Consider the following 72,089-nt stretch of genomic DNA (forward strand, 5'->3'; position numbering starts at 1 on the left):
TGAATTTATTTAATTATCACATACATCTCATGTATAAACAATTAAATACTAACTGTTATGGTTTTCGTTTTGACATAAACAAGCAAACAGATAGATAACTATTACAAACAACTTCATAATCCTCTTTGAACCGCTCGAACCGCTCCAAACCGAACCCAAAACAACTTGAACTGGGCTGGACGAGTCTGAACCGGACCAACAAAGCCTGAACCAAACCAACCACAACCATTTGAGGCTGAACCGGATTGAACCTTGAGTAAACCGGTCAAACCAGTTGCTCTCAGTCCAACCTTAATATGCTGCTAAGGCCGATCGTGTAGTGCCTAAAGGTAATCGTCTAGCATCGTCGCCTTTGGTTGAAAGGAAGTACACGATTACATAGTGTTTGCTGGAAGCTAGACGATCGTTTAGCTCTATCGCATAGGACTAGACAATCGTTTAGTTCCATCGCAGTGTAATTGTTTAGCTCCATCGCATAGTACTAAACGATCTAGCTCTAAACAATCTCGCTATAAACGATCTCGCTCTAAGCGATCGTATAACACCATTGCCCACGCATTCAAGTCATTGTTTAGTATCCATCGTAGCTAAACGATCACATAGCTCCATCGTATAGAACATCATTGCATCGTATAGCATTTATCTACACAATCGCTTAGCTCCGCGAGCAAACGAACACTCAGTGCTATCGCGTAGCATTTCATCGCATCGTTTAGCTCGCATCGTTGCTAAACAATCGTATAGCGCCATCGTTTAGCAAAATCAACGAATTGTCTAGTTCCCACTACTAAAACTAAACAATCGCGTAATGCTATCGTATAGTAAATGAACGCATCACTTAGCTTCCGCAGGTACACGATCGTTTAGCGTTCAACATCACAACGACTAGCGCATATTACTAAACAATCGTTTAACAACTGGACCTCAGCAACAGATTGAAGCAGAAGCTGAAAACTCTGGAACAGCAGCTCGACCTCATTTGCTTGTTTCTTCAATTACATCTTAATTTCAACTCTAATGACTCCAAATAAATTACAGACTCTTGCTAACACAAAAATGCTCATCAAACAAGAGCCAATTACAAATGCCAAAACAAAGAAAACTATAGCAGTACAACAGTTTCATATATCTCATGAAAAAACACCCACCTTGCCAAAATTAGACCGAATTGAAAGCTTAAAAGATGGCCTGATACCAATTGTTAGAGTTCAACAACACGCAGCGGAAGTATCAAGGAACTATAAGCATTCTAATTCACTAATTTTGGCAAAAGCTAAAGCATGTTGTTCATAAAAATGGGTTTTCAAAACATACATTTTAAGAACTCTTCAAGAAAATCGTCTGTTCAATTGCTATCTTCACTGGATATCAATGTGAACCACCTCAAAGCCTTCCCTACAATGTTCTTGGAGCTTTAGGCAGAGTTGTGGGACTCAAGAATAGCTTGTAGATGTGAAGAAACAAGGGAAACTCACAGCAGCAAGTTGAAGAAGACAACTTCTTCCTCACCACGATTTTTTTCTTTCAAAATTCAGTATTCCTCTTTTTTCATCTCATTCTCCAACAACTCCAATCTTCTTTATATATCAAGATGAACATGCAAAGAGATGGAGTGCATGGCTTGCAGCTCATTCTTGGAGAATCAAGGTAGAGAAGATCATGGTTTGTGTGTGAGCATAAAAGATGATGATAATGGAAAATACTCTTTTTCCATTATGTGCCACAAAAACGATTTTTCCATTTCATTTTTAAAATACAAAATGACTTTTAAATCATTTTAATTTAAAATTTTTATCTTCTTAAATTAATTTAATATCAAATATTAAATTAATTTTTGCACAATAATCATCTTTATATATTTAAATCATATTTAAATATTTACTCTCTTATTCCGCTTAATTTGAACGTTTCAAATTGATTTCTCAAGCTACCCTAAAGCATACCCATTTACGAGCTAGTAGGGGGACCTCGCGGACCTACAGATCATGGGCTCCAATGATCCGAGATTAATCGGCTAAACTCCATAGACCGATCTAACCTCCATTCGTTAACTAATGGGTGATTCCATTAAAGCCCATAGTTGAACTCCCCTCACTGAAAATATATTATGTCCACTCGATATAACCATGATTAGTAAGTTAACCCTTCACAGGTTACTCGTAATAACGGCTAGGTCAAATCTCTGTTTTACCCCCAAAATTACCTCTTGTTTCTTAAGTTTCACTAATCCTTTAATGAACAATTGATTTGTGATCCAATCAACAAATCGAATCCCTCTCAGGCCAATGAAAGGGTGAGGCCTCTTGTTCAAGATCCAGAATCAGCACTTGAAGGGAACAATCTCTCTGCTAACCCTAATCGGTTAAGAGTGAATTCCCTCTTGCACCCTATGTTCCCAGCTATTCATTCGGTCTTATCCTCAAAATGGTAAGCTTATTGAGCAAAGGCAATTGGTCTATTCTCACCGTTTGCAGATTAAAGGATAATCCCGAACAATCAGGAGTTCATAGTTAGCTCAGGATTAAGATTAAGTTACCTAGGTAATCGCTTTGAAATTGTCAGTCTTAAACAGTAAATAGCGTTATAAAGTAAGAGTGATAAGTTTCGTGGTCCGATCTTGCACAAAACTCATTTGCACAGGACACTCCCACTCCTCATGTCTCAACATGCACGAATTAGGATCACTTCGTATGTGGCACTTTACAACTCTTTGTAACAACTATAGAGTAGGGCGCATCCAATGGTATTACCAGAATAAGGTACCCAATCTTATTCATATACTATAGATTATTTTGACTATTTACTCGAACCTGATCCAGTTGTATGTCTCCACATAAAGTTCAAGTACTCATATAATAGTCAAGGGACTTAGGTTTATTGGATTTCTAAAAAACAATATATATTCAATAACAACTTTATTGAATTCTCAGTTAAGTTCTAATGTTTACAAACCACGAGTTTTAGTACATAAAATCCCAACATTTCTAATGTGAGAAAACCTCCGTTGACTAGGGGAAGCTAGAATAAAGAAGCAACACTTAATCCCTGCGATGACAAGCGACACACATTCATCAGGGATGAAGTGTATCCGTTTTTAGTATTCTTTTTTAGTATTTTTCTTGCCAACTTTTTCTTTCATACTTTTCATCTTCTTGATATTCATCACACTGATCATAGTAAACGATTGCGATGGAGCAATGCGATAACCTCAAAACACACAATCGGTTCAATCAGCCCATCGCAATCAAAGAATCAGCCCACCACAGGAGAGGATGCGATCAAAATGATGCAGGTGAAAAATTAAATTTGGGGGTTGTGTCATTTCTTGCCTCATCTTATTTCAATTTTTGCACTTCTCAAATCTCAATTTGATATTATTGAATTCTACTATTGCATCCTCTTTCATTTGATTCAATCCTGAATTTTTTATTGCTTTATTTGTTTGTCACATTCACCCATTGCCCATTATGACTTCAATGATGAAATTTATGCTTCTTTTCTTACCGCATGTACTAGAGTTAGATTAATTTCAGGACAATCAATTCACGAAACATTTCTAAAATTTAGTGGTCTATTAGCTTTCCTTCAAAACTATTTTTACGAAATTTCCTGAGTCCATCGCATGAATTATTTCATCTTTCAGCAATGAGGACATTGCTGCGTGTTAAATTTAGGGATAGTAATGTTATTTTCAACCTTGTTATTTTTGAAAAATTCATTTCAATTTAAAAAAAAATTATATAACATTGAGATCGGATCCTGCTCGTAGTTGGATGTCCGCATGACACCCATGGGGGCAATCCAAAACGAAAGTGGGAATTGTGATCAACGCAGAAACCAAGTGTTCGCAACTCCGCTGCCAAATAAAGAAATGGGCATGAGTTTTGACTGAAAAAGAGTGCATTGCTCGTAGTTGGATGTCCGCGTGACACCCGTGGGGGCAAGCCAAAACGAAGGCTAGGCACTCGGATCAGCGCAAGATCACAAAACGAATATCCAAATTGTGCGAGGGTCAAAATCACTTGAACACCCCGGTTTGATAAAGTTGAAATAAATCATGCAATGTCATGGAAACAAGTAAAGATTTTTTTTTTAAGATTAAGTTCACGGTCCCTAAAGATTATAAATATTTTAGGAAGAGATTAGGATAGAAATTAAGAAAGTATTGGTTCAGTAATTTGAATAAGGCACCTTGAGAAGTCTAGGTAGAGTGAAAACGATTGAAGTTTTAAAGAAAATATTTAGTTTATGCTTGAGGACAAGCATTGTTTTAAATTTGGGGGTGTGATAACTGGTAGAAATACAAGTTATTACCGCTCAAATTAGTAAAACAATGGGAGAAAGTGATGGTAAAATAGGCGATATTAGTAAGAAGAGTTGCTTCACCTTGAAATCTATAAATACCCAATGCTTCCAGAGAGACAAAAGAGATGAAGAGAGAGCAAAGAGATGAGGCGAAGCCGACAGAAATCGCTTTCCGGAAAGATCGAGAGACTGTCAGAAAACAATACAAAGGAGAGAAGTCCAACCCTTGCGAGAGCAGGATTCTACAAATCAGAACAAAGTTGAAGTGATAAAGAGCAGTATAAAAAGGCCACGGAAAGCAAGACATTGCTTACCTGGCTTGTTATTTCTCAATCCATTTGTTGTTTTATACTCAACACTTTATTTGCAAAAATGGAAACTTCATTTCAATTTATGTTCTGTATCTCCAAACCATGCATGAGTAACTAATTTTTGAATGGGTTGAGAAGTACTTAGCTAGCATGACTTAAGCTATGCATTTTATGCGATCATCTTGTCTTATATATGCGTCATTCATCATTTGGAAGTACTTGAGAAAGTAGTCTAAAGATAGAATCTAGGCTTGAGAGGGTTAGATTAGATCGCATAAGCAAGAGTAGAGACTTAGAAATAAGTTTATCTTCTGCTTTCCATACACATCGCATGCATCCTAGAAATAGGAAATGTGGCATTATGCATTGAGAAATGTAGTACTAATATTTGTGTATAGCATGATCGTATGACTTGTACACAAGCTTGAAAAATGTTAGCTAAATCTTTTCTCAACCCCTTCATCGCATACTTGTTCTAACACTACGCTTTCATCACTCCGCGTTCAATTCCATCACATAGGAAAGTCTAAATTAAAACACCATTTACTTCTTTATCACCACGCAATAGAATCAAAGAGTCCATCGCATATTTGTTTAGTAGTCCCTGTGTTCGACCCTGGACTTTCCAGGAACCTAAGAAGGCTTATACTTGGGCTTTGTTAGGAAAACTTGTATGATCATCGCATCCACACATCATCGCATCAAGGAGCGAAACGAAACACAACGGAAACACAAATGTTGAGAAACTATACTATAATAATATAAATATAATAAAATATAATATATGAAATATATAAGAAAATAAAATAAAATAATAAAGCAACTAGAATTGAAATATAATTAAGATTATGAAATGAAATTTTTTCCTTCAATTTCTCACAAAATTCTCACCAATCTATACTCCTACAAAACCTACAAATGACCACTATTTATAGGAGTTTTCGCAAATAGGATGTAGAATGACTTGGATACTAATGATGTGTATTCATAAGACACGTAACCTTTGGATAATAAGCATGGACATCTATCTACCACCTATTTATAATATTTATAATATTTAAGACTTAATTATAAAACTATAATTTTAAATAATTGTAGATATAGTAATTAAAATCTATCGTCAATGATTACTCTTATCAGCGAAATCTATAATCTGTAATATATTAAAAGGTCACAATTTTAGAAAAATTTTTTTTGGACAATGTTATCCATTAAAATTATTTGATAATTGTACTTTTACCCATTTTAATTGTTAGATATTAATAATTAATTCATATACTGAAAATCCACACGGTTATTAATATCTACAACGGTTATCTTCTTTAGAAAACCAAATAAACTATTATAAATATGTTAAATTAGGTGTAATATAGATGCCCATTATTAGTGTCCATTAGCATGTGCCACTTATCCATTAGCCCATGTGTTGTCCATTTGTCTCAAGATTACACATTATTAGTGTCCATGTAATCCACCTCCTACTTCCCAAATTGTCTATAAATAGTAGCATTTGGTGGGTTTTGAAAGACACACGTATTGGTGATCAATCCAAAAAGATTAGAGAAAGTGGAGAAATCCAAAAAGATGCTTCGGATGGATGACCTTGAAACGAACATATTCGACATGTTTCAAGCTCCTGCAATTGCCTAGTAGCCAAAACTTGAACAAAATAGGTTAGTTCAGATATTTGATTTCTAAGCTCATTAAATTCTCTTACGTCTTGTTCTCTATGTTGAGTCGCTTGCTTCGTACAAAGCACATAATAAATGTCCAAATCATCTACCATGATAAAACAAGTGGACACAAGAAAAGAAAAATATTTTTGGGTTTTTAAAGTTTACAAGTCAAATTCAACTAAGAAAGATATTAAATGGCTTGCCTCCCTGACAACGGTGCCATTTTTGTTTGCGAGTCAGAAATTGATGTCGTTAATTCGACTTCAACCTGAAACAAAAACAAAATATTTTTAAATCACTGAAACCTACCTCTTATACTAACAAGTAGCATAAGTGGCAATATAGGATCGAACTACAGGGAGGTCAGGATTTAATCTTCCCTTAGGCTAAATTCTGAATATAAAAAGCAGTAAAAACGAGGGTTTTGATTTTGGATAAAATGGAAAACATGCTTGAAACTAAAACGCGACGGATAAATGTAAATTAGGATTGATCTATCTAGTTTCTAGAGTCATTCAATTCAATTTCTATCCTTAACTTCTGTAACTTAAATATGCAACTGGTTTATATACGCACAACTACTCACTCGATGCAATCTAACTAACCTCTACAAAGGCGGACAACTAGCAAGAATCTAATCGAGAAATCGTCCTAATTATTATTTAATATCGGAAAAGCCATATCCTAACTAATCTACATGTTTTTAATCCTATTGGGTTTGATAGCATCCGTATAGAATTAAAAACATATGCATTACGATTTAGGGTTCAATAATATCGATTAATTGTCAGGAAAACCATGTTCAATTAATCAATTTTATCTTTGAACCTAGCAATTCATGCATCCTAGGAATAGCCATCAAATGCACAATTAACTAATGCTACTTGATTGATTTTAGCTAGAAATCTAGGTAAGAACGTGATGTAACTAAAAATTAATTATACATGCACAATTATGCGTAAATAGTCAACCTCACAATCTTGTGTACATAAATTATAGTGGATTCGAAGAAGACACAAACTCAGCATGCAATTTATTCAAGAACACAGAAAACTCTAGAAATTAGCAAAGAATTAAAGCTCCAAATACTAGATAGAAAACTATTACCGTGAATAATCCATAGATAAATCAAAGAGGAAGATTCAATCCATCATTTACAATCCAAAAGAAAATAGAAATCTAGCCTAAAGATATAGAAAAGATAAAGGAAAAGGAAGAACTAGCAGCCATTCCCCGGCCTCCATCAAATTTTGCATCCTCCTTTATCTAATTTGGAAAGAACAATTTTATACCATAGGCACAACATTGCATCGCTCTTGTCAACAGTAGCCCTTGAGTGTTGAAATGGCATAGCAACTCTGGCATGAAGCTGCCTTGCGTGCACCCGTTGAAGGCATTCCGTTAAAAGTACGTAGCCTTGCAACGCTCTCAGGTAGCGTTGCAATACTACCTTACATCCATGTGTTTTGTCTTTCAATGTTGAACTGGAGCATTGAACAAGTGTTGCAACGCTCCAGTTAGGGGCATTTTGGTCATTTCTCCTCCTTTGAAGCCCAAACGCTCAAATCACCTCCAAATTACTTCAATTAACCCTGTTTGACTCCAATTGTTCGGTTCTACCTCTTTGGTGCTCAATACCTACTAAATAGGATAATTAACATTAAAAATCCATTAACAAGTCTAAATTAGTTAGGAATTATCGTTGTTTTTTAGAGTTATAAAAAAGTATGACATTTATCACTTACCAAATTAAATCAATCAAGCATTCAAACACTTAATCTACTTATTCGAAAAAGCCAACATAATATTACTTCCCTTACCTCTATTGATTAACTAAGCATTACAATCAACTTTTATTATCTAATTAACTAGTCCAACAACATTCCATATCTACTTGACAACAAGTATAAGCACAACAGGAAGACTGAGAAAAAATTAATTAGGCGAAGTAGCTGCAAATATACAATTTCATATCTTTTATCCTAGAGTTCTATTATGAAAGTTATGTAAACATGGAAATGCCATTGAAAACACACACATAAACCAACTTTTATGCTACTAAATTAAACAATCATTCAAAACAATCACATATCTTAAAATCATGTATAGCGGACATACAAACAATCAGTACAATTGAGGTGTCAATTCAATCAATAAAAACTTATAAAGAATACGAACAAGAATAAAATAATACTTGATAAAATACTGAAATTTACTATTAAACACAAAACCACATAGTCTTACAATTAGACTTGACCAACCCTTATTAGAAACACTAATTCTAGTCGAACATTTTCTATAGCTAAAATTTTACTTTAAATTCATACAATCTAATACTTTGGGTGGATAGGGGCGAAGAAAAGAAGAGAATGAGTGGTCATTCCCTTAAAACAGCCACCTAAACAAAATATTATGACCTAAATTCGAAGAGAAGCATTTATAGATAATGTTATAGCGTTTCGACGCTATCCAAATTTGTGAAAATATTTTGGTCGACTCCTATTGTGTCTAGATGCTATATACAATATCTCAATGATGTCACCTCAGTTTTCTTAGCATAAACTTCAATTTTCATGACTCGGATGCTCAATTTCAGCCTAATTAACTCCAATTTGATCTTAATTGTTCCAAAGCGTTCCAAAACGACCTTCAATCACTCGATCTCTACAAATTGAAGTATAAAGCACGTGAAAGTAACAAATCTAGTCTAAAGACATAAAATAACACGTTAAAGGTGCTATCAAAATACTGATAACATTCTCCGTCTCTTATGGGGGATCGACTTCAGATTATTTAAATAATGCTTGTAACATTAATAAAAGCGTACAACTTTATATATTTGTTCGGGATATGATATATATCTTATATGATATCTTCACATTCAACATATATATTAGTCCTTTAATTGTATATATTCAATCAACAAGAGTGAAATGAAGATCGTTTATACAAATAAGAAGTTACTTGTCCAGTATCTTACTTAGGAGAAAAAAAAGTAATTTTACCATCAAAATTTTGCAAATTGGATCAATGCATGGATATATCAATTAATAATTGTATCAAATTAAATCGTAAAATTTTTATATGTTGTAAAAGATTTCTTTAAATTAGTTCATTAAATGAAATATTGGACTGAAATTTTTAATATATATAGTAGCGTGACTTCTCTTATTTCTCTATTATTTATTTTTATTCATTGAGAAAAAGAATTGCAAGATGGTTTTTTTTTTCCTAGCTATTTTGAATGTAGTATGTTGGAAGAAGAATAATGTTATTTAGGGTTGTATAAAGCTAGTCTTGAAAGTATCATATTTTTCTTTTTTTTTTTCAATTTAGTTCCATTCCTGCACCGGATTCTTCAATTATACAATTGGTCAATAATAAAACTAATAAACTATTAGAAAAGTTCTAAACTTTTCCTTTAAATAATGAAGTTGATATATAGCATTACACATTAGGCAGCCTAATTATTTAGGCCTAGAAATATTATTACTAGGCATATGTATAATGACAAAAAAAGATATTAAAATATAGAAAAGTAAATTGAAATTTTGCATGCATTTTGAAAGATGGAGAGAGAAGTAAAGGAAAGATATGTAATATATTTAAGAAGAGGTAGGTTGTATATATTTATTGATAGATAAAAGTTGAGAATGATGCAAAAGGAGCATCATTATACATATATTTAGATGCTAATGTCTTCAACATAGTTGAAATAGACGATACTCCAAAGGCCGATGAGTGGAACAAAGATTGCAGCCTTAAAGAGCTTAAAAACATAAGCATCACCGACCTTGACCTTCAGCTTAAGCTCAAGACTGTATGTTTTTCCATTGGGCCCAACCTCAATATTACCACTCACCACAGCCACCAAGCTCGCTTCAATTCCTACATTCTTGCAATGCTGAGTCACTGCCCAACCAGCTAACTCAAGGACAAACGTATCCAACACATTCACTGGTATAATTTGAAGGCTCCCAGAAATGCTTCCAGTAAGAGTCATCTTTAAATTTAATTACCTTTTATGATATTATTATTAGTGGAAACTCACCTTGATCTCTACTCATCTTTCTACTCCTTCCACCTTTATATATACTACTAACCTAACTCTCTCCCCCCCCAATTTGATTCTCCATCTACCATTTTTTATTATTATATTTGAAAATATAGTTTTTATTGCTTAATCGATAAATTTGAATCTAATTCACTTACATTTGGAACTATAACATATGTACTCCACTTTAACCCCACACCATAAAAAAAACTCAAAATATTTCAAATAAATAAAATAAACTCAGCTTTTGACCAAAAACTCATATAATATTTTATTTAAGATCGAGTTGCATCAAAATTGTTTTATTCTTTTTTAATTTTTTTTTATATAAATAGAGAAATAAAAATGATAACTAACTTTTGAGGATGATCTATATTCCCTTACTTTTACTCATAGATTTAAACAATAGTAGTTAAATTGAAATAATATTTATTTTATGAAACCACTCTAACCCAAATAATTTTATCCATATTTTATGAAACCACTATACCCCAAATAATTTCTCCTTCGTTGCATATATTGGTTGTATTAAGCATCTCTTTTGCTTGTATTGTATGTAACGACTTTTGCATTTTTTTTAATATATGTATCGCTTTTGAATCTGGAGTATGATGAGAGTGTAATGTGTCAAATTAGTTGAGATATCCCGATACATCTCATGATCCCACCTCCACCATTTAGAATCTTTTTTAAAAGAATTTCACTATTTTTTTAGAACAAAAAATTCAAAAGGGTTCACGAAACACGGAAATAAAACATATATAATATCCATACATTGACATCCATTTTAATATTCTATAAGAAATTAAGAAAATTGGAAGGAATATATGTTTAAGTAAATTTTTATTCTAGCAAAAAAATTTTTATAGAATTTAAAATGTATCTTTAAATCCTTGAAACATAAATCTACGATAAAGTGAGTTTAGTCGATAAAAATTGATATGCACTCTATCTTGAGATAGAGTGTTGTTCATTCCCTTATCACTTAGATAAGATTTAGATGTAAACTAAAGATTGAAAGAAAAAAATTACAAGCTAATGGCTATACACAACTAAAGAGCAACTTAATTAAATTTAATAGAACTAAAAATTGAATTAAATTTAAGTTAAAATTAGGGCGAAAATGAAAGATGTGTTGTACACTGTTTAAAAATATGTCATTTAACATTCACAAAACAAGAATAATATAAATGTAAATAAACACTTCCATAAAGGTCCGTTCTTTCTTTTTAGAAGATGATGATTTGAATTTTAATTCTCTCTTATCCCAAAAATAAAAAAGGTTATTCTCTAGTTTGAATATAGTATTCATTATTACATTAAAAAATCAATATCTAAAGATTAAACTATCTTGTGATAAAGATTTCATTTCTAATTATATATATTTTTTTTTGTAGATATTATTCTTATCTATGCACTTTTTTAGCTGTCCATTGTCTTTTCAAAGAAATGTGTTTAAATATTAAACTAATATATCAACTTAAAATAATAAGTTATTGCCGTATTTTAAGATTCGAATGGTTCGAAATTTTGGTTTGAGAAAATTTTTTTCTTCAATTTTGACGAAAATTGAAGAAAATTTGGAGAAATTTTAAAATTTCGAAAATATTTGGAAAATATTTTGATTCATCCATTTGGACAAAATTTCGATATTTCGAAAAAATTTCAACTTTTTTTAATTGACTATATTAGCTCAATTCAAAATTTTCAATTTTATGGTTCTAATTGATCACAATTCTATTGTTTCACACACCTTTGGACAAAGGATTAAACCCTTTTTATGTGCTACTTTTTTAATTTCCAACCTTTCTCAAATCTTAACTTTATATTGGAATTTGACAAAAAAAACCACAAAAATAACTTATTTTTATTTTTAACCTCATTCAAGGTTTTTTATTAAATTTTCAAAATCATTTCACCTCAAAATTGAATTGGTGTGAGTTTTTTCTTTTACAATTCAAAACTTTGGTAATTTTCACATCATTTCACCTCAAAATATTCCTAAACTTTACATTATTTTTTTGTAATTATTTTTCATTTTTTTAAAAATTCTGTCGATATCGATATTTCCATCAATATCTCCATATATACGGGACCTTGAAATTTTCATCGATGTTGATATTTTAAACCTCGAGTATTGCTTATAGTTAATTACTAGAGTACACATATATATTTATTTATTTTAATACAATTGAGTATGGAAAAATTCAGACCACAGAGTTCGTGATTTCTAATATGTCAATTGAGCTAAGCTCGATTTATCTTATATACATATACTTTATTGTGCATTGCACATGTGATGTGATGTTTTTTATTACGTATATTTATGTTATAAAATTTAATTTACAACTTTGAGGTTTTAAAAATATATAAAGAATAAATAGTTCTAGACTGTCAATTCTATCTCATATTTTATAATAATACAAATAAATTATATAATTGATTAATCAAATAAAAATGAAAAATATACTTAGGGCTGGTTTGATACAACTTTTGTTTTCTGTATTTTTTATTTTTCAATTTCTTGTTTCTTATTTTTATGAACAAAAATAGAAACATGTTGAATAACTCTTTTGTTTTAGAAAATAGAAAGAAAAAAAAAACAGAAATATGGTTTGATAATTGATTCTTGTGTTTTCAAAAAAGAAAAAGAAAAAGAAAAAAGAAAAGAAAAAAGAAAAAGAAAGAAAAAACTGTTTCTATTAGGAATATTATAATAGAAAATAGATATTCATTTACTTAGTGTTCCAAAAGCCATGTGTCACCATTTATGTTGTCCACGTGCCATGTAGCTATTTATGCTTGGTGTCCATGTAAGTTTACATCCTACTTGTCACTTTCCTATAAATAGTGACATTTGGTGGATCTTAACAACACACTTTCGTTGGTAAGAAATCCACTTCAATCAATTTCCATATTATCTAATTTCATGATTTTGGTTATTTTATGTTTTAGTTATTTTATTTTATAATTTTAGTTTTTATTTATTTATTATTATTATATAAAAATATTATTATATTATATTTTCAAATCCGTATTCCCGTTGTGCTCCTCAATTTTCATAACACATTATCAGCACGAGCTTCTGTCATTTTTCCCGGTAAAGGTAGGTCCTAAAGGTATGTCAATTTTTTCCTCTTTGTTATAATTAATAAATTTAATATTATTTTGCATATTCAATATCTATTAAATTTCTAACACAAGTACAATATTTTATGATATTTCTGTTATGACAAATCTCACAAAATTATAATTTGCCACCCTTGATATTAATGACAATAATTATTTGTCATGGGTACTTGATGCCGAAATCCATCTGGATGCTATGAATCTTGGAGAGAATATTAAAGAAAGAAATATGACATCAAGTCAGGACAAAGCAAAAGCTATGATTTTCCTTCATCATATCCATGAGGGATTGAAAATGGAATATCTTATAATAAAAGATCCTTGTATCTTGTGAAAAAAATTTAAAAGGAGGTATGAACATAAAAAAAAAAAAAAACAGTTATTCTTCCTAAAGCTCGTTATGAGTGGATGCACTTGAGGCTACAAGATTTCAAATTAGTAAGTGATTACAACTCCACATTATTTAAATCAGTTTAAAATTGTTGTTATGCGGAGAGAAAATTACTGATACAGATATACTAGAGAAGACATTTTCTACATTTCATGTCTCGAATATGCTCTTGCAGCAGCAATATCGAGAGAAAGGTTTTAAACAGTATTCTGAATTAATTTCATGTCTTCTCGTGGCCGAACAAAATAACAAGTTATTGATGAAAAATCATGAATCTGTGAATTTTAATAATAATCATGGTCAATGTCATGGTTACGGTCAAGGTCGTGACCGTGGCAGAGGAAGAAATAATTATTATTTTCATGATGGTCATTCTTATCATTTAAATTTAAAAAAATCCATACAAAATGATGATCACAAAGGAAAAATTCCACAAGATAAAAGTTCTTGAAAATAAATGCTTCTGATGCGGAATGACTGGGCATTGGTCACATACCTGTCGTACGTCAAAACACTTAGTTGACCTCTATCAAGCCTCTCTGAAAAAAAAATAGAAAAATGTTGAAACAAATTTTGCATACCAGGATAATGACATTTGCATACCAGAAAAAATGTGGTGGACTTCTTTTAATCTCCTGAAGAGAAGATTGGCATAGTTGGTGGCACATCAAGTGTTTCTTTTCACTTCGAGAATATCTAAACTTGATGTTGTTATTTTTTTTTATCTATCTTCATGTTTTTTTTAGCAACTTTTATATATTTTAAGTGTTGTTTTTCTTATTGTAATTCTTTTAATGAAGAAACATGGATCATTTTCATATGTTGGGTTTTTTTAAAATGCGCAAAGAAGATCTATGTCTGGCAGACAGTGTAACTACACATACAATACTTACAAATAAAAAATACTTTTCCAAATTGACAGTGTTGAAAGAAAAAGTAAATACAATATCAAGTTCTGCAAACTTGATCGAAGGTTTTAGAAAAGCAAATAATATTTTTCCTAGAATTGACAATACATTATTCTCTAGTCAATCAAAGAGAAATCTTCTAAGTTTTAAAAATATATTTTGCAATGGTTATCATATTGAGACTGATAGTAAGAATAATGTAGAATATCTATATATTATATCCACTATCTCAAGTGAAAAAAGTATATTAGAAAAGTTTCCTACTTTATCTTCTAGATTGTATTATACTCATATACGAATAATTGAAACATATGCAACAATGAATCTGAAGTTCATGAATCCAGACATATTTATAATTTGGCATGACCGATTGGTCATTCAGAATCTATAGTGATAAGGAGAATTATTGAAAATTCAAATGGACACCCATTGAAGAACCAGAAGATTCTTCAAGCTAATGAATTACCATGTGATGCTTGCTCTCAAGGAAAATTGATAATTAGACAATCACCATCTAAAGTGGGGACTGAATCACTTGCATTTTAGAACGAATTCATAGTGATATATATGGACCCATTAACTCACCAAGTAGATCATTTAGATATTTTATGGTATTAATAGATGCATCCAGTAGATGGTCACACGTATGCTTATTATCAAGTCGAAATCTTGCATTTGCAAGATTACTTGCTCAAATAATTAAGTTAAGAGCACAATTTTCTGATTATACAATTAAGACCATTCTTCTTGATAATGTTGGTGAATTTACATCCTAAATTTTTTATAATTATTGTATGTCAATTGAGATAACTGTTGAGTATTCTGTAGCTCATGTTCATACACAAAATGGTTTAGCATAATCATATATTATAACATCCTGTATTTTGTCATAATATAATTTTGGTTTTTTGTAATATTCGAGATTATTGTTTTATTTTTTTTTTACTCCGGTTCTTCACACTCTTTCATATCCTCAGCATTTGTAAAGCATGCCATGTTAGGATCAGAACCCTTACAATATGCTCTGTCAAGTTCTATTCCATCAGGAGAAATCATGTTAGCTACTAAAAGGATAAAGGCATGTTAAGTAGAGGTAGCAAATCATGCATTAGATATGATCCTGATTATTCTAGATATGCGTGATTTTGATGTGATACTGGACATAGATTGACTAGCTGCTAATCATGCCAGCATAGATTGCTCCTATAAGGAGGTCATTTTTAACCCTCCTACAGAAGCCAATTTTAAGTTTAAAGGAGTTGAGACTATGGTCCTACCCAAAGTGATTTCAACGTTGAAGGCCAATAGACTGTTTGACCAAGGAGCCTAGGGTATTATGGCCAGACACTAGAGAGGTTGAAGTCACCTTGACTTCAGAACCAGTAGTAAGAGACTTTCCAGATGTTTTTCCATAGGATATTCCCGGACTGCCCCCGCAGTAGGAGATAAATTTTGCTATTGAGTTAGAGCTAGGCACAACTTCCATTTCGAAAGCTCTATACAGGATGGTGTTGAGATTGATGCATTAAATCTCATAGGGTCTTGTAGTTTGTAAACACATGTATAAACAAATGCTTTGTAATTTATAATATGAGATATTTTATTCACTTTAGTCTATGAAATATGAGATATTTTAGTTGCATTAATCACAAACCAATAAACTAAGATCCCTGGTTATCGTTGTAACTTAAGCATGTATGTGAAGACATACAAGTGGATCGTGCTTTAAGTGATAACTTAAATGGTCTGTAGTATATGGATAAAGGAAGGACACCTTATCCTGGTGACACTACAAGTGTGGCCCACTTTGTGGGTGTTACAAACGTTGTAAAGTGCAACAAATGATTTGATCCTGATCATTCGTGTATTAGACATGCAAGTAGGGATACTCTATACAAAGGAGTTTGTATAAGACCGGACAAAAAAAATTTCAGTCTCGTTATATAACGCCATTCATAACTGAGACTTTCATTTCACTAGGATGGTCATAGGTAACATGACCTTAATCTTGAGTGAGTTATGAAATCCTGCCTATGAGGGCAGTTCTTTAATTTGCATGGATGCAAGTGGCCAAATCGCCGATTCAAACCTACCACTTTTGGGATTCGTCTGATTGGAGAGCTGGGAACTCAGCTACACAAGATGGAATTCACTTTTTCCCCAAAGCAAAGGTAAGTAGATAAATTGCTCCCTTAAGGTCTGATTCCGGGACTTGAACAATGTAGCACCACACCTTCTCTTGGCTCGAGAATGGTTTAGTCATAGTGGTATTGAGGTTGATGCCCTAAAGTCTCGTGTCTTGTAGTTTGTAAACAGTATATAAGAACACCAGTGATTGTTAATATATGATATTTACTTCACATCTTGTTGTTTTGCTCGGTTATTTGTTTTATTTGCTTTACCACAAACCAATAAACATAAAATCTCTGGTTATCTGTATGTGACTCAAGCATGTATGTGGTCACATACAAATAGATAATGTCTTGTATGATAACCAAAATGGTCTATAGTATATGGATATAGGAAGGAAACCTTATCCTGGTAATGCTACGGACGCGACCTGCTTTGTGGAATGGTCACAAGTGTTGTGACTTACCATAGATGGTCTGATCCTGATCATTCGTGTTGGGGACATGCGAGCGGGGGCGTCCTATACAAAGAGTTTGTATAATACCTAACCACGAAGTGTTAATGTCTCGTTATATAACACCGTTCATGACAGAGACTTCACTTTACTAGGATGATCATAGGTAACATGACCTCAATCCTGAGTGAGTTGGGAACTCCTACCATTGAGGGCGGTTCTTTAATTTATATAGGTGCGACTGACCAGGTCGCCGATTCAAACCTACCATTTTGGGGATTCGTCTAATTTGGGAGTTGGAAACTCAGCTACACAAGATGGAATTCACTCTTTCCCTGAGGCAGGGGTAAGTAGATAGATGGCTCCCTTAAGGGCTGATTCCGGGGCTTGAACAATGTGGCACCACACACATTCTCTTAGCCCGAGAGGTGTTCACACATAGTTGGACTATGTTGTATTGTTCATTAGAGGAATCAGTGGTACTTAAGGAGTGAGATGTAACTACAGGGGCAAAATGGTAAATTGGCCAAGCTGTACTTACGAGCATCTGTGAAGGGTCATTGTACTCATGATTGGTTATATCCGATAGACACAGAAATATATCTGTGGTAAGAAGAGTTCAGCTGTTGGTCTTTAGTGGAATACCTGACAGTTAACAGATGGTAGATCTCATGGCTAAAGAGTTTAGTCAGCTATTTACGTACCATTGGAGCTTCGAGCCACAGGTCCATTAGGTCCCCTGGGTAGCTTGAATAAAGTCGAGAACTAGTATTTGGGTTAATTTGAAATGTTCAAATTGAAAAGAGAAAGTTCGATTATATATGATATAATTGGACTGGTTAATTATATATAATATAATTGGCCTAATGTATGAGATACATTATGTTGGAGGAAATTAGATATAAATATGATTTATATCAAATAGAGGAGAAAATACTATAATAGATATTTGATATCAAAGTATAGGATATAACTATAATATGATTATATTTATTAATTAAATTAATTGATTAATTATTTGATAATTAACCGATTAATCCATGTTCGGACGTGGAAAGTGGGGCTACGAAGGTTATGGTAACCGGCGGGTTAAAGCAATGAAAATCATTTTCATTTGATTATTCAATCGTGCATTCGTATCGCCCGCGCCCAAAAAGAATCTGTGAAAAAGTGATCGCGAGAACCTATACGATAGAAGCTCGTTCGTTTAAACGATCGTCTACTTCACGCGTTCTCTAAATGATCGTATATATCTTTTCTAAACAATCGTTTAGTTTTTCCTAGACGATCGTGTAGCTCTACTACACGATAAGCATTTCCGTTATACGATAGCAGAGTTCATCTCCCGCTTGCTTATCATATACACGACGTCTTTTCCTTCGTCCTCTACCAAACTCACCGGAGCCCACGCTTTGGGTTTTTGACGTCGAGGATACCCGAGTTTCTCTTGTGATGGTGTCATCCCACGGCATTATTCGTGTACGTTCGAATCGTGCTATTGCAGTTGACAGACTCATCTGGTGCTGGTAGATCGGTAGGAGGTTTTCTGCTGCTTTGGCTTCAGTTGTTCAAAGAGCGTGTTCATCTGGTATGAACCCTTTCCTTATGTTTTATTATATTCTGAGCATGCTAATTATGAGTTTAATATGCATAACTATTTGTATGGAATGTATATCTTTTATGTTTCGGTCACTGTGAATCGAACCGATCTAAGCCCGCTCATGGAACTCTCGGTATGAGACCCTTAAAGTGGGACTATGATATTGTTCATTAGAGGGATAAGTGTTACTTAAGAAGTTAGATGTAACTACAGGGGCAAAATGGTAATTTGGCACAACTATACTTACGAGCGATTTGTGAAGGGTCATCGTACTGTTGATTGGTTATATCCAATGGTCACAGAAATATATCTGTAGTGAGAATAGTGCAGTTGTCAGTCTTTAGTAGAGTGCCTGACCGTTAACTGATGGTGGATATCGTGATTAAAGAGTTTAGTCAGTTATTCAGGTACCGTTGGAGCTTCAAGCTACAGGTTCATAAGGTCCCCTTGGTAACTCAATGGATTTAAGTTGAGAATTAGTTTTTGGGTTAGTTTGAAATGTTCAAATTAACAAGAGGGAATTTGATTATATATGATATAATTAAATTAGTTCAATTATATATGATATAATTGATTTGATGTATTTGATACATTATTTGATTGGAGGAAATAATATAAATATGATTTATATTAAATGCCATAAAAGAGAAAAAGAACTATGGTTTATATGTTGCATATGATGCAATATTAAAACTATAGGTTATAAATTTAATATGATAAGTTAGTTAATGTATTTATTTATAATATATTAATTATGAGATAATTAATAATTCGTTTTCTCCAATTAACCACCTTAGTGGGTGGTTTTAGACGGTTTATGACAATTGATAGATAAAGATGAAAATAGTTTTCATTACTCATTACAAACGCTTCACGCATCAATTAATCTGATTACTTTAGAGAGACTAAATGATTGAGTTGAGTTTTCTGTACGATAGAACTCGTTTCTACACGATCGAGTATCAAGTCTATACGATAGACTTCTTCCTTCTATCGTATACTCGATCGTCTACTCGATCGTTCACTTCCTCCTTCCCTCATTCCAAATTCATACAGAGCCCACAGCTCTTGAATTCTCACACCAAGAATACCAAGATAATCGAGTGGTGTTGTTCAATTCTGTTTAAAGATCAAGGATCGAGTTGTACTCGCTGGTGATCGAGGATCTCCCAGTTGCTGGTTGCATTCGTGCTGTTGGACGTGTTGGTGATTGTTCGAGGAAAAACTGAAGAAAGAGTTCTTCAAAGGTATTATTTAATCGATCCCTTGTTTTTAATTTCGAAGCATGTTGTAATTTATTCTTTGATGCATAACTATTTCTGTTTGATTGTAAATGTTTATGTTCTTTCACAATGAAGTTTGGAACGATCTGGTTTCGCTCACTGGTTCTCTAGTTTTTAGAGTTCCTTCAGATGGCACCAGCAGAGTTGAGGGAACATAAAGTCCAATTGCAAGAGTTTTTGGATAACAGCTTTATACGACCCAGTATGTCACCATGGGGTGTACCAATACTTTTTGTAAAGAAAAAGGATGGATCATTGCAGCTGTGCATTGACTACAGATAATTAAATAAAGTGACCATAAAGAATAAATATCCATTCCCCAGGATTAATGACTTGTTTGACCAGTTGCAGGGAGCTACGGTGTTCTCAAATCTTCAATTAGGATACCATCACCTGAGGATAAAGGATGGAGATATACCCAAGACAGCTTTCCGTTTGAGATATGGGCATTATGAGTTCATCGTGATGTCATTCGGTCTGATGAATGCCCCAGTAATGTTTATGGATGATGAATGGGGTGTCCAAAGAATTCCTCGACACCTTTATGATAGTTTCCATTGATGATATCTTGGTCTATTCCAAGATCGAGGCAGAACATGAGAAGCATTTGCGAAGAGTTTTGGAGACGTTGAGGGCTAATATGTTGTATGCTAAATTTTCTAAATGTGAGTTTTGATTGAGGTAGATGTCCTTTCTAGGTCATGTGGTATCAAAGGAAGACGTCTCCATGGATCCTGCGAAGGTTGAGGCAGTTATAAGTTGGGCTCGCCTAACCATAGTCAGCGAGGTGCGCAGTTTCCTGGGGCTAGTAGGCTACTACAGGTGATTTGTGAAGGATTTTTCTCGCATAGGCACTCATTTAACTCAATGACCCGGAAAGGAGTCTCTTTCGTTTGGAGTGAGGCTTGTAAGAAGAGTTTTCAAGATCTCAAGCGGAAGTTGGTTTCAGCTCCAGTTCTTACAGTGCCGAATGGATCAAGTGGTTTCGTTATCTATAATGATGCTTCCAAAAAAAGATTGGGGTGCATGCAGATGCAGCAAGGTAGAGTGGTTGCTTATGTTTCGCATCAGCTAAAGAGTCATGAACAAAATTACCCTACCCACGACTTGGAATTGGCCGTAGTGGTTTTCACTCTAAAGATCTGGAGGCATTATTTATATAGAGAGAAGATACAGATTTTCACCGACCACAAGAGTTTAAAGTACTTCTTCACTCAGAAGAAGTTGAACATGAGGCAACGAAGGTGGTTAGAGCTGGTGAAGAACTATGACTGCGAAATTTTGTATCACCTAGGGAAGGCGAATGTAGTGGCAGATGCCCCAAGTAGAAAGGTAGGCCATTCAACAGCCCTTATTACTCGATAGGCTCGTATGTGCAAGGAGCTAGAGCGGGCTGAGATCGTAGTGATAGTGGGGAAAGTCACTTTACAGTTAGCGTAGTTGTCAGTGCAATTGAGTCTAAGGCAGAGAATTATTGATGCGCAGCGGTGTGACCCTTATCTGGAGGAGAGAGTTCGTAAGGTGGAGTCGGGCCAGGATGATGAATTCTCTTTATCAGCAAAAAGTGGTCTTTTCTATCAAGGACGTTTGTTCGTGCCAGCGAATAGTGATTTTAAGAATGAATTGTTGTTAGAGGCTCACAGTTCCCTGTTTTCAATTCATCCCGGCAGCACTAAGATGTACTAGGACTTAAAGTGTTACTACTGGTGGAATGATATGAAAAGAGAGATAGCTGAGTTCTTCAGCAAGTGCCTGGTGTGCTAGAAGGTAAAAGCCCCAAGATAGAAGCCAGCAGGCTTGTTACAGCCATTGAGTGTGTCAGAATGGAAGTAGAAGCACGTGTCTATAGACTTCATTGTGGGGTTTCCCCCAACAGCAAAAGGTTTCACCATTATTTGAGTTATAATAGACAGACTCACTAAGCTAGCACACTTCATATCAGGGAAGCCTATGTTCTTAGTAAACAAATGGGCACACATATATATGAAAGAAGTAGTGAGATTGCACGAGGTGCCTGTGTTCATTGTGTCAAATAGAGACCCCTGTTTCACATCCAACTTTTGGAAGGGTTTGCAAATAGCATTAGGAACTCGGTTAGATTTCAATACAACTTTTCACCCACAAACTGATGGGCAGATAGAACGCTTGAATAAGATATTGGAAGATATGTTGTGTGTCTGTGCCATAGAGTTTTCAAGAAGCTGGGATGCTCATTTGTATCTGATTGAATTTGCTTATAATAACAACTACCAGTCTACTATCAGGATGTCACCATTTGGGGCCCTATATAGGAAAAACTACAGGTCTCCCGTATGTTGGGATGTGGTAAGAGAAAGAAAGTTGCTAGGACCTGGGCTAGTGTAGACCACGAATGAGGCAATACAGAAGATCAGGGCTCGTATGCAGACAACTTAGAGTAGACAAAAGAGCTATGCCGATGTGAGACATAAGGACCTGGAATTTGAGACTAGTGATAAAGTGTTTTTAAAGGTGGCACCTATGAAAGGTGTTCTGAGGTTTGGCAGGAAAGGGAAGCTGAGTCTGAGATTCATTGAGCATTTAGAGATCTTGGAGCGAATTGGCCCTATCGATTGGCGTTACCGCCGTCATTCTCTTCAATTCATAATGTTTTCCATGTTTTGATGTTGAGGAAGCACGTGACAGATCTGTCCCATGTAGTTGACTTCGAGCCATTACAGTTGAATGACAACTTGAGCTACAAGGAGAAGCCCGTAGAAATTTTCGCCATAGAGGTAAAGACTTTGCGCTGCAGGGAGATTGCATTTGTGAAAGTCCTAGAGTAGAACCACCAGTTTAAGGAGGCTCCCTGGGAGCAAGAGGATGAGATGAGAGTCCAGTACCCGGAGTTGTTTCAAGAGTAAACTTTCGAGGACAAAAGTTCTTTAAGGAAGGAAGAATGTAACATCCCGAATTTTGTCATAATGTAATTTCGGTATTTTGTAATATTCTAGATTATTGTTTAATTTTAAAAATTTAATTGGATTACGGAAATTTAATTACTGGTTAAGAGGTGTTTCAATTTAACGGTTTAATTAGGGAGAAATTTTGGAAATTAAACTTTTCATGACACATAATTTAATTTGAGATTAATGTTAAGAATTAATTTCAGATTGGAAAGGGAAGGGTTGCTTTTGGAGATTTGGGGGAAAAGTAATTTAATACAATGAAATGAAATAGAAAATAAATAAATAAAGTAAATGTTTTATTATATATTTTCTTCCTTTTATTTCCCTTTCCCCCTTTACTTCTTCCAGCCACCGAGACCTCCCCCCCGGAAATCTTCATCTTCTTTGACCTAACCACACCACCCAGCCTTCAGCCACCGCCCAGATCGAAAATCGAACGTCTGCCGCGTCACCCTAACCCCTCTCGACCGTGCCGCTTCCGTCGAAGCCAACACACCACTCCTCACGCCCCAGTCACAATCGTGTCGCCCCACGCCGGTGCCACTAGTCCAGCCATCGGTTGCTTCTCAGATCTTCTGGCACCCATCTGTTTTTGCCAATCGGTCACTGCTGCGTGAGTTTTTGCCGAAATTTTGGATTTAGGTAAGATCTATTTTTTGAAGTTTTAGGTAAAATATGGGATACCCATTATGTTTGGAATGAAATTTATTTTATATGAATTATATTTTTGGCTTTAGATTTAAGTCTGAAAAACTATTGAAGCAGTTGTCCAACAGGTTTGAGATCGTTTTCAACAAATATTTTGGTAAGATTTGTGGTTCCTATGCTTATTCTTGAACACCCACTTGGATCCGGGTAACTTGGTATGAAATTATCCCACATTTAGGGATTTATTAAAGGATTTTATTCACGTTAAAATAAAGTTAGGACTACTGATCATCTAGACTTAATCTTGAGGTAAGTAATCTTACTGCTGGAACTACCCACAGGCCAGGCACTAGATGTATGATAGCATGACTGATTGATATTATGAAAGAATGATAGTATGACAGACTGATAGTATGGTTGACCGATAATATAATTGATGTATATTTTTGTATGAGGATCTGAAAGATTAAATGCACATATAGACACTTGAATGCTAGCATGAAATGATATGTTATTCCATAAGATTGTATTTGATATGAGGATGATGAGATGTATGTACATGTATGTTTTAAAGCCATGTTATTGTTGGAACATACCATCACGCAGCGGAAGAGACAAGGATCCATAAGCACTCTAATTCATTAATTTTGATAGAAATGAAAGCATGTTTCACAAAAATAAATGGGTTTCGTGACATACCTTTGTAGAACTTCCTCAAAGTTTGAATTCCAGCTACAAATCTCCTCTGAATCTTGTTGTAGACCACACCAAAATCTTCTCTACTATTCTCTTGGTGCTCTAAATTGAGTTGTGGGACTCAAAATAAGCCTGAGTTAAGGGAATTTAGAGATAAACTCATTGCAGTAACCCAAAAATGAAGAACACCCTTCTTCTCACGAATTTTTCAGAAAAATTCTTTTAGTTGCTTTGCGTAAAAAACACTCTAATCTCTTCAATATATTGCAGACAATCATGCAAAGAGATTAGTTGTATGAGATACAGCTTATGCTTGGAGTTAATGAAGACTTGAAGATGGTGGGTTGTTAGTAAGCAACTTGAAGAAGTAATGGAAAAAGCCTATTTTCCATTTTGTGTTTTTCCTTCTTTTTCAATTTTTCAAATAATGATTTCATAAATCAATTCATTTAATAAAATTGAAGATATTATTAATTTTACAAAATTAATTTCATAAATTAAAATTCTTAATAAAATTAATAAATAATTATTTAAACAATTTAAATAATTCTAATTAATTTAATATCAAATATTAAATCAATTTTACACTATTCCATCTTCAAATATTAAATCATATTTAAATATTATTTCTCCAGTTTCGTTCAATTCTTAATTTGAACATTTCAAATTAACTTATCACGCTACTCTAAAGCTAATCCATTTACGAGCTAATAGAGGAACCTCGCGGACTTACAGATCATGGGCTCCAACAATCCGAGATTAATCGACTAAACTCATTAGATCGAATTAACCTCAATTCATTAACTAATGGGTGATTTCACTTAAGCCCATAACTAAACTCCCCTCACTGTAGATATATTATGTCCACTCAATATAAACATGATTAATAAGTTAACCCTTTACAGTTGTTCGTAATAACGACTGGGTTGAATCTTTGTTTTACCCTCAAAATTACCTCTTATTCCTCAAGTCCCACTGATCTCCTAATGAACAATTGATATGTGATCCAATCAACAAATCGAATCCTTCTCGGGCCAATGAGAGGGTGAGACCTTTTGTTCAAGATCTAGAATAAGCACTTAAAGGGAACAACCTCTCTACTAACCCTAACTGGGTAGGAGTGAACTTTATCTTGTACCCTATGTCCTCAGCTATTCATCCGGTCTTATCCTCAAAATGGGAGGCTTATTGAGCAGAGAAATTGGTATACTCTCATCGTTTGTAGATCAAAGAATAATCCCGAACAAACAGGAGTTCATAGTTAGCTCAGGATTAAGGTCAAGTTACCTAGGTCATCGCTTTGAAATAGTCAGTCTTAAACAGTAAACAACGTTATAAAGTAAAAGTGATTAGTTTTGTGGTCCGATCTTGTACAAAACTCTTTTGCACAGAATGCCCCCACTCTTCATGTCAAACATGAATGAATTAGGATCACTTCATTTGTAGCACTTTACAACTTTTTGTAACAACTACAGAGTAGGTCACATCCAATAATGTTACCAGAAGAAGGCACCCAACCTTATTCATATACTATAAATCATTTTGACTATTTACTCGAACCTGATCCACTTGTATGTCTCCACATAAAGTTCAAGTACTCGTGTAATAGTCAAGGGACTTTAGGTTTATTGGATTTCGAAAAAACAATATATTCAATAACAACTTACTGAATTTTTAGAATAAGTTCTATTATTTATGAACCACGAGTTTTAGGACATAAAACCCAACAGTTATGATGTTGTAATAGTAGTAGATCCTCACTGTTAGTTAGAAACCCACTAGAGGTTGTGTTTCCTTCGAGATTCACTAAAGGTGGTGTTATCCTTCGAGATTCACTAGAGGTTGTGTTTCCTTCGGGATTCACTATAGATGGTGTTATCCTTCGGGATTCACCAGAGGTTGTGTTTCCTTCAGAATTCACTAGAGGTGGTGTTATCCTTCGGGATTCACCAAAGGTTATGTTTCCTTCGGGATTCACTAGAGGTGGTGTTATCCTTCGGGATTCGCCAGAGGTTGAGAGTCTTATGAGACTTACTAGAGGTAGTGGGTATATCTAACTACAGTAGGATGAAAATCAGTTATTCATATATGAGTCTCATGAGAACTAGAGAAGTTTATATGTTCCACCATAGGTAGGCATCTAAAGGACATAAATGCCTAGCCTGACCCCAGTAATAGGGTTACTTACTGAGTATTTTATGCTCATCATTCCTCATGTTGTTGTTTCAGGTACGGGTAGAAATGCACCGACGATTGACAAACAAAATCTGTGATCGAGCCACTTGGATAGTTTAAATGCTTACACTCATATTTTAATATTTCTTTTATGTTTTAAATTTTATGTTTTGAGATTTAAGATTACTGTTTAAGTTTTGTTTTCAGACTTATTTGTTTCCATTTATGATTTATGGGTACCCTATCCTTTGATTTTAAAATATTTCAATTTAATACAAATCTTTTTAGTTACCTTATTTATTTAGTTTTTATTTCACTATAAAAAAAATTTCATTTTAACTTCCATGCATGCATGCGTTTAGTAACGACCTAGCTTGAGTTCTAGGGAGTCAGGTCATTACATTTATAAAACATTTGCAATTAATTGCAAGACCATTACTTATGAGAGCTAAGCTTCATTCATTTGTATGGGGACATGCTATTTTGCATGCAACGTCACTTATATGCATTAGGCCAGTAGCTTATCATAAGTACTCATCATTACAATTAGCTTATGGTCATGAGCCAAATATTTTTCATTTGAGAAATTTGGATGTGCAGTATATGTTCCAATTGCTCCACCATAACGCACTAAGATGGGTCCTCAAAGGAAGTTAGGAATATATGTTGCATATGATTCCCCATCAATTATTAAATATCTTGAGCCCCTGATAGGTGATGTATTTACTGCACGATTTGCTGATTGTCATTTTAATGAGACAAATTTTCCAATATTAGAGGGAGGAATTAAGAAGGTTGAAAAAGAAATTACATGGAATGCATCATTATTGTCTTATTTAAATCCCTGTACAGATCAATGTGAACTTGAAGTTCATAAAAGAATTCATTTGCAAAATATAGCAAATCAATTACCATATGCATTTATAGATGCAAAAAAAAAAAAATAATAATAATAACTAAGTCACATATACTAGCTGCAAATGTTCCATAAAAAATTGATATCCCAACATAACAAGTTGTCACTAATGAATTTGGAACACGCCAGAAGTGTGATAGACCAGTGAGTTCCAAAGATAAAAATCCTCGAAAACGAAAATAATTAATAATGAAAAGACTTGGTTGAGGATGTAAATTCTCATAAAGAAATCATCGACATGACTAGTGAGGAAGGTGAAATACCTAAAGATAATAATGAAATTTCAATAAACTATATCATGACAGGAAAAAGATGGAATCGAACTAATGTAAATATTGACAACATTTTTGCGTATAATGTTGCTCTTGATATTATATCTGAAAATGAGGATCATGAACCAAAATTTGTTGAAGAATGTCGACATAGAAAAAATTGGCTTTAGTGGAAAGAAGCAATTGAGGCATAATTAAACCCACTTTCAAAATGTCAGGTTTTTGACATGTAGTTCGAATACCAAAAGGTGTTAAACCTGTGGATACAAATTGGTATTTGTGAGGAAAAGAAATGAAAATAATGAGGTGACAAGATATAAAGCAAGACTAGTTGCACAAGGTTTTTCACAATGACCTGGTCTTGATTTTGAGGAGACGTATTCTCTGGCGGTGGATGCAATGACATTAAGATATTTAATTTGCTTGACTGTGTATAAAAGTCTGGATATGCATCTTATGAATGTAGTCACAACATATTTATATAGATCTCTTGATAATGATATCTATATGAGAATCCCAAAAAGATTTAAGGTGCCTAAAATATATACATCAAATTCCTATGAATGGTATTTAATAAAGTTACAGTGATCACTATATGGATTGAAACAATCGGGATGGATGTGATACAATCACCTGAGTGGATATTTATTGAAAGAAGGATATCAAAACAATCCAATATGTCCATTATTTTTGTAAAGAAATCACAATTAGGATTTGTTATTATAAGTGTATATATTGATGACTTGAATATAATTGGAACTCCTGAAGAGCTTTCAAAGGCAATAGAATGTCTTAAGAAAGAATTTTAGATGAAAGATCTCGGAAAAAATTTTTTTTGCCTTAGTTTGCAAATTGAGCATTTAACAGCTTAAATATTTATTCATTAGTCAACTTATACAGGAAAAAATTTGAAAATATTTTATATGGACAAAGCACATCCATTAAATTTCCAATAGAAGTCCATTCATTGGATATAAAGAAAGATATATTTCGACCTCGAGTGGTCCTGAAGTACCATATCTTAGTGCAATTGGTGCACTTATGTATCTTGCTAATAATAAAAAACCAAATATTGCATTTTCAGTAAATTTGCTAGCTAGATATAATACTTCTTCTACAAAAAGACATTGGAACAGAATTAAGCATATACCCCGTTATCTCCGAGGAACAATCGATATGGGTTTGTTTTATTCAAATAAATCAAATTTTGATCTAGTTGGTTATGCAGATTCTGGATATTTATCTAATCCACACAAAGCTAGATCTCAAACAGGTTATCTGTTCACATGTGGAGGAACTGCTATATCATGGCGATCGGTGAAACAAACTATAACGGCCACTTCTTCAAATCATGCTGAAATTCTTACGATTCACGAGGCTAGTCGAGAATGTGTATGACTAAGGTCAATGACTCAGCACATTCGTGAAACGTGTGACTTGCTTCTGATAAAAACCTTCCAACAATATTATACAAAGACAATATAGCTTGCATAGCCCAAATCAAAGAAGGATATATTAAAGGAGATAGAATAAAACATATTTCACCGAAGCTTTTCTACACTCATGATCTTGAAATAAAATGGTGACATCACTATACAACAAATTTGTTCAAAGGATAACTTGACAGACTTATTTACAAAGGCATTACCAATTGCAACTTTTGAAACATTGGTACACAATATTGGAATGCGGCGACTTAGAGATTTTAAGTAATGTTTTTATGAGGGGAAGTAAATATATTATATCATTTAGGAGTATGTATTATATTAAATATGTACTCTTTTTCCTTCACTATGGTTTTTTTCATTGGGTTTTTCCTAGTAAAGTTTTAACGAGGCATATTTCATATATGTATATAGGTATCTAAGGGGGAGTATTATAAATATTATAATAGAAAATAGATGCCTATTGATAAGTGTCTCAAAGGCCATGTATCCTCATTCATGTTGTCGCCATATAGTTATTCGTGCTTGATATCCACATCCTACTTGCCACTTTGCCTATAAATAGTGGCATTTGGTGGATCTTAAGAACACACCAACATCGGTGAGAATTCCACTTCCACCAATTTCCATATTATCCAATTTCATGATTTTGATTATTTTATGTTTTAGTTATTTTATTTTATAATTTTAGTTTTTATGTATTTATTATTATTATATTATATTTTTCATATCCATATTCTTGTTGTGTTTCTCAATTTTCATAACAATTTCTTGTTTCTTTTCTTTTACATAATAATATAATAAAGTATATAATATATATTAAAACAAATTAAATGTAAAACTACTACAAAGAGAGTTCACACTATTTAATATATTGTCGGCCCCAAACTAATTTTTTTTTAAAGTAACTAAATTTATCCTTCAAATTATTATTATAAACAAATTTGACATGCAACGTCAATCTCTCATTCTAGCTGATTTATCTCGGAGTTTATATAAATGTTGTCTGCTTACCTGAGTTTGTTCAATGACACCTGACGATCTTTGTAAATTTTTAATGATTACTTATTTATATCCCAAGGTACTATCAATATAGAGTTTTGTAAGTAACCATTTGTTTAAGGTTAGTTAATCTCGAGGATACTAACATTTCTTTTATAAATAAAATAAGACTTATAGGTTTTTATGGAATTCATTTCTTAATCTTTTTTTTTTTAAAAAAAAAAAAAAAAAAAACCCACCTTCATTTTTATTTCATATCAAAGAAAAAAAAATTTAAGAAAATATTGGAAAAGATTATTTTTTAAAAATTTGGTCTCTCAGACTGGATTTTTTAATATTGTTTTTTTTATTAAATTTATAATAAACATATAATAGTTTCAAATGTTATTAGGATAATATTATTATTTTCATATCCTCGCGTTCTCAAAATGTGAGTATCTTAAGCCCATTTGGTAACTATTTGGTTTTGAAAATTAAACTTATTTCATTCACATTTTTTATAATAATTTGTATCTTTCTTAATTACAGTAGTTGAATTCTTAGTCAAATTCTAAAAACAAAAACAATTTTTTGAAAGCTACTTTTTTTAATTCTCAAAATTTGACTTGATCTTTTAAATCATTAGTAGGAAGTAGATAATATAGGAATAAATTTGGAGATGGAATTAATTTCTATAAACATAATTTTCAAAAACAAAAATTCAAAACCAAAAACAAAATGGTTAAGTCTTAACTTTTCATATATTATCGCATAACCATCCTCACATTTTGAGAATGCGAGTATGTCTAAAAAGATTACAAAAAAAAACAATAATTTGAGGAAACCAGAATAACCAATTTTCAATTTAAAAACAAATTAGATTAGCTCAACCAATTTGATGAAAAGATGGAAATCTCTTTTTAAAACAAGACGTGCGAAGCTCTTTGGAATTTAATATAATTGAATAAATTTTACTAGGCTACCATTTCTAAGGTGATAACTTTAATTTAAATATTACTATTTTTCAAATATATTTATACTGATACAATAATGATTGGAATTTAATGTACTTGAACTATGAAATTGATAACATTGATAAGCAAAATATAATATGTTTGCAAAATAGATGTTTTGCATTTGAAAAAATCAATAAATTGTATACACAATCATACTTTGTACTCAATGAGTATCGGCTGTATGGTCGATTGCAAGTTGGCTGTCTACAATGGCAAAACAGATAGTTAAGCTTGTTATGAAATTGAAGAGCATAATGGGAATATGGATATAAAAATATAATACAATAATATTTTTATATAATAATAACAAATAAATAAAAACTAAAATTATAAAATAAAATAACTAAAACATAAAATAACCAAAATCATGAAATTGGATAATATTAAAATTAGTGGAATTTGATTTCTCACCAATATATGTGTGATTTTAAGATCAATCAAATGCCACTATTTTAGGAAAGTGACAAGTAGGATGTGGACTTACATGGATACCAAACATGAATAACTAAAAGACATATGAACAACATGAATGGTGACATACGGCCTTTGGAACATTAAGTAATGAGCATCTATTTTCTATTATAATATTCATATTACTCCCTCTTAGATGCTCACATATATATATATATATAATATGACTTGTTAAAACCTTACTAGGAAAAACCCTAGTGAAGGAAAAAGAATACATATTTCATATAATGCATACTCCTAAAAAAATACAATATATTTACTCCTCCTCATGAAAACATCACTTAAGATCTCTACGTCGCCGCATTCCAATATTGTGCACCAATTTTTTAAAAGTTGCGATTGATAATGTCTTTGTAAATAAATCTGTCAGGTTATCCTTTGAACAAATTTGTTGTAAAGTGAAGTCGTCATTTTCTTCAAGATCATGAGTGTAGAAAAGATTCGGTGAAATATGTTTTGTTCTATCTCCTTTAATATATCCTCCTTTGATTTGGGCTATGCAAGCTGTGTTGTCTTCGTATAATATTGTTGCAAGGTTTTTATTAGAAGACAAGTCATATGTTTCACGAATGTGCTGAGCCATTGACCTTAGCCATACACATTCTCGACTAGTCTCGTGAATTGTAAGAATTTCAGCATGATTTGAGGAAATGGCCATTATAGTTTGTTTCACCGATCGCCATGATATAGCAGTTCCTCCATATGTGAACAGATAACCTGTTTGAGATCTATCTTTGTGTGGATCAGATAAATATCCAGAATCTGCATAACCAACTAGATCAAAATTTGATTTATTTGAATAAAACAAACTCATATCAATTGTTCCTTGGAGATAACGGAGTATATGCTTAATTCTGTTTCAATGTCTTTTAGTAGGAGAAGAACTATATCTAGCTAATAAATTTAGTGAAAATGCAATATCTAGTATTGTATTATTAGTAAGATACATAAGTACACAAATTGTACTAAGATATAGTATTTCAGGACCAAGAAGTTCTTAATTATCTTCTCGAGGTCAAAATATATCTTTCTTTGTATCCAGTGAACAGACTTCCATTGGAATATTTAATGGATGTGCTTTGTCCATATAAAATCTTTTCAAATTTTTTCCTGTATAAGTTGACTGATGAATAAATATTCTATCTACTAGATCCTCAATTTGCAAACCAAGAAAAATTTTGTTTTTCCGAGATCTTTCATCTCAAATTCTTTCTTAAGATATTCTATTGCTTTGAAAGCTTTTCAGGAGTTCCAATTATATTCAAGTCATCAACATATACAGTTATAATAGCAAATTCTAATTATGATTTCTTTATAAAAACATACGGATATTTTGGATTATTTTGATATCCTTCTTTCAATAGATATCCACTTAGAGGATTGTACCACATCCGTCCTGATTGTTTCAATCCATATATCGATCTCTGTAACTTTATTAAATACCATTCCTGGGAATTTGATGTATATATTTCAGGTACCTTAAATCCTTCTAGGATTCTCATATAAATATCAACATCAAAAGATCCATAAAAATATGTCATGACTACATCAATAAGATACATATTCAGACTTTTATACACAGTCAAACCAATTAAATATCTTAATGTAATTGCATCCATCACCGGAGAATAAGTCTCCTCAAAATCAATACCAGGTCTTTGTGAAAAACCTTGTGCAACTAGTCTTGCTTTATATCTTATGACCTCATTATTTTCATTTATCTTCCTCAAAAATACCTCAACCAAGTCTTTTTCACTATTAATTATTTTTCATTTTTGAGGATTTTTATCTTTGGAATCCACTAGTCTACCACGCTTTTGGCGTATTCCAAACTCATTAGTGACAACTTGTTATGTTGGGATATCAATTTTTTATGGAACATTTGTAGTTGATATATGTGACTTAGTTACTTTCTTCGCATCTATAAATGCATCTTTTAATTGATTTGCTATATTTTAAAAATGAATTATTTTCTGAACTTCAAGTTCACATTGATCTGTACGGGAATCTAAATGAGACAATAATGATGTATTCCATGTAATTTCTTTTTTCAACTTCTTAATTCCTCCCCCTAATGTTGGAAAATTTGTCTCATTAAAATGACAATCAACAAATCATGCAGTAAATACATCACCCTTCAGGGGGCTCAAGATATTTAATAATTGATGGAGAATCATATCTAACACATATTCCTAACCTTCTTTGAGGACACATCTTAGTGCATTGTGATGGAGCAATTGGAACATATACTGCACATCAAAAAATTCTCAGATGGCAAATATTTGGCTCATGATCATAAGCTAATTTTAATGGTGAGTACTTATGATAAGCTACTGGCCTAATGCATACAAGTGACAATGCATGCAAAATAGCATGTCCCCATATAGATGAAGGAAGCTTAGCTCTCATAAGTAATGGTCTTGCAATTAATTACAAATGTTTTATAAATGATCCTGCTAAATCATTTTGTGTATGAACATGAGCTACAGGATGTTCAACACTTATTCCAATTGACATACAATAATTATCAAAAGCTTGGGATATAAATTCACCAGCATTATCAAAACGAATGTGTTAGGAATGTCCTAGAACTCACAGTTCGTAAATTATGTGTTAAACATTCTATTTATCAATAAAATATTATTGAGTATTTTATTCAAGAAAGTTGTTGATATTGTATTCTATTATGAAAATCTAATACATATATACATGGCTATAGTATGAATACTTTAACTTTATGTGGTGACATAAATAGGATCAAGTTAATAGTATATAGCCTAAATAGTCTATAAATATATGGATAAAATTGGGTATCTCATCTTAGTAACACTATTGGATGCGGCCCATTCTATATAGGTAATACAAATGATGTAATCCACAAATCATCTATGTAGAGACATGTGAGTGGGGGCATCCTCTGCAATGAGTTTGCATATAAATTGGACCACGAAATAGTCACTTTTCTTTATAACAACATTTACTGTTAAAACTGACTATTTCATATTAAAGTAACCTAGGATAACTTAATCTTAATCCTGAGCTAGTTATGAACTCCTGTTTATTTGGGATTATCCTTTTATCTGCATAGATGAGAGTAGTCCAACAGCACTACTCAATAAGTCTTTCATTTTGGGATAAGACCGAATAGATAGCTGAGGACATAGTCTTGCAAGATGGAATTCACTCCTACCCATTTTAGGATTAGCAGATAGGTTGTTCTCTTAAATGCTGATTCCAGGTCTTGCCTCAATCTTCTCATAATAGAGAGGGGCATGATTCATAAGTAGTATTATGAATCAATATTGTTCATTAGAGGGTCAGTAGGAACTTGGAATAAGATGTATTTACAAGGGTAAAATGGTAATTTTGATCCAACTGTAATTACGGATGACTTGTGAAGGATTGACTTATTGATTATGGTTTACATGGACATAAATATATCTACAGTGAGGAGAGTGCAACTATTGAGCTATAGTGGTGTGCCTTGGTAGTTAACGAATAGTAATTAATTAAATTAAAGAGTTTAACAAATTAATTACAAATCGTTGGAGCTCATGATCTGTAGGTTCATTAGGTCCCTCTACTCGCTCTTAAATTGGAATAACAGATTGAGTATTGATATATGAAATTAGGGTTATGAATTTGAAATGTTCAAATTCAATTTTAGGTTTTTCAATTGATTGTATATGATACAATTAAAAACATTTAATTTAATTGAAATTAAACGAAATTGGAAAATCAATTAATATTTAAATATGAAATTGATTTATATTGGTGAAATTGCTATTTTATTAATTTAATATTAAGATATTAATTAATATTATTTTAATTAAAAAGTTTAATTAAAATTTAAAAATTAAAATTAGTTTTATTTAAATTAATTATTTTTGAATTAATTATATAAAATTAATTTTAAAAAATAAAAGGAAACGATTTATTTAAAATCATGTTAGTGGATTTTTCCAATTTTTGGAAAAAATCCACTAACTTCATTTTATTGGATTCTCACCAAATTCCAATTGAATTATGTGATAATCACCAAATAGGTGGTGCTATCCATGCAGCCCTATTGGTTTGCATGATTTCTATCTATATATAGAAGTTCCATATAGAAGGATTTTTTTGTTGACCTGAGTTTACTTGCTGAAGTGAAAAATCTAAAAACCCTACTCAACCCTCACTAGTTCATCCTCAATTCAGCTTCATTTAAGTGTTTCCACTACACATTCCTTCTTGAGCATAGTGGAGAAGATCTTATATTACTACTTCATAATGGTCTTAATTGTATAATCAAGAAATTGTGCTCTTAACTTAATTATTTGAGCAAGTAATCTTGCAAATGCAAGATTTTGACTTGATAATAAGCACACATGTGACCATCTGTTGGATGCATCTATTATTACTATAAATATCTTAGCGCACTTCGTTACCATGATCCTTGTCAATGGCATAAAAAACTTGATGTATTTTTATTATGCGATGAAATGAATGCTAAATGTTGATTTATAACACACTGTTTTATCTAGTCGAACCAAGTGTAAATTCAGGTAGAGTCCTAGAGAGTCCAGGGTCGAACTCAGGGATTTCTTTAGCATTGAAAATTACTATTTCGATCTTGACGCGTCTAAATTACTAAATGAGTGATGAGTTGGTTTTATATTATTCTAACACTAAGGTTGGTTAAATGACAAATGCGATGGACAATACAATCTATGTGAGACAGTATGTATGAAGAATGTTAAATTCGAATGGATAGAAGTAGGGTTGAGAAGAATATTTACGAACATTTCTAAGTAAATGCATAAATCATGCGTTCAATCAGATCACTCCAAATTATAACCTACACCTTTCAGTGCACAGAGCCACAATATCCTATCTCTAGAATGCATGCGATGAGTGTTTATTGCAAGAGATATTTCTTTATTTCTAAAAGAGTTCTCTTATTGTTTTATGAAATCTAAACCCTTAGTTCCTCCAACCTAGGTTTATTCTACTCTAAATAATCTTTCAATTTGTTCAAGTATTCGATAAGCATACATAAAATAAGTTGAATGCATAACTTTATGTTTTTACTTAGTTCATGTTAGCTAAATGCTTCTCAACCCATAAGTGATTTAGTTGCAATGATGATAATAACAAGGATGGATAAATGATGAGCTAAATATGCATTCATATTGGTAAAAGATGTTTCTCAACGTTACACAGTACAAATACAACTAAAATAAATGAAAAATAGAGAAAGAAGGTCAAGTCGTGGTATGCAATCTCTTGCTTCCTCCGACTTCTCAATGACTACTTTACTTAAATTGTGTTGAAGACGATGCTCCTCTTCTGCTTCCAAGAAAAACCTAAGTTCTCACGTAAGGTTCACAAATGGTTCGAAAGAGAAGTAAAGATTTTGACAAAGTTTCTTCCAATTTCTTGGTTCTCTCATTCTCTTCCTTTTTTTCTTTTTTTTTTTTTCTTTTGCATGACATTCTTGTGGAGTATTTATAGGCGTCCAGAGGCAACTTTTTTTCCTCACTAATGATTGTGTTGATAAGGTATATTAAATACCATACCTTGATACGCCGCCTGCTAAGCGTCAAAAGTTCATTGGTTCTATTGTGAAGCTTTCTTATCAGCTACTAACTTCCCCGCCCGTGTCGCATCACTTTCCATCGCAAGAATCCACTGAATTGGTTAACTATGTGATCTCCATTTTGGTGTTAAGACATTCCATGTGATCGCATAAATAGGCTTTCTGCTCCAAAAAAAAACATAATTTATAGCTCTTTGTAAGCAAATAGGCTTTGTGTGTGTGTGATCACATGATGTTATTATCTCTATGAATTTTTCATTAAGCTATCACATTTCAATGCTTTTTCTTAATTGTTTTAGATAAAAGAGACAAAATAATTAGTATTTCTACAAGTTATCATCCTTATACTTAACTTTTGTTCATTTTGGTCCTAGAATATTAAAAAAAGTGATCATTTTTATTCTTTAAAAGTTAAGATAAAGAGACTAAAATGACAAATTTTAAAAGTATAAGGACCAAAATGAACCAAAGTTAAAAATATAGGAACCAAAATAAACAATGTGAAAGTACAAAGATCAAAATAAACCAAAATCAAAAGTATGAAGACTATAAAACTCCCTTAACACATATTCTTATTCACCTTAAATCACCTTAAATTGGTATGAAAGTGGAAGTTAGAACATAGTTGTAAGATGTTGCAAGATAAAAAAACAATACCTAAAAACACCAAAACCTTCCTAATATCTAATATATCCATATGAAACCACTTAAAACACCTTCCTAATATCTAATATATCCATATGAAACCACTTAAAACTTGTGGAGCAAAAGTTGTTTTTACAAAATAAAAGCAACCAATAACAAGATCCACAATATGCAAAGCAAAAGAAACCCAACTCCTCTATTTTGGAAGTTCAGATAAATTTACAAATAAGGAAACTTAGAAGCCGTAAAAAAAAAAAAATAGAAAAAAGGCTAAATTATCAAAAATACCCTTGAACTTTGTAAATTGCCATTGAAGTTTCAAAAATGCCCCTAAACTTCCAAAATGAGTTAAAAAAAAATCTTTATCATTACTTTTGGATGTAAACCGTTACAAAATTTTGTTTAAAAAATACATCTGAACTTTCAAAAGTTTCAAAAATACCTTTAAACTTAGAAAAAAGTTAAAAAAATATCATTCCTGTTATATGAACAGAAACCTTTACTATCGTCTTACCTCTCTATCTTTCATCTTTTTCTCCCCTCCGTTCTTCAATACACACTTATTCCCCTTTTTGTTAATTATTTGACACTTGTTTATATAGAAAAAAATAAAATTGTACACTTTAACTAAGGTATATGAACTATAATGAGAAGAAAGATAATAAATAAAGTACCACATGATTTTAGGACTTGCATATTCAAAATTGTACAATAGTAGTTATGTGTGTTAATAGTCAAATACTTTTGTTATTTGACTATTTATTGTTTTGGTATATTTCAAGAGGAGATTTTGATTTTGGAGTTTTGTGAAATTTTGTGGAATTTTTGTGTTTTAACATAAAATTTTGGTTGTTTGACAAAATTAGTGTAAGCTAAGAATTGGAAAATTAAGAGAAATATGAGAGTATCTATATGAAAAAAATGAGGACATCTAGATAATCTATTTTAAAATTGGTTTTTTTCGAACTTAAAGAACTTCAGACAAATTGATCACCATATTAATGGTAGGAGCATTTCTTTTACTTTTTATTTTAATTTTTAGAGTTATTTTTCTCACAAGGAATTAATTGTTTCTTTTCAAATAGTAATGACAGAGATATATTTAAAATTTTATTTAATTAAGGGTATTTTTGAAACTTTTGAGAGTTCATGAATATTTTTTAAACAAAACTTTAACCGTTTTCATCCAAGACTAACGACAAATAGAGATGTCCAATTTTCCATGGGAATGACGCCACGACCCGAACTGGGTGGGATTCCCCGATTAGGCAGGAAATTGTGGAGGGAGTGGGGAAAAAATTCTCCGTGAGCTAAATAGGGACAGGGATGGGGAATGCATTCCCCGTCCCTACCCCTATTAGCTTCTATATATTTATTTAGTACAATTATCTAATGTTATATTATTATTATTATTATTATTATAAAATATCATTTAAATTTCAAATTTGATTATTTATTGGGAAAGATAATGAATATGTTTAAATTTAGATTATATATGTGAATAATTTGATTTATATTTATTTTTTTATATTAAAAAAATTAATTAGCTTTTCTAGGCAAAAAAAATTGAGTAATTTATTTTTAAATTCAAATTGTCACGTAAAACTAATCATAATAAATAATTTACTGATAAAGTTAATTATTTAATTAAAATTTACTCACAATAATGATTTAAATTAATTGGTTTTTTTAAAAAAAGTAAGGGAGAAAAATTTCCGTGGGAAATCTGGGAAATTTCACGAGATGAGAAATGAAATGGGGAACGGGGACATGGATGAGGAATGACATCCCAGTCCTACCTGCCCCGTAGACATCTCTAACAACAAGTGTATTTTTTTAAAACTATTTTTAAAGTTCAAGGGTGTTTTAAAATTTTTGAAATTTTAGGAACATTTTTTTATCCAAAATATATAGTTTCGGTGCATTTTTATAATTAAAAAAACTCTAAAAAAATACAACAAAAGTCAGTCGAATCCAAATATCTCAAAGGTAAAAATTTTCTCCAATATATAAAGAGGACATTTGGACAAAGAGTTAGAATTTTAAAATAGGAATTGACTATGGTTAATTAAAGACTACATAATAATATTTATTGTAAGAAGAAATGATTATTATAATTTGGATAATCCTTGAGCAAATAGTCCCCAAATGTTTAAGTTCCTTACGATGACTGAAGTTTGAGTGTGAAGTAGCCACCGTCTGAAGCTCCGATCGTGGTCGCCGTTCGATGGAAGCGTGGGTTCACCGAGTAGCAGCAGTTGCGCGAGAGAGGGAAGTTCAATCGCAAGGCACAATATGATTTTTTAGGGTTTTTTTTTTAATTAAATCTAAAGAGCAATTTCATCCAGCTCCCACCCTTTCCCATAATTTCCATCTAGCTGTTCTTAGGGTTCTAAATCCTTCTGCAAATTGAGGTTTTGAATCATAGCCATGGAATCGGCCGAAGGGCTTAATAATTTCAAAGTGGGGCATCTTCCAACAGTGTTCTATATTCCCAACTTCATAACACACGACGATGAGACCCTGCTTCTAGATAATGTACCAAATTTCCTTATTGCTTTTCCTTCATTGCACATTTTTTTTCTATTTTTTTTTCCTTGTAATCGTTTGCTAAACTGGGTTAGTTTTCATTTGTTAGATTTATAAAGCGCCTGCGTCAAAATGGAAATCTTTGAAGAATAGGAGGCTGCAAAATTGGGGTATGTAAAAATTGGAGTAGCTATCCTATACGTTTTTGCTATTTTTTGAAGATCTGAATTCTTGAAAGATATGAGATTATCCTCTTTGTCTTACTAATTATACTGCTTTCCTTATCCATTGATTTCTTGCAGGTGGCATTGTACATGAAAAAGGTCTTCTCCCCCAAGAATGTAAGTTTGGAGGAAACTATGTTTAAAATTGAAATGTTCTTAGTTAATTTTTTATCTGATGTATAATATACTGGCTTCTGGAAATAAATGCAATCGAGTTTAAGCTTAATGCATTGAGATACACTTCTTATTAAATTGATTACGAAATTCTAGTGTGCTTTATTCATGATAAACTGGCTATATTCAAGGTAATAGTTCATTTTCTACCTTGTGGTGTGTGGCTTTTCCTTGACATTGTTTAAAATTGAAAGACAGCGAATGGGAGTAATTTGATTCACGAGAAATTAACTTCAAATGTATAGTATAAGGAAACGTATAGGTATACGATAGGTGAACAAATTTTGAAGGTTTGTAATGGCACTGTGGCTTTACTACCAAGTTTAACTTTTGTTTTTTTATTACAATGGGGAATTAATACTTTTTGGCTAGACTAGTTTAATTAATTCAATCTCATCGTGGGAATGACTGATAAGAGCTGGAAAGACTTTATACTGCCATCAAGCATGAAATTTGATATTAGCGTGGTTTTACAACCGTACTTGAATAAGATCTGTTCTATAGGTTGTACAATGGTGTCCTTGAGTTCTAAAATTTTGTTATTATCAGTACAGTATTCCTACTGATCTACATTGGCTAGCTCATATTTTCATACCCCTTATACAAAGCTTGGATATTTTACTACAAGGATTACTTAAGTAGGATATACAAGCATCCATATCATTTATCATTGTGATTGTACACCAGTCCCTTTGCAGGTTGCCAAAATTTGTTTCCATCAAGCCGCTTATCTTGCTTAATTTTTTTCTGTTTTCTGCCTAATTCTCCTCTATGGGTGGCACTCATCTTAATTTACAGCTTTACCTATAAGCTTCTTTATCTAAGAGAGTACAGTACCGGAGAATGGAGATTTGCCTCTCTGGATATTAGGTGAAAGTTGAACAAGTTCAATCAGTTAAATTGACAAATCTCTGGCTTCTGATGTTCTACAGTGCCTGTTTGGCTGACAAATATCACCAAGAAGATCTATCAAGAAACAAATCTATACCCTGCACCCATAAACCATGTTCTTATCAACGAATACCTTCACAATCAAGGCATAATGGTACGGATTGACGATTCCTCGTCTTTAGGGCATATCTTGTTTGTATTATAATCATATTCATTGCCATGATCCCCATCATAGATCTAATCTACATGTACATTGACATCCAATCTCCAATTGGAAAAAAATCTTTTATACATCAGTGTTATATTTTTCCATCATTCATTCAACTCCCAACTGTTAAACCAATTAGCAACATCTTAGAAACAGTTTTTGGTTCTTGTTCCGTGTAGCCGCACCAAGATGGCCCTGCTTACTTTCCTGTAGTAGCAATTCTATCTCTTGGTTCTCCTGTTGTTATGGACTTCACGCCCCATTCAAGGTTGAAATCATGTGCAGACCAGTTGACAGAAAACTTCGACGACAAAGATTCTAATGGAACAACTCACTGCCCTTTCTCTGTACTTCTAATGCCTCGTAGTTTGCTCATATTTAAGGATGAAGCTTATTCTGGTAAATCTTGCCCTTGATTTTGTCTTAGCCTTCTCTGTTTAGAGAAGTTTGTCAACTGTTTTTTTTTTTTTTTTGTTGCCTTAATATACTTGTCAGGTTACTTGCATGGTATCAATGACAACAGTCTTCAATGTTATGAACAGGTATGTTAACGACTAATAATTGGTTCTTAATATTCATCTCAGAATTGCAGTTTGTTTCTCATTTCTTTGCTCTCTCAGACAGTGAACAAAATTGAGGTTCAAAGCACGCTATTAGAAACAGAAAATCAGACAGTCAAAGTGAACCATGATCATAGTTCTTTCGAGAGAACAAATACTCGAGTTTCGTTGACATGTCGATTAGTACCAAAGGTTCACAAGCATTTGTTTAGGCATTGAACATTCCTTGAAGAAGTTTTTGGTTTGTACAGTATTAGAAGTTTTAAATAGTCTACTGGCTATCATATCATATGAGCATTAAAATGCATTGGTAATGGCTACAAAATAGAAAGGAAACTATACCCGACTAGGGATGGGTATGCTTAGAAAATTTAATAGAATAAATTCAGAGAATGTTGCCATACTCGTAGTAACGCAATGAACTTTCACTTGTTTCATTAATTTTGTTTTCTCACAGAATTTCTTGTAATTTGAATACTGTGCCACTGAGTTCATAGTTCTTGGAACCTTCATTTATTTTCCCCCTTTTGTTGGTTGAATTTGTTCAAACTTTAATTGCCAAAATATGTGTTGGCTGCTAATAATAATGATAAGTTTACAATGGTATAAATATAATATTTATGTCAAAGTGAGCTTGATTATTAGAATGTATTCCGTGCTAAGAGGACAAAGGTCTAATCTTCCACCCTACAATTATTATACTAAAAAATATAATATTTATATATTATCTTTATCATAAATATTCTAATCACCATGAGTTGATCTAATGGTTAATAAGGGGTCATGGAGATAGGATTTTTAATGAATTTAATCCGACAAGTGAATCAATTTGTGGTTGCATTGAGATGTGAGATGTGAATCATGTATTATATATTTATATCAGTTAATGAGTACACTAGTCTTTCATTTGAAGTAGGAAAAAACTTAGTTGTAGTTTAATTGAAAATCAGCACATGATTTTTTCTCTTTTTGGGTGTGCAGGGACCTACATATTGCTTTTGAATATCGACTTCAAACCTTCGTGCCATGTTTTCTTTGAAAAACGAGTGGAAACAACTAATCACTGCATATAACGCAAACCTGAACTACATGTACATGTACAGGTGAAAAAATAATAGATGTAGTGGAAGGGACAGAAAATAGAGGAATCCATAAAGGGGGAAAAGCAGTAGAAGAAGGAAAAAAAAAGAAGTTTTATTTTTATTTTTATTTATTTTTGTTTTATTAAAAAAAAAAAAAGAAAAAGAAAAGAGAAGTGGAAGAAAAAGAAAGGAAGGGAAGAATGAGTGGAAAGCAAGCAGAGAGAGAATAAGAAGAGGTAGAAGAGAGGCCAGAAGAATATTTGACAGAGAAGAAAACAGGCAGAAAAAGACACATGAATAACTGAGACGAGGAAAAAAGATTGGGATAGAGAATGAAATTAAAGGAAAAAGTGAATCCAAAACAAGTAACCTCTTCAACCTTCTCTTCGAAAAAAACAAACAAACAAAAAATCCAGATAAAGTGATGCTCAAACGAGTTACAATTAAGCCAGCTTTGTAATAAATCAATAATAATATAAAAAATAGGTCTAATTTTATTTGATTAGTTTCCATATATTTCATATTCGTATTTAGATGAAATATACATATTTACATATGAGTCCACTTTCAAATTTTATATAAAATACGTACTTAATTGACAAGTGGAAGATAATCAATCCAATTTATTAGACATGCTAGGTGATATCATTATCATCACAGAGAATGTGACGTTTACACTATGAGATTTATGAATAAGTCATTTCTTTATTATGGTTACCATTACTTTTATCATTAAGATCAAATGGTAATAATATATTCATAATTCCAAGTGAACATGATAAAAAGCAATCTAATTATTTACGATTATGACCCATTACAATTCATAAGGATTTCTCTCACTTATGGATTTGAAATATGAAAAATATCCAATAAGTAAAAATCAATATTAATTGACTACCTATTCTGATATCATCTTAAATCACATGTTGATTGAAAAACATAAATGGATGAGTAGAGATAAATTTAATTATATATTATCTGGGAAAATTCTACGTATGCCCTTGATTATCATTGACCAAGCGGTGGACCCTCGCTACTTAAACTAAAATTCTCTTTTGGAAAAATACTACTTAAACCTTAATTTTATTTTTAACCATAAATTAAAAATTTCCTACCATATCAAACATGTACTACCAAATTAAATGCTTACTAAACTTTAGAGAGCAGCACAACTCCAAAATTGTATATACACTAAACTTGTAATTAACAAAAAGGAAAAAAATCGCTCTGTATTGAAATTTACTAAATTGGTGGAGATGCTCCATGTGCATTCCAAAATTAATAAATGAAATTCAGTAAACTAATCCACAACAAGAGAGAGAGACAAACGCGATTCCGAAAGAATATATAATCTATAAATATTTTGAATCTATTTCATCTTTAGCAAACAAACAATAAAATGTTCAATGACCTACACGACCACACTCATAATTAAGATCATCCAAAGAAGAAAGAGAATATCAGAAGTGAAGAGAGAGAACGAACATAGCGATTCTCGAGCCACCAGATCTCTGAATCTTCCTTCAATGGGAAACTTTCTATTACACAGAAATCGACTTCCATTAAAACCGATGGATCTTCTGAAATCGAAACTTCAAAATTCTAGGTTTCAGGAAGTGAAATAGAAAACAGGATGGAGAATGAGGTGGAGTAGCATGATGCAAGTGAAGGAGAAGGAAAGGAAAAGTAATCCGTACACAATTTGTGAAGCCATGGTCGAGAAATTCTGCAGTTCGATCGGAGGATCTCTGTTTGATGATCGCAGATCTCGGATTCAGAGTGAGAGGGAGACTGAGAGAGAGGATAAGAAACCAATTTTGCAGGAAGGGTTTGGGATATTTTCATTTGTTTATTATTATTATAGCAATCGGCAAAACGAACGTGTCGAAGTTCAAGCACTGAGTTTGCCACGTGGCCGCATAACGGAATTCTTTAAAATATAATCTTAAAACAAATATTAAAACTAATTTCATTTTCAAAATTTGAAATTTAAAATATTTGATATTTTCTTTAATTTAATTTATTTTTAAAAATTTGAACTTTTAGCGAGGATTCTAATTCTAATTCTAATTCTAATTCTAATTTTTATTTGAAGTTCTAATTTTAATTTTAATATAGATCAAGATTAAACAAATTGCCCTAAAAAGCAAATTCTTTGTCCCAAACTAATTAATGATTTTTGTTTAATTGTTGTAGGTTACACTTTTAGTATTGTTATCAGTTTTTGTAAGTTGCACTATAATATTGTTATAAATTCTTATAGGTTAAAAATTAAAATTTTTATTATGACAATTTTGTATGAGAAATGAAAAAAAAAAAACAACCAACCATAATATCGTAATTGTTGTGAATTTGAGGAGTATAATGAAAACACGAATATCAATGAAATATAATATTAATATAATATAATAATAAAATAAGTTAAACATAATATATACATAAACAAAATAAAATAAATTAATAAAATATAAAATAAGAGATTTCTCTAAGTTCTCTACTTTTTCCAAATTTTTATGGAATTTGCCCAATGTGTGTCTGTCAAATCTACCAAATGCCACTATTTATAGGTAATTTGACAAGCAGGCAGATTACATGGACACTAATAATGTATAATGTTGAGACACATGAAGAACACTTTGGAAGATGAGGGCATGACATATGGTCAATGGACACTAAGCATGAGCATCTAATAGACATCTATTATGATAATATTTATAGTATTCCCCTTTAGATGCCCATTATTTATATGAAATATGTCGCGTTAAAATCTTACTAGGGAAAAGGCCAAGGAAAAAAAATCTTAGTGAAGGGAAAAGCGTACATATTTCATATAATTTATACTTCTAAAAAGTATATTTATTCCCTCGCATGGAAACATCACTTGAAAACTCTTGAGTCGTCGCATTCCAATGTTGTGCACCAGTTTTTCAAAGATTGCGGTTGATAATACCTTTGTAAATAAGTCTGCCAGGTTATTTTTTGGACAAATTTGTTGTACATTGATGTCGCCATTTTCTTCAAGATTGTGAGTGTAAAAAAGCTTCGGTGAAATATGTTTAATTCTGCTTCGGTGAAATATGTTTAATTCTATCTCCTTTAATATATCCTCCTTTGATTTGGGATGTGCATGTTGTGTTGTCTTCGTACAATATCGTTGGAAGATTTTTATTAGAAGACAAACCACATGTTCCACGAATGTGCTGAGTCGTTGATTTTAGCCATACACATTCTCGACTAGCCTTGCGAATTGCAAACATTTCAACATGATTTGAGAAAGTAATCATTATGGTTTGCTTCACTGACCGCCACGATATAGCAGTTCCTCCACATATGAATAGATAACCTGTTTGAGATCTTATTTTGTATGAATAAGCTAAATATCTAGAATCTTCATAATCAACCACATCAAAATTCGATATATTTGAATAAAACAAACCCATATCAATCGGTCTATAAGTATATGGATAGGTTTGAGTACTTTATCCTGGGGACACTATGGATGTGGTCCCCTTTATATATTGATACAAATGATGTGATCCCAAAGTCATTTATGTGGAGACATGCGAGTGGGAGCATCTTATGCAAAAGATGTTTGCATATGACCGGACCATGAAATAGTCACTTTTCTTTATAACGGCCGTTTACTTTTAAAATTGACTATTTCAATTCGATGACCTAAGGTAGTTCAATCTCAATCCTGAGCTAACTATGAACTCTTGTTTATTCAGGATTATTCTTTAATATGCATGGGTGAGAATGGCTCAACATCGCTGCTGATAAGCCTCCTATTTTAGGGGTAAGACCAGATAGATAGCTAGAGACATAGTACGAAATTCACTCCTACCCATTTTAGGGTTAGAAGATAGGTTGTTCCCTTAAATACTGACTCTTGGTCTTGAACAAAGAGGCCTCACCCTATGGCTAAGAGGGACTCGGTTTATTGGTAGGACCATAAACCAATTGTTCATTAGAGGATTAGTGAAGACTTAAGGAGAAAAATGTATTATAGAGGTAAAATGGTAATTTTGACCTAATTGTAAATACAAACAATCTGTGAAAGATTGACTTACTGATTATGGTTAAATCAAATAGACAGAAATATATCTACAGTAAGGAGAGTACAATTATTGAGGTATAGTGGAGCATCTCGGTAGTTAACGAATATTAATTAATTTGGTTTAAAGAATTTATCCAATTAATCTCAAATCATTGGAGTTCATGATCTGTAGATCCATTAGGTCTCTCTACTAGCTCGTAAAAAGATTAAACTGAGAATTTGAAATGTTCAAATTCGATTTAAAGTTTAGATTATTATATTCGATAAACTTATCATTTTAAATGGATTTAGAGAGTTGAAAATATTTAAATTTGATTTAAATATTAATTACATGAATAGGGATTCATGTTTAGATTAAGTGTGTTATTAATTTAATATTTGATATTGAATTATTTAAATTATTTAAATAGTTAATTAATTAATTAATTAATTAATTTAAAATTAATTTTATGATAAATTTGAAGCAACTCGTTTTTAAAGAGATTCATGAGCAGAAGCGGATCATCCAAATTCTATTTAGATTGAAAATGTGAATTTACAGTAAACATATAAATTATGCATTTTAAGTAAAATTACAACATGCTTTTAAATAAGAATAGGATTCAAGAGATTATACCTTTGAAGAACGTTTCTTCGCGTAAACCCCTCTCAAACAATCACGAACTTGAACATAGCAGCAAACTTGAAGACTTTCTTCAAGAACTTCACGAACCAAAACGAGACACAACCACCAGGAACCTTCGGTATGCTCGGTGTGAAAACTCAGAAGTTGTGGGCTCTGACTATTTTTGTAAGGAGGGATTTTGAGTTTGGAGGAGGAAAAAGATTGAAGAAGACACTATCGTATAGAAAGCTTCTCGATCGTGTAGCCAAAAATGCCTATCATATAGACTTGTGTATTGTGTAGACTTTTTTTTTTTTTTGGAAAAAATAGAAACTAATTTTCTTTATCCCATTTGTCATAAAAACTACTTAACCACCCACTAAGGTGGTTGGAGAGAAAAAAAAGGATTATTATTCAAAATAATAAATAATATAAATAAATATGGTAACCACCTTATCATATTATATTTATAACTTATAGTTTTAATATTGCATCATATACAATATATACTATAGTTCTTTTTCTCTATTTTATGACATTTAATATAAATCACATTTATATTAAAATTAACAACTATGAATCTCAAACATAGAAAATATATTTGAATCTCATTCAAATATTTATTTCTTCTAATTAAACTATAATATATCAAATACATCATGACAATTATATCATATATAATCGAATCAATTTAATTATATCATATATAATTAAATTCCCTCTTATTAATTTGAACAATTCAAATTAACCCAAAAACTGATTCTAAACTAAATTCTTTTGAGCTACCAAGGGGACCTTATGGACCTATAGCTTAAAGCTCTAACGATACATGAATAATTAATTAAACTCTTTAATTACATTATGCACCATCCGTTAACTATCGGGCACTCCACTAAAGACCGATAACTATACTCTTCACACTATAGATATATTTTTGTGTCCATTGGATATAACCAATCAACAGTACGATGACACTGAAGAAGCTCTATTTACAGAGAACCTTTGAGCGGAAGCGGATCGTCCAAATCCCATTTCGATTGAACGCATACATTTACAGTTAATAGAATAGATTATACATAGGGTGCAAGACGAAATTCATATTTACCCGTTTTAGGGATAGTAGAGAGGTTGTTATGTTAAGTACTAAATCCAAGTCATGAACAAGGGACCCCATCCTCTCATTGTCCCGAGAGGGACTCGGTTTAGTGATTGGATCACAAACCAATTGTTCATTAGAGGATCAATGGAACTTAAGAAGCAAGATGTAATTTCGGGGGTAAAATAGCATTTGACCCAACCGTTATTACGAACAACCTGAAGGATCGACTTACTGGTTATGGTTAAATCAAGTGGACATAAATATATCTACAGTGAGGAGAATGCAACTGCTGAGCTATAGTGGTGTGTCTCGGTAGTTAACGAATGTTGATTAATTCAGTTTAAAGAGTTTAACCAATTAATCTCAAATCGTTAAAGCTCATGATCTGTAGATCCATAAGATCCCTCTACTAGCTCGTAAATCTTGGATTAGTATATTGAGTGAATTTGAAGCATTCAAATTCATTTGAAATGTTCAAATCTTAAATTAAGATTTGACTTTTAATTGTTCAATTTCAAATTAGGGTTTGGATAATTATATTCGATATAATTAACGTTTAATTTATTGAAATTAAACGTAATTGGAGAGTTTAATATATATTTAAATATTGATTTAAATATTAATTACATGAATAGGATTCATGTATGAAATAATTGTTTGGTTAATTTAATATTTAATATTAAATTATTAATTAATTAATTATGTTTAATTAATTATTTAAAATATTAAATTGATTTTATCAAAATTTCAAATTAAATTTGATTTTAATTAATTTAGAATTAATTAAAATAAAAAATAAATTTAGATAGTGGAAATTTCCAAGTTTTTGAGATGCTTAGTGGATTCAACACAAATCCAACACCTAGCCCACTACCATGTGCTCTTTGAAGTGTCAATGAGCTGAATCTTTTAGTGGAGCTTAGTGCTTGCATGTATTAGATACACAAAAGCTTCAATCTTAAATGGAAGAGGGGGATCAATGCTGAATTTGAGAAATTCTGTAGAATTCTATCTTCTCTCTCAAATCCCTCTCCAAACCCTCATCTTCTCTTGCTCAATTCCCATCAATTCTGAGTTTCACCACTCAAATCCAAGTTGAAGAATAGTAGTGAAGAAACTCTTGATGGTCTATAATCGATTTAAGGCTCAAATTCGTGAAGAGCAGCTTGGATTGGAGAGGTTTTTCAAAGGTATAAGTTCTTGAAACCCTATTCTTTAAAAATCTATTTTAGCATGGTTTTAGAAATCAAATTAAGTGTAATTAGAGTGCTTATTAATTCTAAATACTTCCACTGCATGTATGTACTTTCCATCAAAGATATTAGTTTTCGATGGAACATTTGTAACGAGTATATATGACTTAGTTACTTTATTTGCATCTATAAATGCATCTGGTAACTTATTTGTTATATTTTGCAAATGAATTATTTGAACTTCAAGTTCACATTGATATGTTTAGGGATCTAAATGAGACAATAACGATGCATTCCATTTAATTTCTTTTTCCAACTTCTTAACTCCTCCCTCTAATGTTGAAAAAATTGTCTCATTAAAATGACAATAAAAAGATCGTGCAATAAATACATCACCCGTTAAGGTTCAAGATATTTGATAATTGACGGAGAATCATATCCAATATACATTTCTAACCTTCTTTAAGGATATATCTTAGTATGTTGTGGTGGAGTAATTGGAACATATACTACACATCAAAAAATTCTCAGAAAGAAAATATTTGGCTCATGGCCATAAGCTAATTGTAATGGCGAGTACGTATGATGGACTATTGGATTAATGCGTATAAATGACGCTGCATGAAAATAGCATGTCCCCATACAGGTGTAGGAAACTTAGCTCTCATAAGCAATGGTCTAGCAATTAACTGGAATTTTTTATGGATGATTCTACTAAACCATTTTGTGTATGAACATGAGCTACAAGATGTTCAAGATGTATCCCAATTGACATACAATAATGATCAAAGTTTGGGATGTAAATTCACCAGCATCATCAAGATGAACAATCTTAATTGTATAATCAGAAAATTGTGCTCTTAACTCAATATTTGAGCAAGTAATCTTGCAAATGCAAGATTTTGACTTGATAATAAGCACACGTGTGACCATCTGTTGGATGCGTCTATTAGTACCATAAAATATCTAAATAGTCTATTTGGTGGGTTAATAGGTGCACATATATCACCATGAATTCATTCTAAAAATGTTGATGATTCAACCTCTACTTTGACTAGTGATGGTCTAATGATTAATTTACCTTGAGAGCAAGCTCCACATGATAATTCAATAAATTGAAGAATCTTTTGGCTCTTCTATGGATGTCCATTTGAATTCTCAATAATTCTTCTCATCATTATAGACCTCGGATGAACTAATCCATCATGTCAAATTGTAAATATATATGAATTCATGAAATTCAGGTTTATTGTTGTAAATGTTACAATTACTTGTATATGAGTATAATATAATCCAAAAGATAAAGTAGACAACTCTTCCAGTATATGTTTGTTGGGGTTAATGCCCTAAATCTCATGGGTCCCATAGTTTTTAATTATAATGTACAAATAATTTATTTATTTAATAAAATATGAGATGTTTTATTCGACATTTAGTAGTATTAACCCACAAACCAATAAACTAATATCCAAAGTTATCATCTGTAGCTTAAAAATGTATGTAGAGACATACAGGTGAATTATGTTTAAGTGATAACCTAAATGGTCTGTAGTAGATGGATAAGGTTGGATACCTTAGTAACATTACAAATATGGCCCGCTTTGTAGATGCTACAATTTTTTGTAAAGTGCTACAAATGATTTGATCCTGATTATTCATTTAGAGACATGTGAGTGGGAGTATTATATACAAAGGAGTTTGCATAAGACCGGACCACAAAATGACTAGTCTCATTATATAATGTCGTTCATAATAGAGAGTTACAATTCATCAGAATGACCATAGGTGACATGACCTGAATCCTGAGTGAGTTGTGGACTCCTATCTATGAAGATGGTCCTTTGATTTGTATGGGTAAGAGTGGCCAGATCGACAACTCAATAAGCCTACCATTTTAGGGATCCGTCTGATTAGGGAGCTCGAAACATAGCTACATAAGATAGAATTCACTCATTCCCTAACGTCGGGGTAAATAGATAAATTGCTCCCTAAGGGCTGATTTTGGGGCTTGAACAATATGATGCCACACCCTCTCTTGGCCCAAGATGGGTTTGGTCATAGTTGAACTATGACTTATTGTTCATTAGAGGGATCAGTAGTACTTAAAGAGTTAGATGTAACTATAGAGACAAAACGGTAATTTTGGCTCAATTGTACTTATGAGCAATTTGTGAAGGGTCATCGTGCTGTTGACTGGTTATATTCAATGGACACAGAAATATATCTGTAGTACGAAAAGTATAGCAGTCAGTTTTTAGTGGAGTGACCGACAGTTAGTAGATGTTGAATAATTTAGTTAAAGAAGTTTAGTTAACTATTCAAGTGCCATTGGAGCTTCAAGCTACAGGTCCATAAAGTTCCCTCTATAACTTAATAGAGATTTCTAAGAATCAATTTTGGATTAATTTGAATTGTTCAAATTAAATGAGGGAATTGATTATATGTGATATAATTAATTTAACTTAATTGTATAAAGTTTATTTGAGAGGAAATAAATATTTGAATATGATTCAAATATTAATTATGTGTATTGGATTCATATAATTAAATTTAGTATAAATGGGATTTATATTAAATACCATGCATTAATGAGAGAATTAAAATCATAGGTTATATTGTATTTGATACAATATAAAACTATAGGTTATGTGTAATATATGATATAACATATAGTTCTATATATATATATAATATTTATTTAAATTTGAATTAGTTTAATTTAATTTTAATTTTAATCTTAAAGGGAGAGAAGTAACTTCCCTCCCCTTAATTCTCTCTTGGTTGATCGTGAAGAGTGGGAAAATATGCAGGTTCTAACTAGCATGGAGATAGGCATCGATGCCATTCCTTCCTAGGTGGGGAGTGGTGATCCCCGGTAAAACCTAGGATAAGGAAAAGCACACTATATTGACGATGGTGGCACCATACCCTGAACGTCAAGATCCGTGCAATAAGGGGATATCTTTGTTACAAGGATCTTGACAATGGAATTCATAAAAGAATTGTGAGAAAGACTGATATTCTGTGTTTTTCTACGATCTCTCTGTAAATTTCAAAAGCCTTCTCTTCTCCTTTCAATCTCTCTCCCTCTTCCAAAATCATAGAGCCCACACTTCCGGTAAATCTCAGCCTCTATATAGAATACAAAGGTCTCACTTGTGGTGGTGCTCTTCTTGGATATTGTTCGTGGTTGATTGTTTTTGGAGAGGGGATTTTGTGAAGAAATTGGTTTCTTCAAGGGTAAGTCTTCTCTAATCCTAATTCTATTTTTCCTTCTTAAGCATGCTGTAAAATTTTGTGTTAATACATAATTATATTATGGTTCTGTAAAATTCTTGATTTGGTGAAAAATTAAAAATCGGGACGATCCCTACTTTCGCAATAGAACTTCACGGTTCCTTCACGTTTTTCATATGAGACAGTAGATATAATATAAAGTTACTTCACATTATTCTTTCTATCAGTCTCAATATGATAACTATTGCAATGTATATCTTTAAAACTAAGTAGATTTCTCTTTAATTGACTAGAGAACAATGCATTGTCAATCGTAAATTTTGTTCTTTTAGGCAAAATAATATTTTCTTTTCCAAACCCTTCAATTAGGTTCACAGAACCTGGTATTGTATTGACTTTTGCTTCTAGTATTGTCAGTTCGGAAAAATATTTTCTATTTGTAAGTATTATATATGTAAGTTTATAGTCTGCCAGACATAAATATTCTTTACTCGTTTTTTAGTCACCAGTATATGAAAATGATCCAAGTTTCTTCATTAAAAGAAAATAATTATAATAAGAAAAACAACATTTCGAATATACAAAGATTAACATCTACCAAGAAAAAAAAACATGGATATGAATACAAAATATATATATATATATATATATATTAAGTCTGGATATTTGTAAAATCAAAGTAAACATTTGATATTTAATCAATTTTGCTGATTTTCTCTTCAGGAAATTTAAAGAAGTTTGCCACATCCAAATTTGTCATACATGATGGGTCAAATATGTTATCATCCTCTTATGCAAAATATGCTTCCACGTTTTTCTCTTTTTCTTTCAGGGATGCTTGATAGAGACCAACTAAGTGTTTTGACATACGACAGGTACATGACTAATGCCTAATCATTCTGCATCGAAATAATTTATTTTTAACACTTTTTGAACGAATCTTGTGGAGTTTTTTCTTTGTGATCATCATTTTATGTGGTTCTTTTGAAATTTGAATGATTAGAACGACTACCACAGAAATAATAATTATTTCTTCCTCTACCACGGTCATGACCTCGACCACGACCACGACCTCGACCACGAATATTATTAAAAATTTATAGCATTCACTTCAAAGAATGGTGTCGTCCCGGTTGGTTGAGATTCATGATTTTTCATTAATAACTCGTTATTTTGTTCGATCATGAGAAGACATGAAATTAGTTCAGAATATTGTTTAAAACCTTTCTCTCGATATTGCTGCTGCAAAAGTATATTCGAGAAATGAAATGTAGAAAATGTCTTCTTTAATATATTAGCATCGGTAATTTTCTCTCCGCATAACAATAGTTTCGAACTGATTCTAAATCATGCGGAGTTGTAATCACTTACTAATTTGAAATCTTGTAGCCTCAAGTGCATCCACTCATAACGAGCTTTAGGAAGAATCATTATTTTTTTTATGATCATATGTCTCTTTCAAATTTTTCCACAAGATAGGGGGATCTTTCTTTGTAAGATACTTCATTTTCAATCTCTTGTGGAGATTATGAGAAAGGAAAATCATCGCTTTTTCTTTGTCTCGACTGGATATCGTACTTTCTTCTTTAGTAGTTTCTCCAAGATTCATAATATTCAGGTGGATTTCGACATCAAGTACATATGACAAATAATTACTGCTGTTAATATCAAGGGCGAAAAATTCTAATTTTGTGAGTTTTTTCATAGCTGCACTATCATAAAATATTGTATTTATATTAGAAATTTAATAAATATTAAATATGCAAAATAACGTTAAATTTATTCATTATAACAAAGAGGAAAAAATCGACATACCTTTAGGACCTATCTTTCGCGAGGAAAACGATAGGAGCTCGTGCTGATAACGTATTGTGAATTTGAGGTGGATTTGACCTACTAGATGAACCTACTTCAACAACTCTTGTTAAGGTACAAGGTTCTTCAATAACTCTTGTTGAAGATCAGTAGTTTCTTTGGAAATCTCATTCAACACAATCCTACTTCCGGGCCTGTGCTCCCTTATGTGGTATTCTTCAAGAAAAGTAGCATTTTTCGATACAAGTACTTTTTTTTCTTTAGGATAAAAAAAGTAACCACCTCTTGTTCCTTTAGGGTAGCCTACAAATAGGTACAACCATGAACGTGGTTCCAATTTCTTAGGATTAGCCTCAAGCACATGTGCTGGGCAACTTCAGATTCTAAAATGATGTAAACTAGCTTTACGACCATTCTATAACTCCAAAGGTGTTCTGGAAACACTCTTGGAAGGAACATAGTTCAGGATGTATGCTGCAGTCTCTACTGCATAACCCCAAAACGAGTCAGGTAAGGATGCGTAACACATCATAGACCGAACCATGTCCATCATGGTTCGATTTATCCTTTCTGATACACCATTTTGCTGAGGTGTACCATGTGCTGAGAGTTGGGATACAATTCCATGATCTATCATATAGTTCTGGAATGTTAAATCCATAAACTCTCCACCTCGATTAGATCAAAATGTTTTAATCGTTCTATTTAATGCATTTTCAACTTCAGCTTTGAATTCTTTGAATTTTTCAAAAGATTCAAACTTATGTTGCATTAAATATACGTACCCATACCTCGAATAATCATTAGTGAAAGTGATGAAATATTCATAACCTCCCCTAGCTTTTACATTCATCGGACCACAGAGGTCTGAATGTGCTAGCTCTAGAGGTTCTTTGGCCCTGTAACCTTTTCTAGTAAGAGGTTTCTTAGTCCTCTTGCCTTCAAGGCATGACTCACACACAGGTAAAGAATTTTCTTCTCACTCGCTTAGAAGTCCATTTTTCACTAACCTCTTAATCCTATTTAGATTGAAATTTTAAGTCTTTTATGTTGAGTTACTGCAGTTTTAAACATCTCTATGTTATGGAGGGCATTTGTTGCTAACGGCCTTAGCACATACAAATTATTTTCTAGTTTTGCAGAACAAATATCAACACCATTCTTAGTAATAAACACTTTATTAAAAGAAAAGTAGATATGATAACATTGTTCTAACAAGCACTTTACAAAAACTAAGTTCCTTTTTAAATCAGGAACTATAAATAAATCTTTTAAAATAAGAAAATTGTTCTGTAAAGTCAACCGAAGATCTCCCACTATCATAGCTAAGACATCGTGCCCAGTTCCAACTTGCATCGTCATCCCACCAGCATTAGTTATCACCAGGAACTAATTCCCTGAAATGAAGAACAAACATGGTTAGTGACCCCAGAGTCAATAATCCAGGAAGAATCATAAATGAGACGGGTCCCCTATGCATCTGTCGTTGGTAGTTTGATGTACGCGATGTTATGTACTAGACCTTACATCTGCTACGCTGTGGGAATAATCAGTAGATATCAGTCTAATCCAGGACAGGGTCACTGGACAGCCGTCAAGAACATCCTTAAGTATCTTCGGAGAACGAGGGACTACATGTTTGTGTATGGTTCTAAGGATTTGATCCTTACCGGGTACACGAACTCTGATTTTCAGACTGATAAGGGTTCCCAGAAATCCACTTTAGGATCAGTTTTCACTCTTAACGGAGGAGCTGTAGTATGGCGAAGCACTAAGCAGAGGTTCATCACTGACTCCACCATGGAGGCCGAGTATATAGTTACTTATGAGGCTGCTAAGGAGGCCATTTGACTCAGGAAGTTCTTGACTGATCTAGAAACTGTTCCAGACATGTCTAGGCCCATCACCCTTTATTGTGATAATAGTGGTGCTGTGGTGAATTCTAGAAAGCTAGTCACAAGCGCGACAAGCATACAGAGTAGGAATACCATATCATTAGAGAGATTGTGCATCAAGGGGACGTGATTGTCAGGAAGATCGCTTTGAAGCACAATGTTTTGATCCATTTATGAAGGCTCTCACAGCTACAGTGTTTGAGGGTCACCTACAGAGCATGGGTTTATGGGACCGACCGCAGCTGGATTAGGGCAAGTGGGAATATTGTTGTACTGGGCTTTGTGCCCTAGTTTATTATTTTGTACTTGTCTTATACACTTCACTAGCTTTAGGACAAGTGGGAGATTATTGGAGTAGATTCCCTAAATCTCGTAGGGTCCTGTAGTTTGTAAACACATGTATGAACAAACATTTGTAATATAATAATATGAGATATTTTATTCACTATAGTCTATGAAATATGAGTTATTTTAGTTGCATTAACCACAAACCAATAAACTAATATCCCTGGTTATCGTTGTAACTTAAGCATGTATATGGAGACATACAAGTGGATCGTGCTTTAAGTGATAACCTAAATGGTCTGTAGTATATGGATAAAGGAGGGAAACCTTATCCTGATGATACTACGAGTGTGACCCGCTTTGTAGGTATTACAAATGTTGTAAAGTGTTACAAGTGGTCTGATCCTATCCATTCATGTATTAGATATGCGAGTGAGGATGCTCTATACAAAGGAGTTTGTATAAGATCGGACCACGAAATGTTTAGTCTCGTTATATCACACCGTTCATGACAGAGACTTTCATTTCACTATGATGACCATAGGTAACATAACCTTAATCTTGAGGGAGTTGTGAACTTCTGCCCATGAGGGTGGTTCTTTGATTTGCATGAGTGCGACTGGCCAGATTGTCAACTCAAACCTACAACTTTGGGGATTTGTCTAATTGGGGAGCTGGGAACTCAACTACACAAGATGGAATTCACTCCTTCCTCGAAGTAAAGGTAAGTAGATAAATTGCTCCCCTAAGGGCTGATTCTGGGGCTTGAACAATGTGGTGCCACACCTTATTTTGGCTCAAGAAGGGTTTACTCATAGTGAGACTATGACGTATTGTTCATTAGAGGAATCAGTGGTACTTCAGGAGTTAGATGTAACTACAGGGGAAAAATGGTAAATATGTCCAGCTATACTTACGAGCGATTTGTGAAGGTTCATCGTACTGTTGATTAGTTATATCCGATGGACAAAGAACTGTAGTGTGAAGAGTGCAACTGTTAGTCTTTAGTGGAATTCCTGATAGTTAATGGATGGTGAATATCGTGATTAAGAGTTTAGTTAGTTATTCACATACCATTGGAGCTTCAAGCTACAGGTCTATAAGGTCCCCTCGGTAGCTCAATGGATTCATGTTGAGAATCAGTTTTTGGGTTAGTTTGAAGTGTTCAAATTAACAAAAGGGAATTTGATTATATATGATATGATTAAATTGAGATACATTAATTGGAGGAATTAATATAAATATGATTTATATTGAATACCAAGAAGGAGAAAAAGAACTATGGTTTAAATATTACATATGATGTGATATTAAAACTATAGGTTTTAAATATAATATGATAAATTAGTTATTATATTTATTTATAATGAAACAATTATGAGATAATTTTTATTGGTTATCTTTTTCTCTATTAACCGAATGAGTGGAAAGTTTTAATCATTTTTAATAACTGATGGATAAAATGAAAACGTTTTCATATTTTCATAATCCATCGCTCATAAGGCAGATAGCTATTCGATAAACTTGAGAGAGTACACGATCAAGCATCGAATGTTTGCTAGACGATAGTTCCTCGTTACTCAACGATCGAGTATCCAAGTCTAGACGATAGGCTTCTTGATTCTCCCACTTACCCGATCGTATAATTCCTCCTTCCCTTTACCAAATCCATACAGTGTTAGCTTTAGGGCTTCAATCAAACCAAGTATTTTGATGATAACAAATTCATATTTTTTTCTACTAATATTTTCAGTGTTTCAGAGTCACTATCTTGTAGAGCTCGAAAAGACGATTCCAACGCAATTTGAATTGCTCAAATCGGAGTTCAAACAAGAAAGTTATAAGCAAAAGAAGATTGGAGAGGAAATCCAACGCGACAGTGACACGTGGCACCTTGCTGACGTGGCACACAAACGGTCAATATTGATGACGTGGCACTCCAACTGATCACTTTTTGCTGACATGGCGATGACGTGACACATGATGTGGCGTGACGTGGTGACCATGGACGAATGAGATAATGACAAGTGCGGTCACCTAGCTTCGCGCGCGTGCGCCGCACGTGCCTGCGGTTTCTTCACAGAATGGGGCGCGTGACGCTCAATCCTCTCCCCTGTGCGCGTGATGCTCATTTCATCTGGCTATTTTTTTATATTCATTCTTATTTTCCTTTAATTTTCTGATCCAATTTTTTCCGAATTCTCACCAAGTTTCAGCCTTTTCAAATTTGATTTCTTTCCTAAATTGTCATCCTTCAAATCCTTTTTATTCTCCAAATCTCAATAATTCCAATCTTTCCAAATTCCTCTCTTAATTACAAATCCTTTCCTTTTCTATTTTTAATCAATCTCCACCCTTCATTTGCAATCATATCCAATGGCCAAAATTTATCCCCCTCGCCTATAAATTCGATTTGATTTTACTCTTCATTGACACACACACCAAAAAAAAGCTCTCAATTCTCTCTACTCTCAAATTCTTGTCCTCTTTGCTCCTAAATTGGCCTAGAGTTATTTTTGTGAGTTTTTTTGAGTGCTCAACTTGTGTATTTAGCCTTCAAGAGGTAATATTGTGAGGTTTTCTTTTAATTTTTGGGAATTGTATTAAGGTGTGGGTACACCTTGGGTTGTGAGAAAAAGAAATTGGTTTGATCCTGAACCATTAAAAAGGATATTGGGTTTCTCTTTAGCCTAGAAAAAAGAGGGTCATGTGTCCGTTTGGTCCTCACCTGCAAGAGGATCACATAGTGAAATACCCAAGAAGGAGTGTTGGAGAGTGGAGTAGGCAATTTGCCGAACCACTATAATTCCTGATGTTTTCTCTTCCCCTCTCTCTTTTATTTCTTGTTTTCAAATTTTTTACTTCTTGTCTTAGTTATTTTTTTAATCTTTCTTAATTGCATGATTTAATTTTTAGTGTGTTATTTAAATTTATCCTTGATTAAATTGTCTTTAAATTTGAGGTTATCATAGCTTGCATGATTTAAGTTTTGTCTTGCATAAATTTTCTTTAATCAAATTAGTGGGTTAACTTTATTGAGCATTGTTTGAAGATAAAATTATTTTTTAAAAACTGGTAGTCAACTCTATTCACCCCCCTCTAGTGTTGCCTTTAGATCCTACAATTGGTATCGATAGCTCGGTTTTCTTATTTCAAAAAGGTTTTGTTATTTTTTTTCTTGATTTTACATTATGTTTTCTTAATCTTATTAAATCTGGAATTTTTCTAATTTTTGCAAAAAGTTTGAAAAATTGAGTTTTAAAAGCCGTTTTCATTAGAAATTTTTTTTTCTTGAAAATTAGTTATTAAAACCTTATTTTTTTTCTCTACTTTTTAATCTTTGAAATATTTTTGATTAAAATCTAAATTTTGAAAAATTATTTCTCTTTATAAAAATATTTTTTAAAAAAATTATTATATTCTCTTCCTTTTTCGAAAAACTTAATTGTTCGAGCTTATGACAACTACTGGAATAAATGGGTATGGTGAAGGTCAATCTACCACTAAGCCATCTTTGTTTGATGGAAATAGTTATGCATAGTGGAAAACTAGGATGAGAATTTATTTGATTTCTATTGACTATAATCTATGGGAAATTATTTTTTAATGGTCCTTTAATTCCTACTAAGATAGTTGATAATAAAGATATTCCTAAGGAAGAAAAAGAGTTTAATGATGAAGATAAAAAGAAGTTTTCTATTAATACTAAAGTCATGAACTGTCTGTTTTGTGCTTTATGTCCTGATGAGTTTAATCGAGTCTCTGCATGTAATTTTGCTAAAGAAATTTGGGATATGCTTGAAGTAACTCATGAAGAAACTAATCAAGTTAAAGAGTCAAAGATTAGCATGTTAGTTCATAATTATGAATTATTTAAAATGGATGCAAATGAAACTATATCTGAAATGTTTACTAGGTTCACGAATATTGTTAATGCTTTGAAGGGATTAGGAAAATCTTATACCACCTCTGAAAATGTGAGAAAAATTCTTAGATCATTGCCTAAGAGTTGGGAAGTTAAGGTGACGGCGATCCAAGAAGCAAAAGACCTCTCAAAACTTCTACTGGAGGAGCTCGTTGGATCTCTCATGACACATGAGATAATCATGAAGGCCAATGTGGAAGAGGATGTCAAAAAGAAGAAGAGCCTAGCATTAATGTCCACTCAAGTTCAAGAGGACTCTGAAATTGAAGCTGAACTAAATGATGAGGAGTTCGTTTACTTGACCAAGAAGTTCAAAAAGCATTTTAGGAAAAGGAACTTCTCAAAGAAAGTCAACAATCAAGAAGGCAAAGGAGAAAAGAGCAACAGAGATACAATTATCTGTTATGAATGCAAAAAGCCCGGACACATGAAGTGGGACTGTCCTCAAAGAAAAGCCATTTCAAAGATGAGCAAGAAGGCCATGAAAGCTACTTGGGACGAAAGCGATGAAAGCGAATCTGAAAGCGAGGAAGAAGTAACAAATCTGTGATTATGGCTTTTGGAGACGACGACGACGACGATGATGAGGTAAGTCCTGAAAACCTTACTTTTGATGAGCTCATTGATGCATATAATGAAGTTAAAATTGAATTTGAAAAGCTAGGTTACAAATATATGTTTCTTAGGAAGAAAAATGCTAAATTAGCTCTTGAAAATAATAATTTATTAATTGAGCTAGATAATCTAAAAGAGAAAAATGAGAAATTAGGAAAAGATCTAGATTTATCTAAATCAAATTTGCATGCTTTAAAAGAAGAGTATAAATTATTAGAAAATAAAAATGAAGATATTTTAGCTACTCTTTTAAAGTTTACAAATGGGAAAATGATTTAGATATCATGATGGGTAAGCAACAATGCATATTTGATAAAAGTGGCTTAAGTTATACACCTCACCAAAAACAAAAGAAATTTACAAACTACTTTGTCAAAGAAGGTTCTATTATTTGTCATGCATGTGGAAAACATGGTCATAAAGTTTATGCATGCAATTTAAGAAAAATCAATATTACGAATGAAAAGAGATGGATTCCTAAATTTTTGTTATCTAACCCCCAAGGGCCCAAACAAATTTGGAAACCTAAGGTTACATCTTGAGAATTAATTCTCTCAGGTATGTTTGAGATCCATAAAGAATAAGTGGTACTTGGACAGTGGATGTTCAAAACATATGACTGGGGACCACACAAAATTCACATACCTAGAAAATAAAGATGGAGGATATGTTACCTTCGGTGACAATAAAAAAAGGTAAGATTGTTGGCAAAGGTAATATTAGTAACAGTTCGAATTTTCTTATTGAAAATGTTTTGTTGGTTGATGGTTTAAAGCATGATTTATTAAGTATTAGTCAATTATGTGATAAAGGATATAGAGTAATTTTTAGTGATAAAAATTGTACAATAGAAAATGCATATGATGGAAAAGTTCTGTTTGTAGGAAATAGAGATAAAAATATTTATACTATTGATCTATTAGATTGTCCTATAGTAGAAAATAAATGTTTATCTGCATTGCATGAAGATTCGTGGTTATGGCATAGAAGGTTAGGTCATGCTAGCATGCATTTAATTTCAAATATTTCTAAGAAATCCCTTGTTAGAGGTCTTCCAAAATTAAACTTTGAAAAAGATAAAGTTTGTGATGCTTGTCAAATGGATAAACAAACTAAGTCTTTTTTCAAACCAAAGAAAATGGTTTCTACTTCTAGACCTTTGCAACTGTTACATATGGACCTTTTTGGACCTACTAGAGTTATAAGTCTAAGTGGAAAACATTATGCTTTTGTTATAGTTGATTTTTCGAGATTTACTTGGGTTTTATTTTTATCTCATAAGGATGAAGCTTTAAAATCTTTTATTAGCTTTACAAAAAGAATTCAAAATGAAAAAGGTTTTATGATTTCGAAAATTAGAAGTGATCATGGAGGAGAATTTGAAAATGCTTCTTTTGAAATTTTTTGTGAAGAAAATGGAATTTCTCACGATTTTTCCTCTCCAAAAACACCTCAACAAAATGGTATTGTAGAATGGAAAAATCGATCTTTAGAAGAATTAGCTACCTCCATACTTAATGAATATGATTTACCAAAATCTTTTTAGGCTGAAGCTGTTAATACTGCATCTGTTTTAATAAGACCTGTTTTAGATAAAACTCCTTATGAGCTTTTTAATAATAAAACTCCAAATATTAGCTATTTCAAAGTCTTTGGTTGCAAATATTTTATTTTGAAAGACAAAGGGAAACTTGGAAAGTTTGAGTAAAAAACGGACATTGGCATATTCTTAGGATATTCTACATGTAGTAAAGCATATAGAGTTTTTAATAAAAGAACTCATGTACTTGAAGAGTCAATGAATGTTGCTTTTAATGAAACACATGTTGCCACTAAAAAGTTTCTGCTAGTGATAAATTAGAAATACCTGTTGAAGATCTTAGTATTAAAGATAGGGAAGCAGTATCAAATGAATCTCAGAAAGAGCCAGAAAAGTCCCTCCTTCAGGATTGGAGATTCTCCACTCACCATCCTCAGGAGTTAATAATAGGTGATGTATCTCAAGGGATAAGAACTCACTCTTCTTTAAATGCTTTAAATAATGTTGCTTTTGTGTCTCAAATTGAACCAAAGTATTTTAAAGATGTTGAATCTGATGAGTTCTGGTTAATTGCTATGCAAGAAGAATTAAATCAATTTGAAAGAAATAATGTGTGGGAACTAGTCCCGTGTCCTAGTGATCACCCTGTTATAGGTACTAAATGGATATTTAGAAATAAAATGGATGAATCTGGTAATATTGTTAGAAATAAAGCTAGACTAGTTGCTCAAAGCTATAGTCAAGAAGAAGAAATAGATTATGAGGAAACATTTGCTCCTGTTGCTAGATTAGAATCTATTCGTATATTGCTTGCATTTGCATCTCATAAGAATTTTACTTTATTTCAAATGGATGTAAAAAGTGCTTTCTTAAATGGTTTCATAATGGAGGAAGTTTATGTTGAACAACCTCCTGGTTTTGAAAGCTTTGGTAATCCAAATCATGTTTTTAAATTAAATAAAGCACTTTATGGTCTTAAACAAGCTCCTATAGCTTGGTATGACCGTTTGAGTAAATTTTTTCTAGAAAATGGTTTTAAAATGGGACTTATTGATACACTCTTTTTATCAAAATTAAAGATAATGATATTTTATTAGTGCAAATCTATGTTGATGATATTATATTTGGTGCTACTAACTCTTCTCTTTGTGAAGAATTTTCTAAGTGTATGCATAGTGAGTTTGAAATGAGCATGATGGGAGAACTTAAATTCTTCCTTGGGTTTCAAATTAAACAACTTGAAGATGGAATCTTCATAAATCAAGAGAAGTACACAAGGGATCTACTCAAAAGGTTTAAGTTCGATAATGCAAAAGTAGCAAAGACCCCGATGAGTACCACTACAAAGCTTGATAAGGATGAAAAAGGTAAAAACGTAGATATTAAAGCTTATAGAGGTATGATCGGATCCTTGCTTTACTTAACTGCGAGTAGGCCTGATATTATGTTTAGTGTATGCATGTGTGCTAGATTTCAATCATGTCCTAAAGAATCGCACTTGCATGCTATAAAAAGAATTTTTAAATATTTGCTTGGTACCGTTGATTTAGGCTTATGGTATCCTAAAAATGCATCTTTAGATTTGATTGCATATTCTGATGCTGATTTTGCTGGTAGTCTAACTGATAGAAAAAGTACTAGTGGAACATGTCATTTTCTAGGTAGTTCTTTAGTATCTTGGTATAGTAAAAAGTAAAATTCTGTTGCATTATCTACCACTGAGGCTGAATATATTGTTGTTGCTAGTTGTTGTTCTCAAGTTTTATGGATGAAACAAACGTTGCGTGATTTTGGTTTAAATTTTGAACAAGTACCAATCTTTTGTGATAATACTAGTTCAATTAATTTAACTAAAAATCCCATTCAACATTCTAGAACAAAGCATATAGATATTAGACATCATTTTCTTCGAGAGCATGTGCAAAATAAGAATATTGTCATTAATTATGTTAATATTGAGAACCAGGTAGCAGATATTCTTACAAAGGCATTAAATGAAGAAGCCTTTTGTAAAAATAGAATTGCACTTGGTATTATTAGAATTGCCTAATTATGTTTGATAGGGGGAGCATTATTCATATTTCTATGAATTTATGTGTTATAATTTATTGAGGGGGAGCATTATTTGTATGATTAAGGGGGAGAAAAATCACTTGTATATCTTTTTGTTGATAACAAAAGGGGAGAAATATTTTTGGTATTATGGTGGTTTGTCATCATAAAAAAGGGGGAGATTGTTAGCTTTAGGGCTTCAATCAAACCAAGTATTTTGATGATAACAAACTCAGATTTTTTGTACTAACATTTTCAGTGTTTCAGAGTCACTATCTTGTAGAGCTCGGAAAGACCAACGCAATTTGAATCGCTCAAATCGGAGTTCAAACGAGAAAGTTATAAGCAAAAGAAGATTGGAGAGGAAATCCAACGTGGCAGTGACACGTGGCACCTTACTGACGTGGCATCTGACGTGGCACACAAACGGTCAATATTGATGACGTGGCACCCAACCGGTCACTTTTTGCTGACGTGGCACATGATGTGGCAGTGACGTGGCGACCATGGACGAATGAGATAATGACAAGTGGCGGTCACCCAGCTTCACGCGCGCACGTGCGCCGCACGTGCCTGCGGTTTCTTCACAGAATGCGTGCGTGACGCTCAATCTCCTCCCCTGTGCGCGTGGTGCTCATATCATCCGGCTATTTTTATTTTCTTATTTTCCTTTAATTTCCTGATCCAATTTTCTCCAAATTCTCACCAAATTTCAGCCTTTTCAAATTTGATTTCCTTCCTAAATTTTCATCCTTCAAATCCTTTTTATTCTCCAAATCTCAATAATTCAATCTTTCAAAATTCCTCTTTAATTACAAATCCTTTCCTTTTCTATTTTTATTCAATCTCCACCCTTCATTTGCAATCATATCCAATGGCCAAAATTTATCCCCCTCGCCTATAAATTCGACTTGATTTTACTCTTCATTAACACACCAAAAGCTATCAAGTCTTAAGCTCTCAATTCTCTCTACTCTCAAATTCTTGTCCTTTGCTCCTAAATTGGCCTAGAGTTATTTTTGTGAGTTTTTTTTTCTAAGTGCTCAACTTGTGTATTTAGCCTTCAAGAGGTAATATTGTGAGGTTTTCTTTTAATTTTTGGGAATTGTATTAAGGTGTGGGTACACCTTGGGTTGTGAGAAAAAGAAATTGGTTTGATCCTGAACCATTAAAAAGGATCTTGGGTTTCTCTTTAGCCTAGGAAAAAGAGGGTTGTGTGTCCGTTTGGTCCTCACTTGCAAGAGGATCACATAGTGAAATACCCAAGAAGGAGTGTTGGAAAGTGGAGTAGGCAATTTGCCGAACCACTATAATTCCCGGTGTTTTCTCTTCCTCTCTCTCTTTTATTTCTTGTTTTCAAATTTTTTGCTTCTTGTCTTAGTTATTTTTTTAATCTTTCCTAATTGCATGATTTAATTTTTAGTGTGTTATTTAAATTTATCCTTGATTAAATTGTCTTTAAATTTGAGGTTATCATAGCTTGCATGATTTAAGTTTTGTCTTGCATAAATTTTCTTTAATCAAATTAGTGGGTTAACTTTATTGAGCATTGTTTGAAGATAAAATTATTTTTTAAAAATTGGTAGTCAACCCTATTCACCCCCCCTCTAGTGTTGCCTTTAGATCCTACATACAGAGCCCACACCTCCTGGATTCTCACACCGAGAATACCAAGGTAGCCTCTTGGTAGTGTCGAGTTTGCTTTCAAGGGTCGAGGATTGAGTGTTACTCGATTGTGTTTGAGGATATTCTAGAGGCGTTGTGTTTGTACTGTTGGGTGCCTTGCTGGTGTTGATCGAGGGAATACGAGAAGAAAAGTTTATCAAAGGTATTTCACTCGATCCCTTTTGTTTTTAGTTTTTGAAGCATGTTGTAATTTACTTGATGCATAACTGTTTGTTAGACACCAAATGTTCATGTTCTTTCACAATGGGGTTTGGAATGATCTGCTTCCGCTCATAGGTTCTCTGTAAGAGTTTCTTCAATTGGTATCAGAGCTAGGTTGTTCTGATATTCCAAATTCCATTGATGTATTGAATTACATTAGCACTCTTGGTGGGTTTTGCGTTTCTACAATGCGTTTAAGTGTTAGATGTAGTTGTGGATATGAATTGATGGATGTTTCGGGGTGATTGCCTCTGGTTTTAAAGCTTTCTTTACATTTCACTTTAATTTGTAAGGGCCTCTATGTTTTTGGGCATAATTAATTTTCTATCGAGTTTGTATTCAAAGTGTTTGTGTCTGTAAGAGTCGTTCGTGATGAAGCTTCAACGCATGGAGATGTTGTTCACTTCAAGGAAGAAGACCAAGGGTTGGTTGCATCGTGTACCCTAGGCTAAACGATCGTTTAGATTTGGCTACACGATCGTGTAGAAAAGTTCTACTCAATCGTGTAGTATTTGCTAAACGATCGCATGGCTGATGCTACGCGATCGAGTAAAGAGTTTGCTTGATCATGTTGCATTGGCTACTCGATCGCGTAGACGCTGAGGTAAACGATCGTTGAGTATATGATACTCGATGCATGGTAGGCGCACGTACTAAATGATTGAGTGGGCCAGCATGCTCATTGCATAGTCACTAACTACTGGATCACGTGGTATGCGATACCTAATGCTTGCTCCACGATCGTTTAGACGATCATGCTTCATTGCATAGTTGTCGTTTACTTGATCGTTTAGGCATGTGTTACATGATGTGTGTTGCACGATCACGTGGCCTTCATGCTTTATCGCATAGTCATAGGCACTCGATCCATGTTGCACGATCGTTTATACTTGTTCAGCGTTACTCATCGATCACAAAGAGCTGCTATATGTTCAAAGAACGAGGCTTCACCCGGGCAGTTCAAGACTCGGTTTGCCTGTTTGAACCGGTTCGCTCGATGGATTTTGTAAAAGATAGCTTTTCTTTTTCGATTTTCTAGGCTAATTATCCTGGTCCATTAATTTTAATGAATGTACATATGATGTATATTTAATTATATGCCATAAAGTATGCCATATAGTTTCAAAACTCACCATAGATGATGCATTTTTTCATGTCATTTTTATATTATAATAGTTATAATATAGTAGTTTGCATGATTAAATTACTTTAAAGCATGCTCATGCATCATATAATATAAGAGTAATAATATATGCATACATTAAGCATATCCATGCATCATCTTTATATTATAAGTGTTATAGTATAAGGGTGTATGAAAGCATGTATGCTTGATTCATTATAAGTTATATAAGAGTTATACATAGTAATGAATGAACATTGCATGAAGCATGACACTTAGGTTAACTTATAAAAGTTATAAATACCTAGTCTAGCTTAGCAATGTGGATGGTTTTAGTTGTTTCTTTTTATGAGTGTTATAATTAAAGAAATTAGAATTAAAATCAATAAGAAAGACATGCATGCAAACTTAGGCTTAAATCATGTTTTGAAAGAGTTTTAAAATTTGATTGAGATGAACCTAAGATCACGGTTCTAATGAGATTAGAAACCTAAGTTTAATCTTTTAACCAGTTTAATCAGATTAAATTGACTAATAAAAGATTAAATATGTACCAAATCTATCTATAAGGGACCTTTTGTCTAAGGCAGGTTCTGTCTAGGCTTGGGTATTTAAGCTGACGGAAATCGAACACCCTTACCTGGGAACCTACGTACAAAGATGAATTAGATAGATTTGTTGCATGCATGAAAATTCGATGATAGTTTGTTAGAGTGTTTAATCAAAGTTGATTCGAACTTGTTTAATTATCAAAAGCAAAAGTTATTTTTTAGTAAATTACCGTTTTGCCCCTTTAGTTCCATCTAACTCCTTAAGTACCATTGATCCCTCTAATGAACATTATATCATAGTCCCACTATGACTAACCTTTCTCAGGCCAAGAGGTGCGACGCCACATTGTTCAAGCCTCGGAATCAGCCTTTAAGGGAGCAATTTATCTACTTATCTTACTTTGGGAAATGAGTGAATTCCATCTTATGTAGCTGAGTTTCTAGCTCCCCAATTAGACGAATCCTCAAAGTGGTAGGTTTGAGTCGGCGATTTGGCCACTCGCACCCATGTAAATCAAAGGACTGCCTCTCATAGGCAGGAGTTCACAACTCACTCAGGATTAAAGTCATGTTACCTATAGTCATCCTAGTGAAATAAAATTCTCAATTATGAATGACGTTATATAACAAGACTAAATATTTCGTGGTCCGGTCTTATACAAACTTCTTTGTATAGAGTATCCCCGCTCACATGTTTAATACACGAATGATCAGGATCAGATCATTTATAGCACTTTACAATATTTGTAGCACTTACAATATCAGAATGATCACACTCGTAGTGTCACCAGGATAAGGTATCCCTCATTCATCCATATACTACAGACCATTTAGGTTATCACTTAAAGCACGATCCACTTGTATGTCTCCACATACATGCTTAAGCTACAACGATAACCAGGGATCTTAGTTTATTAGGTTGTGGTTAATGCAACTAAAATATCTCATATTTCATAGACTGGAGTGAATAAAATATCTCATATTATAAATCACAAAGTCTTTGTTCATACATGTGTTTACAAACTACAGGACCCTACGAGATTTACGACATCAACTCTAACATCATCCTATATGGAGCTTTCAAAATGGGAGTTGTGCTGGCTCCAACTCAATAGCAAAATCTATCTCCCGCTGCCGGGGCAGTCCGAGAAGATTCTATGGAAAAACATCTGGAAAGTCTCTTACTACTGGTTCTGAAGTCAAGGTGACTTCAGCCTCTCTATTGTTAACCACACCGGCCATAATACCCCAGGCTCCTAGGTCAAATAGTCTACTGGCCTTCAATGTTGAAATTACTTTAGGTAGGACTACAGTCCCAACCCCTTTAAACTTAAAACTAGCTTCTGTAGGAGGGTTAAAGATGACCTCTTTATGGGAGCAATCTATGCTGCCATGATTAGTAGCTAGCCAATTCATGCCTAGTATCACATCAAAGTCACGCATATCTAGAATTATCAGGGTCACATCTAATGCATGATTTGATATAATTTCTCTACTTGACATGCCCTTATCTTTTTAGTAGCTAACATGATTTCTCTTGATGGAGTGGAAATTGATAGAGCATACTATAAGGGTTCTGATCCTAACATGGCATGCATTACAAATGCTGAGGATATGAAAGAGTGTGATGAACCGGAGTAAAAAATTAAACAATAATCTCGAATATTACAAAAATCTAAAATTACATTATGACAAAATTCGGAATGTTACAATAAATGATTCTGCTAAATCATTTTGTGTATGAACATGAGCTACAGGATGTTCAACACTTATCCTAATTGACATACAATAATTATCAAAAAAATAACCCAACAAAATTAGTCCAAAAAATCTAAAAAAATCGACAGTCTAAGTTATGATATTCAACTACAAAAAAAAGTAATCAGCCCAAATCTAAGAAGTATATAGTTAAATCAGCCTAAATAAAAACAAAATAATAGATCTATGAACCATACACTTAAATTAGCCCAAATAAAAAAAAATGGTACATCTATGAAAGAAATCTCTATTTTTTAAGAACAAACTCATATATTGGAAAAATAAATAAAAAAAAACTTTACCTAAGGTGGATGGTAGATTGACGAGAAGAAGGATGGTGGGTGGTAGATCGGCTCACGATGGCAGCAACAAAAAGATCGAAGACGGCGGCAACTGATCGGTGGATGACGACGGAGTTGGCGATCTGTGGTTGTGAGAGAGGAAAAAAGTTCAAAAGCTTCGGATGGGAGGAAAGAGAAGGGGTCGTGGGATTTATGGGACCATTAAGTCGTGTACCCAATACACGACTTAGGGTAATCGTGGACCCCGTCCACGATTACCTGGTCAATGGCAATCTACATGTGCCAGGTCACTGCATGTAAATTCACCAGCATTATCACGACAAATGGTCTTAATTGTATAATCAGGAAATTGTGCTCTTAACTTAATTATTTGAACAAGTAATCTTGCAAATGCAAGATTTCAACTTGATAATAAGCATACGTGTGATCATCTGCTTGATGTATTTATTAATACCATAAAATATCTAAA

At 32.8% G+C, this 72,089-nt stretch overlaps 1 protein-coding gene and 1 long non-coding RNA gene across 2 annotated transcripts; both read left to right on the forward strand.

Moving 5' to 3' along the window:
* The first annotated feature begins 23,399 nt into the window (after positions 1-23,399).
* LOC150037266 (uncharacterized) lies at positions 23,400-26,989 on the forward strand. The gene is made up of 2 exons (XR_016528227.1): positions 23,400-23,810; positions 26,742-26,989. It is a non-coding gene; the product is annotated as an uncharacterized LOC150037266 (long non-coding RNA).
* A 13,070-nt stretch (positions 26,990-40,059) lies between these two features.
* On the forward strand, positions 40,060-43,124 carry LOC150037267 (alkylated DNA repair protein ALKBH6 homolog). The gene is made up of 7 exons (XM_090312343.1): positions 40,060-40,552; positions 40,653-40,713; positions 40,846-40,884; positions 41,874-41,986; positions 42,220-42,439; positions 42,536-42,582; positions 42,661-43,124. The coding sequence occupies exons 1-7, from the start codon at positions 40,445-40,447 to the stop codon at positions 42,817-42,819; spliced, it is 747 nt and encodes a 248-aa protein (XP_090168469.1). The 5' UTR covers positions 40,060-40,444; the 3' UTR covers positions 42,820-43,124.
* Positions 43,125-72,089: the final 28,965 nt, after the last annotated feature.

Source organism: Benincasa hispida, chromosome 3 (assembly GCF_027475165.1).
Source record: "Benincasa hispida cultivar pf3 chromosome 3, pf3_genome.v1.1, whole genome shotgun sequence".
Lineage (NCBI taxonomy): Eukaryota > Viridiplantae > Streptophyta > Magnoliopsida > Cucurbitales > Cucurbitaceae > Benincasa > Benincasa hispida.

What these genes read in the sequence shown, in the direction of transcription:
- LOC150037267 (XM_090312343.1), top strand. Translation starts at nt 40,445, where the DNA reads ATGGAATCGGCCGAAGGGCTTAATAATTTCAAAGTGGGGCATCTTCCA. An exon ending in TAGGAGGCTGCAAAATTGGG is followed by an intron (nt 40,714 to 40,845) that starts GTATGTAAAAAT and finishes GATTTCTTGCAG; the next exon opens with GTGGCATTGTACATGAAAAA. An exon ending in TTCACAATCAAGGCATAATG is followed by an intron (nt 41,987 to 42,219) that starts GTACGGATTGAC and finishes TGTTCCGTGTAG; the next exon opens with CCGCACCAAGATGGCCCTGC.